The sequence below is a fragment of the Gracilinanus agilis genome, chromosome 3 (assembly GCF_016433145.1).
Source record: "Gracilinanus agilis isolate LMUSP501 chromosome 3, AgileGrace, whole genome shotgun sequence".
Lineage (NCBI taxonomy): Eukaryota > Metazoa > Chordata > Mammalia > Didelphimorphia > Didelphidae > Gracilinanus > Gracilinanus agilis.
Window position 1 is genome coordinate 470,999,318 of NC_058132.1, and position 72,089 is coordinate 471,071,406.

A 72,089-nucleotide genomic window follows, 5' to 3' on the forward strand; every position below is an offset into this window, starting at 1 on the left:
ACACCAATTAAGCCCTTGGCAGCCACCTGGGATCCCCAGGGCCAGCTCCTGAGAGCAGCAAGACTTGAGGCCTCAAGAGGCTAAAAACCCACTGAATTTGAACACAGACTCTGAGCATAGGCATGCATGTGGATCATGAGGATCCAGTGCAGAGGGAAGAAGTGCCCTGAGGCTGTTAAAGGAGCTTCAGGCAGAGGAACAAGCAAAGGGATGATCAGGAGGCTTGACCCTGAGAACAACTAGATCTGAGACATTAGGAGCCTAAAGAGCACAGACAGACCCTGGGCATGAGGATAAAGCTGAGAGGGCTCTGGGCTAACAATGGCAAGCCAGACACAGGAACCCCAGAAGAGAAAGATCAGCAAGAAGAAATCTTTAACACTTGACAACATTTACACAGAGAAAATCCAGACAACAGAGCAAACAGTAGAGGAGAACAAACAAAAAATCATATCCAAACCTTCCCAAAACAATGAAAATTGGTCACAAACTCTTGAAGATTTCAAATCTGACATGATGAAAAAGATGGAAGAGATCTGGCAAGAAAATGACAGTTTAAAAGGCAGATTTTCGCAATTGGAAAAGGAAAACCAGTTTCTAAAAGCTAGAATTGGGCAATTTGAAAAAGATGCCCCCAAAACAAAAGAATTGTTAAGCAAATTGGAGACAAAAAAACAAAGAGCTAGAAAACAGGATAGACCAAATAAAAAAGGAAAATCAAAACATTATAGCAGATAACCAGTCTCTAAAGACAAGAATTGGGCAATTAGAAGCCAAAGATCTCTCAAGACAGCAAGAACAAATAAAACAAAGACAAAAGACTGATAAAATAGAAGGAAACATGAAATATCTCAATGAGATATTGACAGATCAAGAAAACAGGTTTAGGAAAGACAATTTGAGAATCATTGGTCTTCCTGAAAAAGCAGAAATTAATAGAAATTTAGACTCCACACTAAAAGAAACAATTTAGCAAAACTGCTCTGAAGATCTACAACAAGAGGGCAATATAGACATTGAAAGGATCCATAGATCACCCTCTACACTAGACCCAGAAAAGACAACCCCCAGGAATATAATAGCCAAATTCAAGAGCTTCCAAGTAAAAGAAAAAATCTTACAAGAAGCCAGAAAGAGACAATTCAAATACAAAGGAGCACCAATCAGGATCACACAAGATCTAGCAGGCTCCAAGCTATAAGACCGCAAAGCTTGGAATATAATATTCAGAAAGGCAAGAGAACTGGGCCTTCAATGACGGATCAACTGCCCATCAAAACTGACTATATACTTCGAGGGGAAAGTATGGGCATTCAACAAAATTGAAGATTTCTAAGTATTTGCACAGGAAAGACCAGGACTAAGTTGAAAGTTCGATATCTAACCACTAAAATCAAGAGAAACATGAAAAGGTAAATAAGAAACAGAAGGGAAAGAAAGAAAACTCATATTTTTTTTAAATTTGACCCTTTAAGGGCTTCAATAAGATATAATTATTTGTATTCCTATGTGGAGAAATGCTATGTATAATTCTCTGTAGTGAACTCCATTCACTATTATAGTATTCATTATTATAGTAATTAGAAGAATTATTCATAGGGAGAGGTTGGAACACTAAATGGTCTAAGATGATATGAGGGGCAGGGAAGAGTGGGGTGAATAGTAGAGGACACCAAGAGAAACTTGAATGCATGAGAAAAATAGGATATTCTATTACACACAAAGAGGGCATGGGAAGGGGAAGGGATGAATACTATTATAAGAAGGACACGAAGAGAGCATTAAGAGGTAATTTTTAAACCTTACTCTCAGTGTAATTAACTCTGAGAGGGAAGAGTAGCTATATCCATTGGGATATAAAACTCTATTTAACCCTACTGAGAAAGTTAGAAGGGATAAACCAAGGGGAACAGGAGAGTGGGAAGGTAAAAAAAGGGAGGGGAGATAGAAGGGGAAGGAATTCATTAGACCTTAAAAATAAAAAGAGGGGAATAATAAGGGAGGGGGTAGAAAGGGAAATAATTCAAGGGAGGGGACAAGGGTTACTGGCATAAAGCAAACCACTGGTTTAAAAGGAATAGTGTAAGAAGAAGGGGTAGAATTAGGAGAGGATACTAAAATGTAGGCAAATACACAACTGATAATTATAACTCTGAATGTGAATGGGATGAACTTTCCCATAAAACAGAAGCAAATAGTAGAGTGGATTAGAAACCAAAACGCTACCATATGTTGTCTACAAAAAACACATATGAGGTGGGTGGACATACATAGGTTTAAAGTAAAGGGCTTGAGCAAAACTGTTTGGGCTTCAAATGAGAAAAAGAAGGCAGGAGTGGAGATCATGATTTTGACAAAGCCAAAGTAAAAATAGATATGATTTAAAAAGACAGGGAAGGTAATTACATCCTGATAAAAGGACGTATAGACAATGAGGAAATAGCAGCGATCAATATAATATGTATGCACCAAATTGCATAGAATCCAAATTCGTAAAGGAGAAACTGGCAGAGCTCAAGAAGGAAATAGATATTAAAACCATAATAGTGGGAGATCTAAATATTCCTCTTTCAAATCTAGATAAATCAAACCCAAAAATAAATAAGAAAGAGGTAAGAGAGGTGAATGAAGTCCTAAAAAAATTAGATTTAATAGATATGTGGAGAAAAATGAATAGGGACATAAAGGAATACACTTTCTTTTCAGCTGCACATGGTACATTCATAAAGATTGACTATGTAATAGGGCATAGAAACATTGAAAACAAATGCAAAAGAGCAGAAATAATGAATGTAACCTTCTCAGATCATAATGCAATAAAAATAATAATTAGTAAGGGCACCTAGACTGGCAAAGAAAAAATTTGAAATTAAATAATGTGATTCTCCAAAACCAGTTAGTCAAAGAAGAAATCATAGAAATAATCAACAATTTCATTGAAGAGAATGACAATGATGAGACATCCTACCAAACTCTGTGGGATGCAGCTAATACAGTACTCAGGGGGAAATTTATATCCTTGAGTTCATATATTAACAAATTAGAGAGGGCAGAAATTAATGAACTGGTTATTCAACTTAAAAAACTAGAAAGTGAGAAAATTAAAAATCCCCATATGAAATTAAATGAACTAATGAATTAATAAATAAGACTAGAAGCTGGTATTTTGAAAATAAAACAGATAAAATAGACAAAGTACTGGTCAATCTAATAAAAAAAGGGAGGAAGAAAACAAAATTGACAGTATGAAAGATGAAAAGGGAGACCTCACCTCTAATGAAGGGGAAATTAAGGCAATCATTAAAAACTATTTTGCCCAATTATATGGTGATAAATATAGCAATCTAGATGATATGGATGAATATGTAAAAAATATGAATTGCTTAGATTAACAGCAGAAGAAATAGAATACCTAAATAATCCTATATCAGAAAAAGAAATTCAACAAGTCATCAAAGAACTCCCTAAGAAAAAATCCCCAGGACCAAACGGATTCACAAGTGAATTCTATCAGACATTCAAAGAGCAACAAATCCCAATACTATACAAATTATTTGATATAATAAGCAAAGAAGGAGTACTACCAAATTCCTTTTATGACATAAATATGGTACTGATTCCAAAGCCAGGTAGATCAAAAACAGAGAAAGAAAACTATAGACCAATCTCCCTAATGAACATACATGCAAAAATCTTAAATAGAATACTAGCAAAGAGACTCCAGCAAGTGATCAAGAGGGTTATCCATCATGATCAGGTGGGATTTATACCAGGAATGCAAGGATGGTTCAACATTAGGAAAACCATCCACATAATTGAACATATCAACAATCTAATAAACAAAAATCACATGATTATCTCAATAGATGCTGAAAAAGCCTTTGACAAAATACAGCATCCATTCCTATTGAAAACACTGAAAAGGATAGGAATAGAAGGACCTTTCCTAAAAATAATAAACAGCATATACCTAAAACCATCAACAAGCATTATATGCAATGGGGATAAATTAGAAGCCTTCCCAATAAGATCAGGAGTAAAACAAGGATGCCCATTATCACCTCTATTATTCAACACAGTACTAGAAACACTAGCAGTAGCAATTAGAGAAGAAAAAGAAATTGAAGGTATCAAAATAGGCAATGAGGAGACTAAGCTATCACTCTTTGCAGACGTTATGGTGGCATACTTAAAAAATCCTAGAGAATCAACTAAGAAGCTGATAGAAATAATCAACAACTTTAGCAAAGTTGCAGGATACAAAATAAATGCACATAAATCATCAGTGTTTCTATATATTTCCAACACATCGCATCATCAGGAGGTAGAAAGAGAAACACCATTTAAAATTATCCTAGACAATATAAAATACTTGGGAATCTGTCTACCAAAACAAACACAGCAATTATACGAAAACAACTACAAAACACTTTCCAAACAAATAAAACTGGATCTAAACAACTGGAAAGCCATTGGTTGCTCATGGGTAGGATGAGCTAACATAATAAAAATGACCATTCTACCCCAATTAATTTACCTATTTAGTGCCATACCTATTAAACTACCAAAAAACTTCTTTACTGAATTCGAAAAAAACTATAACAAATTTCATTTGGAATAACAAAAGATCAAGAATATCAAGGGAAATAATGAAAAAAAAAATTTGAAGGTGGGGGACTAGCAGTACCAGATCTTAAACTGTACTACAAAGCAGCAGTCATCAAAACAATATGGTACTGGATAAGAGACAGAGAGGAGGATCAGTGGTATAGTCTTGGGGTAAATGACATCAGCAAGACAGTGTATGATAAACCCAAAGAGCCCAACTTTTGGTACATGAATCCACTATATTGACAAAAACTGCTGGGGAATTTGGAAAACAATATGGGAGAGAATAGGTTTAGATCAACATCTCACACCCTACACCAAGATAAATTCAGAATGGGTGAATGACTTGAATATGAAGAGGGAAACTATAAATAAATTAAATGAACACAGAATAGTATACTTGTCAGATCTTTGTGAAAGGAAAGACTTTAAAACCAAGCAAGAGTTAGAGAAAATTATAAAATGTAAATTAAATGGTTTTGATTATATCAAACTAAAAAGCTTTTGTACAAACAAAAATAATGTAGCCAAAATCAGAAAGGAAACAACAAATTGGGAAAAAATCTTTATAACAAAAAACTCTGACAGGGGTCTAATTACTCAAATATATAAGGAGTTAAATCAATTATATGAAAAAATCAAGCCATTCCCCAATTGATAAATGGGCAAGAGACATGAATAGGCAATTTTCAGATAAAGAAATCAAAAGTATCAAAAAGCACATGTTCTAAATCTCTAAATCTCTAATAATTAGAGAAATGCAAATCAAAACTACTCTGAGGTATCACCTCACACCTTGAAGATTGGCTAAAATGAAAGAAGGGGAGAGTAATGAATGCTGGAGGGGATATGGCAGAACTGGGACATTAATGCATTGCTGGTGGAGTTGTGAACTGATCCAACAATTCTGGCTGGCAATTTGGAACTGTGCTCAAAGGGCTATAAAAGAATGCCTGCCCTTTCATCCAGCTATACCTTTGTTGGGTTTGTACCCCAAAGAGATCATTGATAAACAGACTTGTACGAAAATATTTATAACTGCGCTTTTTGTGGTGGTAATAAACTGGAAAAGGAGGGTGTGTTCTTCAATTGCGGAATGGCTGAACAAATTGTGGTATATGCTGGTGATGGAATACTATTGTGCTCAAAGGAATAATAAACTGGAGGAATTCCATGTGAACTGGAAAGACCTCCAGGAATTGATGCAGAGTGAAAGGAGCAGAACCAGAAGAACATTGTACACAGAGACCAATACACTGTGGTAAAATAGAATGTAATGGACTTCTATACTAGCAGCAATGCAATGACCCAGGACAATTCTGAGGGATTTATGGTAAAGAACACTACCCACATTCAGAGGAATTACTACAGGAGTAGAAACAGAAGAACAACAACTGCTTGAACACATGGGCTGAGGTGGACATGATTGGGGATGTAGACTCGAAACTACCACACAAATGCAACTACCAACAATTTGGAAATAGGTCTTGATCAAGGACACATGATAAAACCAGTGGAAATGTGTGTCGGCCATGGGTGGGGGGAATGCGGGGGGTGAAGCGGAAGGTAGGAGCATGAATCATGTAACCATGTTAAAAATGAATATTAATAAATGTTTAAAATTTAAAAAATAAAAAATTAAAAAAATGTCTAGCTTTCTGCCTTCTAGATTATATTGACTTTCTTTGTTAACATGAAGCAAAAGGATTATTTTCAAATTAGGACTCAGTTACACATTTAAACTAAATTTAGCCCTAACTATTTAAAATTTCAGTTTTCTTACAAAATAACCAAATTTAATTTAAGAAAAGAATAATATGTTATTCTATGTTTCCAAATGAGTTAAGACTCTTGGCTACATCTTACTTTAACTTGAAATTTCATAAATACCTAAAAACATTATGGGAATGCTTAATTAATTCTAAAATCAAATGAGCAATTATTTTTAAAGTCTCTTTGCAAGTAAGGCATCACCTGCAGATTCAAAAAAGTAATTCAAGAATATTAATTGTCTAGCATATAATAGAGAATAATATTAAATTTTTTTAAATAAATTCATAGTAATGCAGTCATAAGGAACATTAGAAATCATGTATTTCAATATATGCCTGAAAGGAAATCTTCATTACAGTATATCAAAGTAGTCATCTAATCTTTTCTGAAACCTCTCCAATAGGTGGAAACATGTGACCCGGGATGTGCCATTCCAGTTTCAATAAAAGAATTGTAAGGTTCTTCTTTATTTCAATGCTAAGTCTATAACTTTTGAACTTCTACCCACCATTTCAAGTTCTGCTTTTAGCAGCTAAGCAAATTAGAGCATCACTCCTCTATGTGGCAGTCCTTTTTTATTTAAAGGGTTGAATCTCATTTTATATTACCTTGAAACCCTTCAGCATCCTACTTGCCATCTTCTGGATATTCTTCAGCTTATTAATGTTTTCCCTAAAGTTTTGACCTGAAGACAGTTCCAGATATTGTATGCCCATGGAAGATTAAACAGAACTAACATTTCCTTTTCTTTGCTTTTTATATTTTTGGTTCATTTAAGGCAGCCTAATATCATGTTAGTTTTTTAAAATAAATTATTCATTTTATTCATATCAAACTTGGTGTATACAAAACTTCTAACCATTCTTTTTTGGATGAATTTCTTTTAAAAAGGCCCTTATCTTCTGTCTTAGAATAAAAACTATGATTTGGTAGGTTAAGTGATTTGCACAGGGTCACACAGCTAAGAAGTGTTTGAGGCAAGATTTGAACCTAGGACCTTCTGTTTCTAGACCTGACTCTCAAACCACTGAGTCACCTAGCTACCCCCTTAGATGTATTTCTATCTAACCAAACCTCTTTCATCTACTTATAAAAGTTATTTCTTATGTCAGTATAAAACTGCATTTTCAATATACTTTTTAAAATTTTTTTTTATTTTTTATTTTTAACATTTATTAATATTTATTTTTTTGAAAAGTTAACATGGTTACATAATTAAAGCTCTTACTTTCCCCTTCATCCCCCTGACTTTCCCCTCCCCCCCATGGCCGACACACATTTCCACTGGTTTTAACATGTGTCATTGATCAAGACCTATTTTCAAATTGTTGATAGTTGCATTTGTGTGGTAGTTTCGAGTCTATTCCACTGATCCTCCCTTCTGTCTCTTAGCCAGTACCATACCGTTTTGTTTGAATATTAAGCACATGATATTAAGCACATGATATGTTGAGATTAATTAATATTCAAAAAACGGTATGGTACTGGCTAAGAGACAGAAGGGAGGATCAGTGGAATAGACTTGGGGTAAGTGACATCAGCAAGATAGTGTATGATAAGCCTAAAGAACCCAATTTTGGGGACAAAAATCCACTATATTGACAAAAACTGCTGGGAAATTTGGAAAACAATATGGGAGAGAATAGGTTTAGATCAACATCTCACACCCTACACCAAGATAAATTCAGAATGGGTGAATGACTTGGATATGAAGAGGGAAACTATAAATAAGTTAAGTGAACATAGAGTAGTTTACTTGTCAGATCTCTGGGAAAGGAAAGATTTTAAAACCAAGCAAGAGTTAGAGAAAATTACAAAATGTAAAATAAATGAATTTGATTATATCAAACTAAAAAGCTTTTGTACAAACAAAAATAATGTAGCCAAAATCAGAAGGGAAACAACAAATTGGGAAAAAATCTTTATAACAATTAATCTCAACATATCATGTGCTGGGGCAGCTGGGTGGCTCAGTGGATTGAGAGCCAGTCCTAGAGACTGGAGGTCCTAGGTTCAAGTCCAGCCTCGAACACTTCCAGCTGTGTGACCTTGGGCAAGTCACTTGACCCCTATTGCCCACCCTTACCACTCCTGGGCTAAGGAAGGTCCCTAGCCTGGATGAAAAAGGAGGAGGGTTGGGCGTGGGGCTAGCAACTCCACCCTGTAAAAAAAAAAAACTACATCTGCTAAAGAAACTGCAACCTAAGTAGGGGCAGCTGGGCTAGCTCAGTGGATTGAGAGCCAGGCCTAGAGACAAAAGGTCCTAGGTTCAAATCCGGGCTCAGACACTTCCCAGCTGGGTGACCCTGAGTGACCCATTGCCTACTGGTTGTGGCCCTATGCTCCTAGAATGGAGTCCCAGGATAAAAAAAAAATATATCGTGCTAGTTGCCAGCCAGCTTTGCAGCATCTGCAAATGTGGCAAGCATGGCTTATATGCTTTTATTCGGGTCATTATGTTTTTTAAAAGTTAAATAACAAGGCCATGTTCATATTCTGAGTATACTTCACTGGATTCCTTCTGTCTTCATCAAATTAGATGATTAATAACTTATTTTGGTTGGCTTTGATTACTTGACAAGTTCTCAATACTACTAAAACTGCTATTATTTAACCCATAGCTCTCAGTGCTTTGTATAATTGAATGATATATATTGACTAGAGCCTTTCCTAAAATCTAGATCAATTATTTATATAATATAGGATTTTTTTTGAAATTTTCAAAATGATGAAATAACCATATTTGTTTAGACAGCCAGACCATTAGACATTTGTGCTACCAAGAGAGGGACAATGTCCACAGGTCTAAGTATCCATATCAATGTACAAGAAAAGGAAATAAGAGAACAAAAAAAAAATAAGAGAAGAGAAGAAAAAGAAGAAAAATAAAGAATCAAAAAAGTAAAGAAAAAATGGAGAATTAAAAAAGAAGTAAAGGAAGGGAAAAATTGAAAATAATTAAGAGCCTCCGTTAATTACCTCAAGTACTAATATAAAACAAATTTATGAAAACAGAATTATAAGATGACCTTAATTAATACACTGAATTTTAAAGAGCACTTTTTCAGACAAATATTTTGATAAAGACTTAGAAGGTATATATTTCAAATTTGTAGCTTCAATAATGTTCAGAGTGAAGGAATGGGGTGGATAGCTCATCAGGAATGAAAAAAATTCAGACAATCTCAGATGATGGAACATGACTAGAAAAAACAAAATTTAATAATAATAAATGCTAAATTTTATGTTCCATAAACAATTCATGCACAGACTGATTTTGGCATAATAATTGTCTAAGTGATAAAGGATTTTAATTTTTAATTGACTATAGATTCATTATAAATCCTTTATATAATGAGGTAACAGAAGAATTCTACTAGAATCTTACGTATCTTTGTATTATTATAGTGCCTAAGAAAAGGGAGAGAACTATATAATCATACATGCATTGGTCAAACCATACCTAAAAGGCAATGTTCAATTCTGAGCACCATAGTTAAAGAGGGGCTTTGAGAAGCTGGTAAAATTCTGAAGAATAATATTTAGAACAATGATGGTTATTATCAGCACTATAACCAGGGTAGGAGCAACTGAGACTTTTCTCCAGGACACTCAAATTAAGTGTACTGACAACCTTGTCCTCAGTATATGTGTTCTATACCTCAACAATTATACCCCCTAATCTCTGACCCAACACATTCTCTCACCACTCTGGCATATCTAATTCTTCAAAGTTTAAAGATCTCATATAATCATTCACTGAAAGAAGCATTTGTTAACAAATGAAGAAATTGAAATCTGTAGGAGAAATGATCATCTCCTCATTTTTAAACATGTCAGAGTAAGACAGCCCTTATTCCAATTGCTACAAAAATATCCTAAATATCTTTCATCTGAAGTTCAACCTTACCTAGTTTGGGGAGGATCATCATAGTGAGATTGGTTACTATAAACTGGATATTTTTAGTCATAGTTACTCGTGTAGCTGTTTACAATGGTTTAGACATATTATAAACTGTCTTGGAGTAGAGATTAATAAAGGGTCAATAAAGTAATGGTTTCTGAAATCATTGAAGTATAATTTCCCACTCACATATTCTGTCATTATCTAGGAGACAACATTGTCTAGTGGATAGAAAAGCATTTTTGGAGCCAGAAAGAATTGGATGCAAATCCCACTTCTGATATTTTGGCTATGTGACCATAGTCAAGAAACTTAATTTTTTAGGACTTTAGGCAACTCCTTAAGACTGAAAGATGCATGAAGAGCGTTTCCTCCCCAGAGACTGCTCTATGTTAGTAAAATCACAGGTTGAGTCTCCTTTAGCACCTGTATGTAAGACAAGTAATTTTAAAGCCATGCCAGTAACAATGTATGTCTGGGGATGATTTAAACACTTGATCTACTCTATCTTAAAGTTTATAAAAATCTTTAAATAAATTAACTTAGTTTTCTTCGGCTCCAGGGAAGATGAATGCATTTCCCCATTCACATTCAGGAAGTCACATTATATAAATAAGAAACTGTGTTGAATATTTATTTTGAATAGGTTTTAAAAAATAGAATAGAGTTTTTACTATGACATTTTTTCATGAATTTTATAAGTGCTTCACAATTCTTCCATTGCAATAGACCATCATTTTCCAAGCCTTCTAACTAATGAATAATTGTTTTAGTCCATAGGCTGTGGAGTTCTTAGTCCTAGAAGAGAGTGCTGGATTAAAAAAAAACAACAACAACCAACAACCAACTACCTTAACATTAATATGGACTCTTAAAATCTTCACCGGTGACTTATTCATATAGAATCCTAGGAATTATGAACAGGAAGAACAATATACTATTTTCTCCCATATACCACTGGATATAATTATCTCTAAATAAGAAACATTCCCAACATATTACATTGCATTAATGAATCTTGTCCCTTCAATCTCAGTAACATTTTAAAATAGGTTGAATATGGTTAAAAATGAACATCGAACACATTGTTGAAGGAAAAAGAAGGAAGAAAATGTAACAGAGAGAAGTTATGTAAGGAAAACGGACCATCACGACCCAATTTCCTTTGTCAGTGGTGAAGAGACATCTGAAGTGATAATGTATTGATTATTCACAAAACTCATCTCTTAAGTTTTATCCCCAGATTAATAGGACCATGTCCTTCCACATGTGCAGATTGCCTAATTACTGGCTCAAGAAAATACAGTGTGCCCTATAAAGTGTGCTGTCCAAACACTAACCCTGATTAGCTAATTCCTAAGCTTGGCTCTCTGCATTATAATCCTGTTATATTTATCCCATTTGCTTATATAAATCTTTAATTCATTCAAGTTATTTTGCCTTAAGAACTATTTTGTATAGCTCATTTTGTATACCCTGGGATGTAAGGAGTACAAGTATCATCACGTCAATTTTATTGGGTGAGAAAATTAGGATATGTATAGGACTCTAAATGATTTACTTAGGGTTATTCTGCTATTATCAGTGTTGAAACTTGAATCCAAGTCTTCTGACTGAAAGTCCAGGCAGCTTGAACACCACCTCACATTCCAAGTATTTAGACAGAAAATATCTTAATCATGAAATAAATAATTTATATTAAGATAAAATTATTGTGTCCAGTAACAGGAAGATGGTAATTTCTGCCATGGACAGATTATACTCATTATACTGTGCTAAACTAATTTGCTAACTCTGTACCTATGAGGACATGCACACATGCATGATATATAAGTATTATATTTTGTATATGCAGACACATAAATATATGCACACAAATACTTGTTTACACACTCAATCATATATACCCATGCATACTGTAGAAATGATAAATAAAGGCATACATGTGTATATATATATATATATATATACATATATATGGATAAATATATCCTCACATCCTCATAGTATGTATATCTTGACACATCATATATGTATACATATATCATTATGTATTAAATATCAATTATATATGTACATATAACTTATAATTTTATATATTTATTTAGAGACATTTAAGAAATATATCACACATACACCTAGATATGTATATATGCATTCACTGACATCTGGGCTGTAGGAAAAAGAAAACTATGATAAAGGAAATAGCAACTAAAGTCTTTAGTAAATGCAACTAAGGCATTAGAATAACAATAAATAGAGTTGGCAGTTGGGAGTGATCCATGCATGTTAAAGAAACACAGACTTCTGCAAAAACTTGGAAGGGAATCAACTCTATATGAATTGGGAATTGGGCAGCCCAGTAAAAGATTAGACAAAAAGAAAAAAACAAAACAAAAAATAAACAAACAACTGAAGGTATACCAATTAAGGAAGACTTTGCATTTCAGACTTACAAATTAGAAATTTTTTTTAGAGTTATTTTTTAGAAAAAAAAAAAGAAAAAGCAATATATATGTATGTATACATATATATGTATACATACATATATATGTATATATATATATATATATATAATTTTAATATACATGTGTTCCAAATGTCTTGAAATTTAGACCTTAAGAGATTAAAAGTGCATTTATGGGACAGTTAGGAGGCTCAGTGAATTGAGAGTCATGTCTAGAGACAGAAGAACCTCGGTTCAAATCTGGCCTTGGATACTTCCTAGCTGTGGGACCCTGGCTAAGTCACTTAAATCCCTATTGCCTAGATCTTACCACTTTTCTGCCTTGGAGCCAATATGCAGTATTAATTCTAAGATGGAAGATAATGTTTTTTTATGTTTTTATATAAAATATATTTTATATTTTTATAATGCATAATTACAGTGCATTATAACATTTGGAATACCTATCTTATTTTTTGCCAACTTTTACTAAATATATATATATATATATATATATATATATATATATATATATATATATATACAGGTTGTTATAATGTAATATTAACTACTTATGCAAGTTTGTTTCCTAAAATAATAATAATGAAATATATTCACAACTGGGCAAGTTTCAGGGCTACACTAATACAGGAATGGTATCAAATGATGTCAGTTTGTGTTGTGCATGTGTGTCCATGTGAGTGTATTTAATTTGAATAACTTAGGTCATGGTTTTGAAGCTCTGAAAAAACTAAAGTCTTAAAGATCAACACATATTTATTAATAAATAGATGGGATCTTTTCCTACTTCTCCCATCCTGGCTATGGTGCCATTTACAGAAGACATGAAAAATCCATGGAGTTGTTTAGGAACCCAACTCTTTGAGCAAACAATGTTATAAAGAAAAAGGGGACAAATAGGAAGAGTCTGAGAAGGTAGATTCTACCTGTTTCATACATTGACATAGTAACCTTATTCCCAATTTAAAAGACTGCCTGTGAATGAATGTCTCTGATCCAGTGGACCAGAGACTCTTTGACTTTTTGACTTATTTCTTCTGTCTATCCTGAACTTTAAATCTCTCCTTCAAAATCCTATTTATATTAGCCACTTTCCTGATCCATATCCTGCCTGACCTTGACTTTCAAACTCTTAAATAAGCTTCCTACCCTGATCTATGCACTGAGCTTACATCTGTGGCTTGCCCTGGGCTGTCAACTACATTCTCAGGTATGTTCCTGAAAGTAATTTTTTTCCCTTTTTTCCCCATGTTACACTTGTATTCAATAGCAATAATTATATGCATAAGATTTAGTTAGCAGTTTTGCATGCCTATATAATTACCAAAAACATTGAAATGAGCTTCTGCTAATTCTGTTCTTCCCATAAACAAATTTACATTATTATATGGGTCTACATTAAAAAAGATAAACTAAAATGAGGGACAGCTCCTAGGTGGGAGATAATGAATCATCAAAGATTTTATTTATTCAATTTTAATGGACAGATAATATCCAAAGTATCATTGAGGGCATGCTGATTTCATACAGTTTTGTATCCTACACTTCAAGGTGGATAAAACATCCTTAGTAGTTAATTGTCATCCGACACATTATTGAAGCAAAATCAAACTACTATTAGAGAAATTAACATTGGTATCTACTTTAGAAGCCAAAGTTTTTGAGAGGACATTGTGTGCAGTAATAGCAATATTGTACAATGATCAACTGTGAAAGAATTAGTTTACTCTCAGCAATAAAATAGTCCCAGACAATTCTGAATTACAAATAATTACAGAGAATGCTATCCACCTCCAGAGAAAGAACTGTTGGGAGTCATATGCAGATTAAAGCATACTATTTTTTCTTTTTGGTTTATTTATGTATTTTGGGCAGGGGTAGTTTTAAATAAGTATTCTCTTACAACAATGACTAATATAGGAGGATGTTTTGCATCAATGTATAACATATATAATCCAGATCAAATTGTTTACCATCTCTGATGGGGGAGGGAAGGAAGAGAGGAAGGCAGACAATTTGGATCTTATAATTTTGGGAAAACCTATGTTGAAAATTGTTTATGTAACTGGAAAAATAAAATAATTAAAAAAAAAGAAGCCAGTGTTTTTCTGGTGTACTTAAGAAACTTTTTAAAATTAGTAAATCAAACCTTTCCTTATTCTATCCAATTATTAGCATTTTCCATTCTCCATTCTCCATCTCAGACTACCTTGAAAATAATTATACCATATTATTTGTATTATAAACTGAGCAATGATTTCTTTGGAATTTGTCTCTTTCTCTCTCCCTAAAGAGGAGTTATACCTTAAAGTAAAACTTCACCTGAGACCTCTATCCCCTTTTCCCTAAAAAAGGAAGAAAAACAAGAGATATCAAGTGCCTGTAAGATTAAAAACAGTCTCTATTATTAAACAAGGTTATATATATGTATATATTATATATATATATATATATACACACACAAGGGGGAAAAACACGAAGTACAGCGGGCTGGCAGTTATTTTTTAAATTCTTAGTGAAAGGAAGCAAGAAAGTGGCTAGAAGGAGCCAATCCAGAGAGGTAGCTGGGTTGCTTTGGGCAGAGAGTTCCTAGAAAGGGGGTGACATATTCCTGAGGTGCAAGGAGGAACAAAGGCAACTTTGGTATGCATAACCTAGCAATATAAGAATATGAAGTAATTTAGACTCAAGGTCTCAACAACACAACAACCCAGTGAGGCTTAGGGCCAGATGTGCCATAATTAAGATCAAGTGATAAACTCAAGCAGAGATACTTTGTGGTCAGAAAACAGAACTACTAAATCTGGTCAAACAAACTTTGGTAATTTTGTCTCCAAGAGAGATTGTGAGAACTAAGTGGTGGAATGAGCCAGTAGCAACTCAGGCAGGCTGTAATTTTCAAAGATAGCCAGTTTCTTCAAGTTATTCTGGGTCCTAAAGACCATGAGTTTCTTCAAGTCACCCTGAGTTCCAGGCAAATAGTCAACCCTACACATCTTTATCACACATGGAAGGGCAACTCTAGCATATCAAGATTGTCATCAAAATAATCTATACAGTCTTTTCTATATTCATACACACATACATGTTATATATGTGAATACATTTATATTATTCACACATATACACATACATACTACACACAATACAATAAAGAACCAATATACATATTCACACAAATACATGTACTTACATATAACATACATGCATATAAGTATGTAAAATACATACATATTATATAGAAATAATTAAATATATAGATGTGTTTGTGTATTTGCTAATTTCTGCTATTAGAATGTGAGCTTCTTGTTAGTAAGGTTTGCATTTCCCTGGTTTTATTTGTATTCCAAGTGCCTAATACTTCACAGGCCCTTAATAAATGCTTGTTGATTGATTGATTTGATCAGGTAGAAAATAAAATAAATTTTGAATTCTCTTGCTCTGATCCTATTCTTAACATTGTTTCTTATAATGTTCTGGTTCGCCTCGTATAAGAAATAATTTTTCCTTGATCAATAGGTTTATTGTTTTCCAAATCTCATTTATTCTTTGATACCTTCCATTTAAACTAGAGAATGACTCTTAAATGCTTGGAGAAGTGATGAGAGCTCCACATAAGCATTAACAACTTCTTTTTTTTTTTTGAAGAATAAGGATCATATGAACATAAAAATATCATGCTAGCTTAATTTTAAGAGCATATCCCTGAAGTTCTGTGTAAAATGGAAGAAATGTAAGGCAGAGAGATAATAGGGATTGCTAAGGGCCAGCCTATTAACTGAAGTTACTTTGTTTTATGCACAAAAATATTCTGGGAAAGTAGGACTTTTTACAGTTTTAAAAGTGAATTAGATAAGACATTTTTCTCTAATAAAGGAAGAGTCATTTTCATATTGCTAAAATGTCATCCTCCTATATTCATCACCATAGCATATATATGGTTGATGATAATAAGAATTATTTTGAACTATTTCTTTATGCTTGCTGAAAGTTCTTTGATGAATATAAAAGAAGAAGTGAGTGTGACAACATAAATCTGCCCTATAAACTGGGCTTGTGTCATTGTTAATGAATTGAAAACTTTTGCTCTGAAAAAGTCATTAATATATCCTTATATGTTTTGTGACTTTAAAAAATGTTAAACTATTCCCATAAGCAGAGTAAAATTGAAGAAGACAGAAGACAGAAAATACAGAACTCTATGGTAGATGCTGCTGAAATTGTATGTATCCTTAATTCCAAAGTGATACAGAGATATCATGAAAAGCAATAGGGTATAATGGAAATAACTCTAACTCTATCTCTATTGTCAGAGGACATGGATTCAAGTCCTCCCTCTGATGCATATTACCTATGTGTCTATAGGCAAGTCACTTAGTGTTTCTGGTCCAGTTTCTTTATCTGTGACATGAGAGGATTGGATTAGATGGTCTCTGAAATCCTTCTGAGCTCCAGATCTATGATCACATGTTGAACAGAGAGACAGTGTAAAGTCCAAGCATAGTGAAAGTAGCCAAGGCATGATACACAGAAGAAACCTTTAAAATTATTTTATATTAATTTTTATGAATGCACACATTTAGTGTTCAGAATTATCTTCCCATGGCACATGGATATTTTATAATAAATAAAGCTGCATATGTTAAGCTCAAATTCTTTAGTGTCTAATAAAAAGATTTCAGTGACACAAAACATTGTAGAAAAGCTGCCTTTAGTAATAATTCTGTTTGTCTATTAAAGGCCATTCAATAACATTATACAATTTATATTTCTTCTTGATGAATTTTACATGTAGAAGAGAAAACAAGGTGAAGAGTTCAGCAAACTCTCTAGTGAATATAGACTATGTATCTGCCAGTGGATCTGATTCACTGAATTTATTAAAGGAAATGAGGAATTCAAATTTTACCAACTCAGTATTTTAACTATATTTTTTCCTTTTCCTTTAATCATTAACAGCTTATGGATTTTTCAAGAGAAAGGTCAAATGGTGTATCAAAAGATTCTTGGAGTAATACTAAGCTATTGAAGTCGTCTTTCTGTAGATTTATTTCTCCTTCCTTCCTTTCTTCCTTCCTTCCTTCCTTCCTTCCTTCCTTCCTTCCTTCTTTGTTTCACTATCTCTGACAGTTAATCTCTTTCTTTCTATCTATCTATGAGTATTTAATATCACAAAACTGGCGAATGCTTTGAAAGAAATTCCCTTAACCAAAGCAGGTTAGCAACTGCTCCACAATATATGATTTTAGCGTGGCAATGAAAAGTTAGATGACCTGTCTGGGGTCCCATAGCCAACATATGTCATAGTGAAGACCTATGAGTTCTTCCTAAATCTGACAGCAGCTCTCTATCCACTAAATGATGTTGCCTCTTGAAAGCACTGTTTGCCTTTAATAAATTCTTGTTAAATTGGTTTTAAACAGTGGCACTGATTGGGCACTGGTAGTATTTGTAGTTCAATATGGGTGGCAATAAATCAAAATACTTATTTTCTACTGTCAAATGATGAATAGCATTTCTATCTACTAACTTTTTTGGGAAGTAAAATGGGAGTCACTAAATTGGTTTTGATTATATTTGCATAAAATTGTCAGACTGAATTATTTATGAAGAAGACTGTTGAGGAATACCAATTAAAATGAGTTTACAATATTAGGACAGTTCCCAAATATTTTTTAAAAATTTGAAATCCATGCTATGAATTAAAATTAATATTTTAATGAAAAAATAAAGTAAATGAAGAAAGAGAATGCTTATGATCCCTCCCATGCTTTTTTAACTTATTGCTTTCAGTGCTGTTTTGGAACACTTTCAGTGAGGATGAAAATAGCCTCAAGGTCAGCTACTGCACTTACAACTAAATTAATTTGAAAAGGCCACAAATCAAGACTAAAGTGGAGGAATAGTTGATGCATGACTTTCTGTTCACAAATGACTGTGCCTTCAATGTAGCTTCTGAGACTAAGATCAGTTCTCTGTTTCTTGGCCTGACAATTAATACCAAGATAACAAAGGTTCTCAGCCAGTACTATGGAACCTTCGTTATTGCAGATGGAGAAATTCTGAATGCTGTGCATAAATTCAATTACTTTGGCAGTGTACATTCCAGGGTTGTCCATATAGTTGTTGAGGTTGACTTACTCATTGCCAGAGTTAGTTCAGTGTTTGGCAGGGCTGCAAGGGAAAGTTTGGGAGAGAAGAGGTATTAGGCTGCCTGCCAATCTGAACATTGACAGAACCATTTTGCTTGACCTCATTGTTGTATGCCTGTGAAAACCGGACAGTCTACTAAAACCATGCCAGGAAACTGATTTGCTTCCATTTGAATTGTCTTAAGAAGATTCTGAAGAACGCCTAAGCAAAATGAGGCACTAGACAATGATGACCTTCTCAAGCTGACCTGCTGCACATTCAGACTGTATTTCAGTGAACACAACTCCAATATACTGGTTATATTATTTGAATGCCAAACATATGTTTTTCTAAAAGACTATTCTCTGATATTAGGCAACCACTCACAAGGAGGTCAGATGAAGCAATCCAAGGGAACTCTCAAGGTCTCTGTGAAGAACTTTAGGATCCATTGTAAGACATGGGAGACCTTGGCAAAGGACTGCCTAGCATGGCATGCCTACATCAAAGATGGCACTGTGCTCTATGAGCAAAGCAGAATTGCAGTAGTTCAGAAGACATACAAGATAAGCAAATTAAGAGATACTTCTATCCCAAATGTCCGTAGGTATTATTTATGTCAATCTATGGTAAGAATCTGTCTATAGATAATATTGGTCTGATCAGTCACAGATGGACACGTTGTTCACTGACCCTGCTATAGTGATGTCATTTTGATCCTCTTTGAGTAGTAACTACAGCTATAAACACTGCCGAACATAAGCAAATTAACAGTACAGGCTCAATTACATAGTCCTTTGCCATTTACACATTTTCTTTATAACAAGCTTCAAAGGGTGAAATATCAATGAGGTATTATTGTTCCCATTTTGAAGATGATGAAACTGAGAATATGATAAGAGATTTGCCTAAGATCACATGATTATACTCTTTTGACTGACAAGTAAGGGTCAATGATTTTCTTTTTATACTACATTCCCTCTAATAAGCACCAGTTCACCAGGTCTGTCTCCCTTATTAACATCACGTGGCAGTAATAGTAATGTAATAGGCCTGACAAAGGTCAAATTACCAGGTTCAAAAAAAATGTGGAATGATGACTTTACATGTGTTAAGTTTATAATAACAGAGATGTTGGGAAGCTGATGGGCTGGCCTGTGCTAGAAACCTGCAGGACTCTCTCCTCCCCCCCCACAGGCTTGAGTGAGTAGGGAGGGGTAGGTACAAATTGCTCTCCAACCCCTCCCACCAATCAGTTGGTTTCAGGTGAAAATGGAGGCAGGGCAATGGCTACTAGCTAGGCTCAGCAAAGGCAAATCTCTAATGAAGTTTACTTTCTCAATTTATATTCCCTGCAGGTTTGATTGAGGAACAAAGGAGAATCTAGCTATCTTGTTATCAAGGACAGATGAGGATCTGACTTCTTTGGCTGGCAACTAACAGGAACAAAGCTTTATGGCAGTTGTGAGTATGCCCAAAATAATACCCAGGCACAGCTACTAAAAGATAAAGTTTATATTGATAAAGGGAGGAAGGGAAGGCAGGGAAAAGGTATCAAGGATTTGGATAAGATCTGGGAAGCTCTGAACTGTAAACTAGAAACTGCCCCTTTCCTCCAGGAGGGAGTGGCAGACCTTTAGCTAACCTGCCCTCAAAGTTAATAATAATTACTCCTAATATCTAAAATAACTAAATAACTATTATGTTGTTGCTGGAAAGGTCTAATCCTGCTGGACAGGCAAACTCCTGAGTAGAAACCAACATGGCTTTTGCCACTTTGGCTACCAAGGCAATCCCCAAACTGGGAACAGCAAGCAGAGAGACCTGCTCACCTCAACCCCCAGGAATCAACTGTTTAACTCTTTTCCAACTGTCCCCTCACCCAGAGTTCTCCAGGGTGGGTCCCCTGGAATTCTGGGTGAGGCTTGACCCTGTATGTTGCAGGAATCGCACCCTGCCATTTTCCATGTTACACATGACCCTACATTGGAATTTAGTAAACTGGAGTTGTATAATATATTAAAAATAATTAATATTTATTTTGTTTTCTTAGTTTTTATTTCTTTGGCAAGGAGAAGCATATTCACTCTAGCAAATCCTAATAAAAGGTATTATTTTTCTAAATTGGAAGGATTCAGAAAAATCACAACTTCAAATTTGAACGGTAACTCAAAAGCTTACTTGAAAAGAAATTTAATCTTCGATTACCTTCAGCAAGTCACTTAAATAACTTTGGGTCCCAATTTCCTTCTTTGTAATATAAAGGTGAACTAAATAGCTTTTTAGGTCTTTCCTACTTTAAATCCAGGCAGCTATGATCCTACAGCATCCCCAACAACATTAAACTTCTGTTGGATTACCTGCAGTGAGGGGAAACTATAAACTGACTCTTGGGACAACCCACTTTTACTTTAGGACAGCTCAAACATTTAGGAATTTATTACCTTGGTACCAAATATTCCAAGAATTCACTGGACCACTGAACCATAATTTAAAAGTAAAAGTCAATGGGGGAAGGGGAAGAAAGGTCACTTTCTTGTTGAGATTAAGCAATTAATTCAGAAAGACAAAAATAATGGGAGGTTCTCATTTTTCAAGCCATTCTTTTTTGTGCAAAAAATAATCTGACACTTTCAGGTTACAAGTTGTATTTCAAAGGTCAAATATATTGTTGGCATTACATGGAATAGCGAACAGAGACTGAAACTGATTTAATTAGGATAAGGAAATCTCAAAAAAGAAAACTCCATCTATCAATGCAGGAGGGCATGCTCCCCCTAATTTATAATATTAGACATTTGTCTGAAGTATTGAGTAGTTAAGTGACTTATCAAAGATTAAATAACCAGTATCTATCAGAAACAAGGCTTGAAGATAGCTCTCTATCAACTAAATTAAGTACGCATGTATTAGGTTTCTAAGAAATAACACCACTTAAACATTGAAGGCAAGATTCACAAACACAGCATTAGCCTTCTTAACCATCTGTCAAAACGAATCCTAACTGGAAAAATACATGAAATAATATCTGAAATTAAAAAAAAAACAAATCCTTTTTGATCATTCAACTGTACTTCGTTTATTATCACCAAGAACAAATAAGAAAAAAAAATCCCATCAGATGTCACTATTAATTATTAATGGTTTTTTATAACAAAGCTTTTATTGAGCAGAACCAAGAGAACATTATACACAGTAACTAAAGTATCATGGGAAGATCAAATGTGATAGTTTGCTACTAACAGCAATACAATGAAATAGGACAATTCTGAGGGACTTAAGAGAAAGAATGCTATCCATCTCCAGAGGAAGAACTGTTGGACTAGGAATGCAGATGAAAACATATGATTTATCACTGTTTTGGTTTTACAAGATTATTCTTACAAAAATAAATAATATGGAAATATGTTTTGAGTGATAATTCATGTATCACACAGTAGAATTGCTTGTCATCTCCAGGTATGAGTAGGTTGATATCATGAATCATGTAACTTTGGAAAACTTATGTGTAAATTTGTTATTGGAATAAAAAAGATAAAATTAGAAAAAATCTTATTAATTCATGTCCATGAAAAAAAACTATTAGTCGTTCACATGACCTAGTTTTCATAATTTACTTACTTTGATCTTCTGATTTTTCTATGATTTGTTAATGTATGTTTTTCCCTGGAATGGTCCAAATTAGAACCTATCTACACCTTTTCATCATGTGGGATTCTTGTCCATGTCTTAAGATAAATCCTCTGTAGAGAGCCTAATCAAGAATCAATAAAAAAATGAATTAGGTCTTTCCCTACATGAAAATAAAAGAGTACTCAAAATGTTCTCCTAGTTATCCCATGCCCTTGTTACATTACTCATTTATCCTTTTCTGGTATACTTCTTTCTGATAACATCCTTTACTGCACTTTTCCAGGACAATTTGTTGTTGGTAGTGTATTGCCATCTACTTTTCTTATCTTTTTGGGTAACTAATAATTTTGTTTATGTGTGTGAATGTGTGTCTGTTTGTGGGTATGCTCCACAGCTAGTTATAGGGCATCACTAGCAGTCTTTTATTTTAAGTGGGGTTTTGTTTCAGGGAGCTATTTATGGTCATAATATAAATTGCATAATTTCCATAATGCAGTCTAGTCTTTCTTCCTCCTATTCAATTCTGGGCCTAGTTCATTGAACATTCATGGTATTTGATGAGAAAGATCTATGAGTTGCCTTTGTAAATCACTGTCAGAATTAGGGGAATAAATTATTATTGTACTGAACTGATTGATTTATTTCAATTTGCATTTCTCTTATCATTAGAAATCTAATCTTTTAAATGTGTCTGTTGACAGGCAAAGAAGCATTTTTCAGGGATCAAATTCACTAGAATTTAGCCATAAGCAAGAAAATGAATTGTGTTTTTGCAAAGTTTTTCAAATACTTTTCTCATTTTTTCAAGTTCTCAAAAGCTGGGAAATGTTAATGATCACATTACAAATATTTCTTAAAGGTCATTTAGAAAGATGCTAGCCTTCTAAAACAAGAACTTTCAAAATGTTGTATTCGTAAATAATAGAAGCATTTGATATGGTGGAAGACTTTGTCATAAATAAGGAGGCAAATTTACAAAATTGTTTCCATGGCTCATAAACTTCTCCATCACATAGAATTTCATATTTTTCTGCGTATACTGGAACTAAGTTTAAAAAGCTGAATCATACTGCTTAATAGACTCATAATCCAATAAGGCATGATTCTTTTCTCAACAGTAGTAAATTGAATTAAGTCACTCAGTAAGAGAGTTATTTAAGTTATATTTCTATATTTTCACTAATGACATAGAAATTCTCATAATTTTCCTAACAAACATAATTAAGCACTGAAAATTGTGTTTTTCTGTGTATTATGATTTTAGCACGTCTGTGAAACAAACATTCATTTTTTACAATTTTTATCACATCTGTGAAATAAATGTTCATTCATAATAGATGTCACAATTCAAATTAAGTAAAGGTCTGTAGAAAGTCACACTGAATTTTGCAATCCTTTATTATTCCTTTCTGATAGATATAGAATGTGCAAAACTTACAATAACTGCATGCAATTTAGTTTTGAAATATCACAGGATGCCTCAGGTTTCTACTTACTAATGAGTTATAAAAGCCTATATACATATGAATAACTAATTATTAATATTGTATTTTACTGACATTAAGAATATTGTTCATGATTTCACTAAGAGAAATATACAAACATATACTGTTTGAAGTATTTACTAAGTAGAGTTCTGACTATTCCAAGTTTGTTCCTCAAGAACTGTGAGTGGCTCTCTTTTGACTCTGGGAAGAAAACACTAACCTTTTCGTGAGAAGCTGTTCAAACTTTACTACATATATTCTTTCCAAACTCCTTTCAAAATTCTCTCTTTAAAACACTATATTTCAGCCAAACTGGTCTACTTTTTCTGTTTCTCAAAATACACCATTTTCTCTTTGGTCCCTATATTTCCATAAAGACTCTCCATTATGCCTGAAATATACTCTCTCTTAACTTCTGCCTCTAATAATTCCTAGTTTTCTTCAAAGTTTAAAGTAGTTGCTATCTTTTATGAGGGAAATCCTTTTCTGGGATCCTTAGTTGTTGGTACACACTTTGTCCTTAAGCTATGAAGTATATATTTATCTGGTAACTTGTTTGAAGGCCCAGTAAGATAGAATCTTCCTGAGAATATCTTGTCTGTTATTGAAAGAGAATGACATTTTCAATTTGTTGTATACCCACTATATCCCCACTGTGTAACACATTACCTTTCATGTTATTATTGTTTAGTACTTGCTTATTGGATTGGAATCTGGCCAAAACTTAATGTCATATAGAGAATCAAAAGTAAAGCTCAATCTTAGTGAAAGAGACCAGATCCTATTATTGGAGAGCTGCAATGAAAACAGAAAAAAATTAATTAGTTTCACTTTGTTTTTTCCTACATCATGAGAAGGGAATTTTGACAGATGGAAAAATCATCAAAATTTTTAATATGATCTATAGCACAATATCAACTATGAAAATTATGAATATCTTTCCTAAGATATACAAAGTACATTAATTTAAATGATGTAATCAATTTCGGTGCAGCCATTAAAGTAACAAAAATTTGTATCATCTAATTTTACCTATGTATAATTTCACTAAATAGAATAACAACGATGAGACAACATATTAAAATGTATGGGATGAAGCCAAAACAGTACTTAGGGGAAAATTTATCCCTCAGTTTTTGTGTTAGTAAAATAGAGAAAGAGGTAATCAATGAATTGAACATGCAGCTTAAAACAAACAAACAAAAGGACAAATTAAAATCTCTAATTAAATCCCAAAATAAAAATACTGAAATGTCAAAGGAGAGTTGCATAGGAATATAATATATTCTTATATACAATATAAATATATATATATGTATATATATACATAATGTTATATTATATAATATAAAAAACTATTGAATCAGTAAATAAAATTAGCAACTGGTCCTATGTAGAAAACCCCCTAAGGGGGAGCAGCTGGTGTGTTATTTAAAATTACTGGGGTTCTATTTGGAAGTATTGAGCCTCAAGATATGTAGTGTTTGACAAACTTCCTGTGGACATGTGGGGGACCTAGGAACTACATTTTCCGTGGTCTAACGGGTTTTCTGTTTTAGATGGCGTCTTCAAGGTGAGGGATGGCTTTAAATATTGGGAAGTGGCTTTGAACTTCCTCTTTGCTACCTTAGCTGGCTCACAGGCATACAAGACAGACAAGATGGAAGGACATAGGTACTGGCAGGCATTTTGAATAGATCTTAGATAGGCGTGTGGTCGATTTATCTCCATCAGCATGGCTTTAATTAAAATACTATTTTCCCTTATAATATCAGCCTTCATCATTTTAAAAAATAACACTTGGTAGCTCAGTGGATTGAGGGTTGGGCCTAGAGATAGGAGGTCCTAGGTTCAAATCCGGCCTCAGACACTTCCCAGCTGTGTGGTCCTGGGCAAGTCACTTGACCCCCATTGCCTACCCTTACCACTCTTCCACCTAGGAGCCAATGCACTGAAGTTAAGGGTTTAAAAAAAATGTAAAAAAAAGAAAACCCCCTAAAAATAGTAAATAAATTTGATTTTAGTAAATAGTAAAATAATTTGATTTTAGGAAATAAAAGAAAATCAAATCACCAGCATCAAAAAAGAAAAGGGAAAATTCATCACCAAAGAAGAAGAAATGAAAGCAAACATCAGGAGCTATTTTACCCAATTATATGCCAAAGGCAGCTACACAGCATAGTGGAAAGAGTACCAGGACTGGAGTCAGGAGAACATGTGTTCAAATATGACCTCAGATACTTTTATATTTATGACACTGGGCAAGTCATTTAAACCTGATTACCTATCTCTTATCAATCTTCTCTCTTAGAATTGATACTATGACAGAAGGTAAGAGTGTAAAAAAAATCCAGTCAGATGCCATTAAATATGACAATCTACGTGAAATGTTTGAATATTTATTAAAAATGGAATTTGCTCAGATTAACAGGAGAGGAAATAAAATACTTAAATAACCTTTCTTAGAAAGATAATTGAACAAGACACCAATAAACTCTCAAAGAAACATTCTCCAAGACCATATGGATTCAAAAGTGAATTCAACAAGTAATTCCAATATTACTTAAATTATTTTGAAAAAATATAGGCAAAGGTGGAGTGTTAGAAAATTTCTTTTACAGCACACAAATACAGTGCTGATACCTATACCAGAAAGAGAAAAGGCAGAGAAAGAAAACCATAGACTAATTTTCCTAAGGAATATTTTAAAATTTTGTTTATTTTTTGGAATCTAACATATAAAATATTAAGTCACTCAGTTAACTACCTCCTTTCCTCCTTTCCCTCTATTAGAGAAATGCCTCAATGAAAAAGGCATGTGTATATATATAAAATTGTCACTTATTTCTATTATAATTATTTCCTAATGAATATTAATGCAAAGATTTTAAATGAAAGACTAGCAAGAAGATTATAGTAATGAACCATAAGGATCATTCACTATGACTAGGAAGGATTTATACCAAATATGCAGGGCTATTTCAATATTAGGAAAACTATCATCATAATTGACAATATTAGTAACAGAATCAACAGAAAACCATGTGATTACCTCAAAAAATGCAGAAAAAGCTTTTGTCATTAAAATGCTTTTGATATTAAAAACAATATTAGACTTATTTCCTAAGGTGATGAGAAAAAAAAAAAGGAAAAGAAGCTACCTAGTCTAAAATATTTGTAACCTCTCTCTTTGTGGTGGCATAGTACTGAAAATTGAAGGGATATCCCTCAATTGCAGAATGACTAAATTGTGGAATATAATTGTGACAGAATACTATTATGCTGTAAGAAAAGATGAACAGGTTAATTTTGGAAAAAAGGTAAGGCCTACATGAAATCAAGAAGAATGAAACGAGCAGATGCAAAAAGACATTATATATAGCAACAGAAATATTGTTTGAAGAATGCCTTTTGTGTGTCCATTTCCAGAGAAAGAACTGATAAATAGAAATAAGTAAGACATAGTTTTATGTACATATAAATGTTTGTCAAATGATGCCTTCTTTAATGGGGTTAAGAAAGGGAGGGAGTTAGCTAGATATTTTAATGTAACAAACAAGCAAATTTTTAAAACAATAGATATCATAGGAATAGTGGAGCTTTCCTTAAAATAATAAATAATATCCAGATAAAACCATCAGAAAGCATTATGTATAATAGGGATAAGTTAGAAGTCTTCTGGATAAGATCAGAGATGAACCAAGGATGCCCCTTATGAGGACTATTATTTTGCTAGATATAGTAATAATAGAAGAAAAATTAAAGAAATTAGAACAGGTAATGAAGAAACAAAGCTATCATTATTTTCAGATGATATGATGAGTCCTAAAGAATCAATTAAAAACTAAATAGGACATAAAATAAACGTTCTCAAATCATCAGCATTTCTCTAAAATTACCAACAAAGACCATCAGCAAGAGATAGAGAGATAAATTCTACTTAAAATAACTGAAGGTAATATAAAATCTCTGTGGGTATATAATCTATATATGTATGCAAAGTTCAGTATCCATATGCATGAGAATAATTTTATATACATTGTATTCATCTATTAATATTAGTATGTATTAATAAATCCATATGCATAGTATATACACATACATACATACATTTTTGATTACCTTAATGCTGTATGAAAGTAAACAAGTATTTCTTAAACAAATACTAAGTGCCAGCCACTTTATTAAGTACAACTAATCTACTGGAAGAAGAAATATGGTTCATGATGCAATATCCATGTTTCTGAGAGAGGTTCAAACTACATCACAGAATTCCATAGTACCCCCCCCCCCCAGAACTCTAAGGGAGGGCAATTAGAGTCCTGGTATAAAAGCCAGGTCATCCCTCTTGCAAGGCTCCGGACTCTTGGTTCTTGGCTTTGGGCACATACACACTCTGTGTAGCTTTTGGGCTGAGATATTCAGTCACTGACAGCCAGGGGCTGCTTTACCTTGATAGCTAACCACAAAGATAGACCATCAAGCAAGATTTCAGTCTGCCTTCAGTTTAGCAGTTTAAGTTTTAGAAGGAAGATTATTTAGGGGCTTACACAGGAGTTCAGTCATTTAATATATATTCCCCCCTCTGGGGGAATGTGTTGTTAGCCTGCAGTTAAGTTTTAGCCAGATTACCTTCCCTCCTCTTTCCTTAAACTGATTCCCTTCTCTCTGTTGCCTGTAATCATTAAATTCATTTAGTTTGTGAAAGATAGAGCTTGTATCCTGTTAACTTGAGGTCATTCCATCAAGCCAAGTAATACATCCAAGCTGGGGCTGAGGCTGCCTCTGTTTTAGGGCCTGTGGTCTCATCTGTAGAAGACCTTAACCTCATATATCTCTATCCTGTGAGAGAATAATTTATACAAAGAAAGTTATTTTCACAAGGGGTTTAGTCTCTATCCACTTACCATCTTGGCCCAGAATTCACCAAACTTGAAAAACCTGCATAGCCAGCTCTGAGAGTGTTCTGTTAACTGATTTCCAACTGCTTACAGGGTAGTGGGAGGTGAAGGAGTACTCCATGGGCTCTTACCCCTCCCATCCAGTCAAGTTTACCTGCTTCTCCTCTGATCTGGGATCAGGGAGAATCCATTGCCATCTGACTCTAATCGTACAATGATCTCAAGGAGCTTATAGCCTACCCAACTTGTTTATTATCATTACTTTTATTATTATTTGAATTAGTAATCAAGTTGAATTTTTTTTTGAATAATTAACTCAAATAATTTTGTGTGATGACAGATTTAGTTTATGAGACCGCTATATTTAAGGATTAATTCAATCAGAATACTGTCATCCACCAACAGTGAAATGTGTAGGATGCCCGTCTATCATTTTTAGATAATCTGACTTTTATTTTTACACTATTCTAGACTAATTTTAGTTCCTGATGAACTTAAATTCTTCCATTATTATCTAGCAGAGAGACAATATAGCATAATGTATACAGGGTCAACAGTGGAAAAACCAGTCAGCAAACATTTATTAAATGCTCACTATGTTCTAAGCTCTCTTCTAAACACTAGAGATAAGGAGCTTACCTTCTTTTTTTATTTTAATTTTGAATATTTTCCTCTAGTTACACATTTCATGTTCTTTCCCTCTCCCCCAAACCCCCTAACTCCCTTTAGCTGACACACAATTCCACTGGGTTTTACATGTATCATTGATCAAGACCTAATTCGATATTATTGATAGTTGGACTGGCGTTATCATTTAGTGTCTACATCTCCAATCATATCCCCATCAGCCCATGTGTTCAAGGAGCTTACCTTATAATGGGAAAAAAAACATTTTCATAACTGCAAACAGACCTTCTTTCCCAAAAAATTTAATTCCAGGCAGTTATAGGAAGGTAAGACGTTAGTATATAGAGGATCATGAAAGGCTTCATGTAGAAGGAGTTGCTTGAGCTAAGTTTTAGTGGAAACCTGGGATTTCTGATGGCAGCAGTGAAGCAAAAGTATATTCTAGGCATAAAGGACAGCTATTACAAAGGAGTAAAGAGAGATGGGAGATGAAGTATTACCTACCAAAAATAGGGAGTATGCTAGAGCTGTGTGTATATGTGTGCTCTTAGACAAATAGATAGACAGACAGACAGATAGAGAGAGAGATAGAGAGAGAGACAGATAGATAGACAGATAGATAGATGGATGGATAGATGGAGGGAGGGAGGGAGAGAAGGAGGGATGGATGGATAGATAGGTAGATATATAAGAAGGAGGTACAATGTGAAGAATTTTATATGCCATGCTGAAGAGATTATCTTATCCTACAAGGTAATTATTAGGGTTCATTGAGTAGAAGGGTGGCATGATTAAATCACAGATTTAGAGAATCCTTTTGATAGCTGAGTGATGGATTAAAAAGTGGAGAGTCTTGAATTATGGATACAAAATATGCAGCTATTTTAGTAATCCAAACAACAGGGAATAAGATTATGAATTAAGGAAATGGCCGTGTGAGTTGTGATGAGGAAATGTACATGACAGATGTCAGGGTAGAAATGGCAAGATTTTGCGATGGAATTGGATATCTGACATAAGTAAAAATGAACAGTCAAAGATGACCCTGATGTTATAATCCTAGGTAACTGAAAATCCTGGGAAGATGGTGGTATACTCAACAGTAAAAAAGAATTTCAGAAGAAAGTTGAGTTTTGTGGAAAAGATAATGTATTCTATTTTGGATGTCTTATTTGAAATGCCTAATCAGGCATTATCCATGTGAGATTTGAGTTTTAGAGAGATATAGAAGCAGATACTTATTCTGGTCACCTGCATAGAAATGCTAATTAAACCCATTGGAAAAGATGAACTCATTAGGTAAGATGGCATGAAGGAAAGAGTGTAAAGGCAGACTAGAGTCTTGGGGTATATCCACACTTTATGTGTGATATGGGTTAGTATTAATAACAACAATGGTTAACATTTACCTAGTACTTTACAATGGGCTAAAAACTTTAAAACTATCTCATTTGATTCTCATGATACCCTGAGATGAGAGAGCGATGATGCTATTTCTCCAATTTTGTAGAAAAAAAAATGAGGCAAATAGAGGTTAAGTGCCTTGCCCAGGGTCACAAAGGCAAGTGCTAGATCTTGAATCAGGAAGACCCCTCTTCCTAAATTCAAATATGGCCTCAGGAACTTAACAGCTCTATGATCCTGGGCAAATCACAACCTTCATGCTTCATTTTCTTCATCTATAAAATGAGCTGGAGAAAGACATGGGGAAACAGTCTAGTATCTTTGCCAAGAAAACTCCAAAAGGGGCCATGAAGAGTTGGACAGGCCTGAAAAATAACTAAATGAAAAATGACTAAAGGCAAACCTATCAAGTGCCTAAGGTCAGATTTGAACCCTAGTCTTCCTGACTGCAAGCCCAGAGCTCTATCTACTTATACCACCTAGATGCCTCAGCTCCCTATAGCAGCAGAGAGGGGGCAGAGTCAAGATGGTGCTTAGAAGCAGCAAAAGCCAAGTCCTCTGTGAAAATCTTTTCACACCAATCAAAAACAAAGTGCTTCTAGGAGTCAGAAAAACAAATCTAACAACAGAATAGAGCTGGGGGACCCTCCTGCTTGATTCAACTTAAATGGTACACAAAGAAGCATGAATTCTCAGGTTTAAGGAAAAGGAAGGGGAAGGTCTCAGGACCTCTCCCCCACATACTATGCTGATCTTTTTTTTTTTAATTTTTTTAAATTTTTAAAATTTTTTAAATTTTTATACATTTATTAATATTCATTTTTAACCTGATTACATGCTTCATACCCCTACTTTCCCCTTCACCCCCCCCCTGCTCTCCCCTCACCCATGGCTGACGCACATTTCCACTGGTTGTAACATGTGTCCTTGTTCAGGGCCCATTTCCATATTGTTGTTAGTTGCATTGGTGTGGTTGTTTCTAGTCCACATCCCCAATCATGTCCACCCCAACCCATGCGTTCAAGCAGTTGTTTTTCTTACACGTTTCCTCTCCTGCAGTCCTTCCTCTGAATGTGGGTAGCGTTCTTTAAAATAAATCCCTCAGAGCTGTCTTGTGTCATTGCATTGCATTGCGGCTGGTACAGAAGTCCATTACATTCGATTTTACCACAGTATATCAGTCTCTGTGTACAATGTTCTCCTGGATCTGCTCCTTTCGCTCTGCATCAGTTCCTGGAGGTCTTTCCAGTTCACCTGGAACTCCTCCAGTTTATTATTCCTTTTAGCACAATAGTATTAGGGAGTTCTTTGATGGCTTGTTCAATTTCTATTTCTGATATGGGATGATTTAGGTATTCTATTTCTTCTGCTGTTAATCTAGGCAATTTATATTTTTGTAAATATTCATCCATGTCTCCTAAATTGTTACATTTGTAACCATATAATTGGCAAAATAGGTCTTAATGATTGCCTTAATTTCCCCTTCATTAGATGTGTGGTCTCCCTTTTCATTTTTAATACTGTCAATTTGGTTTTCTTCTTTCCTTTTTCTTATTAGATTGACCAGTACTTTGTCTATTTTATCTGTTTTTTCAAAATACCAGCTTCTAGTCTTATTTAATAATTCAATAGTTCTTTTACTTTCAATTTTATTAATTTCTCCCTTAATTTTTAGTATTTCTAATTTAGTTTCATCTGGGGGTTTTTAATTTGCTCGCTTTCTAATTTTTTGAGTTGCATACCCAATTCATTAACCTCTGCCCTCCTTAATTTGTTAATATATGCACTCAAGGATATAAATTTCCCCCTGAGTACTGCCTTGGCTACATCCCACAGAGTTTGGTAGGATGTCTCATCATTGTCATTCTCTTCAATGAAATTGTTGATGGTTTCTATGATTTCTTCTTTGACAAATTGGTTTTGGAGAATCATATTGTTTAATTTCCAATTGATTTTTGATTTGCCTGTCCAGGTGCCCTTACTAATTATTATTTTTATTGCATTATGATCTGAGAAGGTTACATTTATTATATCTGCTCTTTTGCATTTGTTTGCAATGATTCTATGCCCTATTACATGGTCAATCTTTGTAAATGTACCATGAGCAGCTGGAAAGAAGGTGTATTCCTTTTTGTCCCTATTTATTTTTCTCCACATATCAATTAAATCTAATTTTTCTAGGACTTCATTTACCTCTCTTACCTCTTTCTTATTTATTTTTTGGTTTGATTTATCTAGATTTCAAAGAGGAATATTTAGATCTCCCACTATTATGGTTTTACTATCTATTTCCTTCTTGAGCTCTGCCAGTTTCTCCTTTATGAATTTGGATGCTATGCCACTTGGTGCATATATATTGAGCAGTGTTATTTCCTCATTGTTTGTACTGCCTTTAATCAGGATGTAATGACCTTCCCTGTCTTTTTTAATCATATCTATTTTTACTTTGGCTTTGTCAGAGATCATAATAGCCACTCCTGCCTTCTTTTTCTCATTTGAAGCCCAAAAGATTTTACTTAAGCCCTTAACCTTAAACTTGTGTATGTCCACCAGCCTCATATGTGTTTCTTGTAGACAACATATGATAGGATTTTGGTTTCTGATCCAATCTGCTATTTGCTTCCGTTTTATGAGTGAGTTCATCCCATTCACATTCAGAGTTAAAATTGTCAGTTGTGCATTCACTGACATTTTTGTATCCTCCCTTAAACCCACCCCTTCTTCTTACACTATTTTCTTTTTTTTAAACCAGTGGTTTACTTTGAGCAGGTATCCCTTATCCCCTCCCTTGATTGACTTCTCTTTCTGCCCCCTCCCTTGTTATTCCCCTCTTTTTGTTTTTTAAAGGGCCTAATGAATTCCCTCCCCCTTCTTCTCCCCTCCCTTTTTTGACCTCCCCACTCCCCTGCTCCCTTTGGTTTATCCCTTCTGACTTTCTCAGTAGGGTTAGATAAAGTTTTTTATCCAAATGGATAATAAAGTCACTCTTCCCTCTCCGGGTTGATTACACTGAGAGTAAGGTTTGATTATTACCTCTTAATGCTCTCTTCCTCTCCTTCTTGTGATAGTATTTATCCCCTCCCCTTCCCATGCCCTCTTTGTGTGTAATATAATATCCTATTTTTCTTATTTACTCAGATTTTTCTTGGTGTCCCCTACTGTTCCCCTCTCTTTCCCACCCCCCATGTCATCTTAGACCATTCAGTATCCTGTCTTCTCCCTATGAATTATTCTTCTGGTTGATATAATAGTGAATATTATAATAGTGAATAGAGTTCACTACAGAGAACTATACATAGCATTTCTCCACCTAGTATTACAGATAATTAGATCTTTTTTAAGCCCTTAAAGAGTCAATTTAAAAAAAAATTATGAACTTTTTCTTTTTCCTCTGTTTCTTATTTACCTTTTCACGTTTCTCTTGGTTTTTGTGGTTGGGCATCAAACTTTCCATATAGTCCTGGTCTCTTTTGTGCAAAAATTTGGAAATCTTCAATTTTGTTGAATGCCCATACTTTCCCCTATGCTGATCTTCTGTCAGTCACTGGAATCAATTCTTAGTTGCTGGAATCTCAGGGTGAGGGCTCCAGCCAGGAAGGAGTTCCTTGCTGCCACAGCTGGGCCAGACTCAGGGAACTGACTGGTAGGGGAGGCAGCTGGAGGAGAGGCATAGAAAGGAAGACAATCTTGTCCAAGCCCCAACTCTCCATCTTTGGCCCAGACCTCTAGAGGTTTCGGTCTCAGGGCACATCCAGCTACACAGATAAACTCAGTGCTGGGTTACTCTAGTCCAATGATGGATAACCTTTTGAGCTTGGTCTGTCAAAATTCTCCAAAAAACAAGCATAACTCTGGTGATGTGTCACTTCAAGAAAAAAAACAACATAATTTTTGTGATATTTATAGTTTAAATAACAAAAATGTATAATTGCAATATAAAACTGTATTTAATAAACCAAAACAGGTAAATTAATATAGGTAGAATTGTTATCTATAGTGCACAGAGTGTCTACACTACACTATAGCAAATGTTTCATCCTTGGCATGAGGCCCCATAGTTCTCTGTATGTGGCCACGTGCAGCTGTGTGTCATCAAAAATGGCTACGTATCAGTGCTGACACGCATGTCATAGGTTTGCCATCACTGCCCTATCAATAAGGCAAATAAGAAGCCTTCATTGAGCAAGGAAGCTCAATCTCTAATACCCCTCCCCCAGGGACTGCACTGAGAGCCCAGGTAAGAATCCAGATGATGAGGATCCCAGAGCAAAGGCTGAAAAAATAACTTGATAACAGGGTGGGAAGCCCAGTTTCCTTCAGCCTTTATACCTTCGCCTACACCTTTTGCTTCCGCTGCTAGCTGGGGAAAATCTGATCTCAGGGCTCATTAATACTCCATCAACCTAATATAGTTAGTCAGCAGAACAGAGAAGAAGCCCCTTCAGGACTGAATAGCCCAGTCTCACAGATCTGGAAAATAAACAGAGGAGCAAGATTACATCCAATGACAGGGGATAAAAGAAGGGGGAAAAAATAAGAGCAAACAACAGAAAAAGAAAAAAACTTTACAATTGACAGCTTCTATCTAGGTAATGAACAGAAAGCAAATGGAACAGAAGAAGACAGGAACACCAAGCAAAAATGCAGAAACTCCAGCGATTTGGACACACACTTTGGAAGAACTCAAAACAGAATTCAAACAACAATTAAGGTTGGCTGAAGATAATTGGGAAAAGAACATATAATAGCAAAGGGAAATGAAAATGAGTGCTCATGTAAGTATAACCAAGAAAAAGCAGTGTCATAAAAAGAAAAACAAAACAAGATAATCTAAGAGGAGATATTCAGTGGTGTCGAATGATACACAAAGGTTAAGAAGCATGAAAATTAAGAAAAAAAGTCATTAAAATGAGCAATTAAGAGATCACTTGTAATTTCAGAAAGAACAATTTTCACTTGAATGATGAGATTAGAAGGTAAAATCCAAAGTGTTTATACCTATGAAGGGAAATAATACATTTTGTGTGGATTTCTCCCCACAAAGGACCTTGGCTGAGAAAAGAAAGAGAAAAAGAATTATAGCTACTGGCGAGAATGGAATCTAGTGATTTTTTTTTTGGCTTAGGAAATATGTTCAGGGCTTGTTTCTTCAATATACTGGTTCTTAGTATGACCATCAGAAAGTCAAGATTCTAAATTATAATCAATTAGAAGAGAATGTTAACATATTTGCATTTACCCACATGGACTAAAATTGTAGGTATAATAGGTACTCTAACACCTTATAAATAATAATTTATTAAATATAATCACTCCAGATATGTAGTAAATTTTCAATAATGATATAAAAGTTAGTGAATAATTTGAATACACTATTCATTTCAAATGACACATTGATATTTTAAGAACTAGTTTAGATTTCTTACTTTACTTGTCAGATATGTTTTACTTAAATTTACAAAAGAATATAAAACAAAATAAAAAAGATGTCCAAAACTGGTAACACACACACACACACACACACACACACACACACACACACACAGAGAAGACACCAAAAAAAATCAATGCTAGATCTTTGAATCATCTTGTGTGCTTTCTTCTTCCTAACTTCCCCATTGCTATTGAAGAAATTACCATCTTCCCAGGCTCTTAAGCTCTCAATATTGGTTCTTCAATTTCTCTAATTCTTCAAATACAATCATATGTTAAGTGCTATCATTATTACTAGTCATTACTACATTTCACGTGATAACTACATTTCAATATAATTAATTTCCTTTGTAAACCTTTCTATTTTCTCTACACATAAAAACATTTGGAGAGTCAAACTAGTTCAAAGGACGACTTGATTTTGATTGCTTAGTTTTCCCTTCTAAAATTTATTATGACTCCTAGGACAAAAATGTAAAGGCTTTGTAGAGTAGTTGTGATAGTGGTTAATTTCATAGCACTATGAACTGGAAGCTCACTCTCATAGTTTAAGCAAATTATACACATTTCTTTCTCTTTCTCTTTCTTTCTATTTAGAATATTTTTCCATGGTTACATGATTCATGATTTTTCCCACCCCTCTTCCCTCATCCCTCCCAGAGCTGACAAGATCCACTAGGTTATACATGTATCATTGTTCAATACCTATTTCCATGTTATTCATATTTGCAATATAGGGAATAATGGGCAAACTATGTCCTGGATCTGGCCCATGGGGAATAGTTTGCCCATCACTTGTGTAATGTTGATCTAAACCTAATTTTTCCCATATTGTTTTCCAATTTTCTCAGTGGTTTTTGTCAAATAGTGTCTTGTCCCAAAAGCTGGGATCTTTGGGTTTATGGAACACAAGCTTCTTGAAGTCATTTACCACTAATCTATTCCATTGACCCACCCTTCTGTCTCTTAGGCAGAACCATATTGTTTATACTACATTTTAAGATCTGGTACTGCTAGCCCCCATCCTTCACATTTTTTTCATTATTTCCCTTGATATTCTTGATCTCTTGTTCTTCTAGATGAACTTTGTTATAATTTTTTCTAATTCTATAAAAATGTTTTTTTGGTAGTTTGATAGGTATGGCACTGAATAAGTAGATTAATTTGATAGGATTGTCATTTTCATTATGTTAGTTCATCCTACCCATTGTAAAGATAGAATTATCTCTTGTCTATTTTAATGAAAAATCAATCAGCAACCTTTAACTCATTCAATCAAGAACTCAAAGTACCCCTACTTAATACTTAAGTAAGAGAGTTCACAAGTCAAAAACTCTCACTTCCAAAGAGCATTGCCCAGCCCTGGGTAGGGCTAAGCAAATTGAAAGACTGTAATTGGTTTCTGTGAAGAAAGGGGAGAGACAGGAAATGATGTGGAAAAAGTTTTATAAAAGGTGAGACCAAGGGCTTTTCTTCCATTCCTTTCCTGGCATTTGGAGAGATTGGTTCCAGAAATTCCTGCCTTGGCTTCAGAAAAGATCCTTTCCTGGATCCTGTGTAGGCTTGCTGGGTGAGTGACTCAGGCTGGTGGACCTCTGGCTAAAGACTCCATATAGATAGAGACCTGAGAAAGCCCCTGCTAGGGTGCTGAAATGGACTTCACTTTGCAGGAGAAGCTCTTAGGTTTGGTAGGCTTGTTAGGATCTGTCTCTTTCCTACATTTCCCACTTTCACTCTTTCTACTTCATTGTAAATAAAAGCTGCTAACAGTCATTTTGACTTAAGGGATAATATTTTATAATTGGCCACCACAATATTACTTTTTAATCCTTACACCATGAGCAATTAATTTTTTTCCAATTATTTAGAACTTGTTTTAATTGTGTGAAAAGTGTTTTGTAGTTATGTTCATGGAATTCCTGTGTCTTTGTAGATATATTCCTAAATATTTTATATTGGCTAGAGTGATTTTAAATGGAGTTTATCTTTCTAATTCCTGCCACTAAGTTTTGTTGGAAATATATAGAAATGCTGATGATTTATGTGGGTTTATCTTGTACCCTGCAACTTTGCTAAAGTTGTTAATTATTTCCACTAGCTTTTTAGATGATTTTCTAGGATTCTTTAGGTATGCCATTATATTATCTACAAAGAGTGATAGTTTAGTTTCCTCATTGCCTACTTTAATCCCTTCTTTTTCTCCTCTAATTGCTTCCGCTAGCGTTTCTAGTACAATATTAAATAATAGCAGTGATAATGGACATCCTTGCTTAACTCATGATCTTATTGGGAAAGTTTATAACTTGTCCCCATTGCAGATAATACTTGCTTCCTTCTCTCTTAAAAAATATTGTGTATATTCATGACTTTTCCACATGGTTTATATAAATATTCAGTGTTATTTTTTGAAGTTTGGTGATTTTCACTTGACAATATTTCTTTTAAAGGGAGAATTGACTTTGGACACTCTCAATTATATTACAGAAGAATTTTTGTTACCAATATACCACAATCTTTACTTAATATAATATACAATCATACTACCAAAATGGATAATGATACCTAGGGATAGTAATAAGACCAGTTATTTCACTGATATCAGAAATTCATTTAACCAATCACAGGTGGTACCTTTTCTGCAAATTATATATAATGTTAGAAAGTTGCCTAGAGGACTTAGAAGTTAAATGATGTCCACAGGGTAACATAGCTAGCATATGCTAAAGGAGAATCTTAAAAAAATAAATCTCTATTCATTTACCAAAGTTTTTTAACCTTTCATTTCCAGCTTCTCTTCCCCAACAGCCTATTGGACATCTTGGAATCTGGATGTCTTATAAACATTTTAAATTGAACATGACTAAATGGGAACTCATTTTTCTCTTTATAGCATCCCTATTATCACTGAGAGATCCATCATCTTCCAAGTACCCTGGTCTTTCAGTATGTGACTTGACTCCTCAATTTTTTTTTACGTTCCAAATCCATATGCTGCATTTTCATTATTACTTTTACAATATCTCTCTTTAAAAAAAACATTTATTTAATTAATTAATTTAGAATATTTTTCCATGGTTACATAATTCATATTCATTCCCTCCTCTCCTCCCTCCCCCTCCTGTAACCATTGAGCAATTTAACTAAGTTTTAAAGGTGTCATTGATCAAGACCTATTTCCATATTATTAATATTTGTAATAGAGCAATCATTTATAGTCTACACCCCCAATAATATCCCCATTGAACTATATGATCAAGAAAATTTTTTTCTTCTGTGCTTCTACTTCCACAGTTCTTTCTCTGGAAGTGGATAGCATTCTTTCTCATAAGTCCCTCCAAAATGTCATGGATCATTGCATTGTTACTAGTAGAAAAGTCTATTAGGTTCGATACAATATCTTTCTTGAAAACAACATTTCAGTACAATTAACTTCCTTTTTAATCCTGTGTATTTTATTTTATGAATTAAAAAATCTGAATAAAAGTAATAGGTTTTAACAGACTGCCAAAAGAATCTATAGCACAAAAAATTTAAGAATCCTCCGTGTTGTGAAAAAAGTAAGTCTTTGGCAGTTAGAAAACAGTGGTTCCATCACTTCCACAAACTTCAATTTGTCCCCTTCTCCATTCACATAGTTACAAGTCTTGATTCAGAGTCTAATTACCTTTTAATTGAACTGTTGAAAAATAGTCTTAATTGATCATCCTGTCTTTGATCTCACCCTTCTTTGAAGCAGTATGGAAAATAGAGCTCTGGTTTAAAAAGACTTGAGTTCAAATCAGGCCTCACTTACTAACTGACTCTTGGTAGGTCACTTAATCTGCATTTACTTCAGTTTCCTCAACTATAAAATGTAAATAATTATAACAGCTAATTCCCAGGGTTGTTGTGATTGAGGATAAAATAAGGTAATAGACATAGCTCTCTGATTGCACATAGTTCTTGTTTGCCTTTCATTTTCAACAAGGACCATGATATTCAGGGTGACATCCTGACTTGTGCATGAATTGGATTTAAGTGAAGCAGAGTTGTACAAAGTCATCAGCCTTACTTTCTCTTTCAGGGTCACCGAAGTCCAGTAGCAAGACCAAAGTCAAGATGGCTGGTGATGGCTTGGAATGCTGTGGATAATCTGGATTTCTTTGATGTATAACTGAGCACTGAGTACTCCACAGGGTCTACTTCTGCACGTCTTCAAGGCTGTTGGAATAAATTGCCTGTTCTGTTAAGGAGAGTCTTGATGCCTGCCAGTTACATTCAACCAATTTTTGCTCACTTGCCAAGATAGTTTGCTTATGCAAAATGTGGCAAAATCATCATGAGGATGAGATGAGAACTCTTCTAACTTTTAAAACCTTCAACAATTTGGCTCCAGTCAGGCTTTCCAGAATGAAGTTCCAGTTGCTTCTCTATGACAATAAGCATTCATTAAAAGCTCACTATGAGATGGGCAATCTGCTAAGGAGTGGTGAAACAAACCCAAAATCAAAGCAGTTCTTGCCCTCTGTGAGTTTACAATAATTTAAGAAGAAATTAAATTAAATTTAAAAAAAACAATATAATCACAGATAATATACAATAAGTTCAAAGTAGCTACTCAGGGAAGATAGTATCAACAGTTGGGACAGGGGAACCTCCTATACAATTGGACAGTAGAGCTGAAACTTGAAGGAAGGAATTTCACAATTAAGGAGTTCATTCCAGAACTAGCGATAGGTTATTTATAAAGGAATGCATAGAGGGATGGAATGTTCTATGCAATGAGCAAAAAATTCATTGGTTAAGTTAAAATTTAGAAGACTGAATCAATAAATTGTTAACCAATGAACAAATTATTATTAAATACTATGGTGCCATACATTGTACTAAGCATATGATATGAAATCAAAAGGTAAAAACAATCAAGTCCTTTAAGAAGCTTACATTCTAGAGAGTAAGAAATTTAAGTGGGTACACACAAAACATGAGAAATAAATAGAAGATAATCAATTTCTGTGAGGAATTTTCTGAGGAAAAGGGAAAGTGGACCTACAGAATCTTCTCACAGAAGAAAGCCAACAATCATAGAGGTACAGGTGACAATATGGATAATTATTAAAAAGACACTGAAATAGGAAGTGAGTAAAATCATGTGCAGACAAATATGATTGGATCATTAGATATGCAAAAAGGAACAAAGCATAAAAGGTAGAGGCTATAAAGATCTTTAAAAACCAAGACAAAATTTTCTATTTGTCTCCAGAGAGAGCTAGTGCAATTTATTGAGTGCAGAGAGGGAAGGAAATGTCAAGTTCAGACCTACTTTTCAGGAAAACTACTTTAGTAGCTGAGTAGAAAATGAATTGGAGTAGGGAAATAGTTGTTGCAAGATAATTATTAGATGATGTTTGTGTTCATGCAGAAAGTGATGAAGGCCTAAATTAGGATGATAGTTGTGTATCTGGAGAGAATGGGATAATGCAATTTTGTTAATATAGAATTTACCAGATTTGGAAAGTAATTATATAGAGGATATTTATAGGGCTACAAGAGAGAAGAACAAATAGCAATTAGAAAAAAAATAGGTATTTCATACAGGACTAGATCTCAGAAGACTGATTAAAACCAGCTAGATAAATCTGTGAATCATAAACCTAAAGTAATAATTGAGGGCCAATGGGAACTAATAGGATCAAGTGATAAATTGGGACAAAAAAGAGAAAACACACATTTTGGGGGAACATCCATAGTTATTGGTCATGGAGTGTATGAAGATCTAACCAACACACTGAGAAGCAGTCAGATATAGAGAAAAGTTTTATAAAAAGTTTCATTTTAAAAATTGAGAAAATTATAAAAATTGAGAAAAGTGAAAGCCTAAAAGATGAGCTTATTTTCAATACTAAGGAAAGAGAAAAAAATTAGTGCTTCTTGATGGGCGAATGGCATGGCTAGGACTATATGCTAGGAATATCAATTTTACAGTGTATAGGATAGATTGGAGGGGGAAATTCAGGTACAAAAGACTAAGAAAGGATATTAGAGAAAAATGATGAGAGAATGAACTAAAATAATCTTTGTACAAGTGGATAGACTGGTACAAGGTAGCTATATACTTTGCAAATAGAATTAACAAGACTGATAACTCAATTAGATCTGTGGAGTGGGGGAGAGGGAAGAATGATGAATCAGTTTGAAAACCTAGATTTATGGAAGAATACTAAAGCTTCTAGGAAATATAGCAGAGTCAAGAAATGGGAATGATTTGGGACAAAAGATAAAATGCCCATTGATTTTAGTTTCAGGTTGGTCATTCACCTTTCTAGAACTCAATTACCTGATTTGTAAATGTGGGGATTGAATTACATAACTTCTAATGTCCATTCTAAGTCTAAAATTTATCTTTAATTTCATCTCAATAAGAATAGCATGGTATATTTGAAAGACAATTGAATTTAAATCAGAAGAGGCAGGTTCTTTCTCATTCCTGCTTCTTATATTTGCTATCTGTGTGAAGTTGGACAAGTCACTCAAATTACATTGAAATATTTTTCTTCAACTGTAAAATCCTGAGTTTGAATTACATGTTCTCTAAAGTCTCTTTCAGGTCTGAATGGGATGTTCTCATCCCATGTGCTGTAATAGTCAAAAATAAATCTATAAATAAATATCTATTAACATCACATGCCAAATATTATACTAGGTGCCAGAGATGAAGATAAAAATAAAACATTTCTTACAAGCTATAATGGGAAATGATATATAAATATATAAATTAAACATTGCAAAAATATGCAAAGTAAAAGCAAGGTAATTTTGGAATAAGGCCCTTGAAGCTGGTGAGATCAGGAAAGTTCTCGTGAGAGGGGATTGTAAATATATGAGTGTTCTGAAATTCAAGTATGTGACCACATACTTACTAAAAACCTGGCAAAAAAAATATGAATGAAAATCATGCTGACAAAGCTGTGAGGGTTTGAACGAACTCATCTACAAAACAAAGAGATTAGAATAATCTTGCATTTCTGGTATTATTTAGTATATTAATTTATGACACCAAATAAATTTAAAATGCATTTGTCAGGTCTTAGAAAAGGAAATAAAATATAAAAGTAATATGAGAATAAAGTAAATCTTAAATTTTTGTGATGCATGTTTTTAACCATGAAATAAAAATCTAAAAACTATTTTATTTTGTATTTAAATACTATCATGACTCTACTGTCACTTTTAATATAAGAAATGAATGAACTCAGACACAGTACTTCGATATGTTTTTAGATTATAATTCAGAATTTTTCTCTCCACATTTGATGATTTGCAATTGGTACGACTACCAAAGCAATTAATTAATTATAGAATTTGCTAATATTATAAGTTAATTTATTATCTATGTCTATTGATTATCACTTCCCACATGCCAAAATAGGATTTAACCTTAATGTTTAGAGTATTTAATTTTTTGGAGTGTAAGTTTTTCTAAAATTAAAAACAGTATTACTTTCCATCCTGTTCATATAGTAAATATCTTTAAAAAATTAAAAAACAAAAATAGTATTGTTATTTTTTTCTTTTTAAAATTCTATCTTTAAGTCTTAGGAAAACAGTTAATTAACTTTACATGTTTGTGTACTAAATATCTCATGGCAAATAAAACAAAAATGTCTCTTTAATCTTTCTCATGTAGAAAGACATTGTGCAAAAGAAGAAAAATTGTATACAAAAATATGCTAACATGTAAATATTTTGTCACTATTCAAGCATTTTTTTGGCACAAGTAATTTGAAATGTTGGTATTTCATAGTGTGTATAACTAATAAGGTACAGAATATTTAATGATACACAAAGGGAAATACAAAGAAAATCTAGTTTGCCTTTATAATAGAAATATATAGAGATTTATGTCTATCATTCATTGTGACCCTGCATAAGTTCTATTGAGTCCAACCTCCAATTATTTATTTAATACCCATGTATCAAGGGAGTAGGCAGTTTTAACTGTTTTTCAAACTAATTCTAAAACAAACATTTATTGTTGCTAAATTATATTATAAGAGAGAGTTGAAGTTGGGAATGTATTTAAAGGGTCCTACAATGGAGTTGGGTCTCCTTCACTGGAGGTTTTCATGCAAAGATAGGATGACAATTTCTTGACAATAAATTTAAGGAAATTACTGTTTTCAAGTATGGGTTGAATTACATACTGAGTTTCTTTTCTGCTCTGTAATTCGGAGAGTTGAAATAGACTTTTAGAGTTTAATTTGCTATTCCAATCAGTTTAACTAGAGTTAATTTGACAGATAGTAATTCTAAATATCAACAAGGTAAAATTATTTACCAAGTGGCAAATCTAGGTTATGTTAGTTTTGTTTGTACATTAACATTTTAAATTTAAACTAAACAGAATTATTAATTTTATATCTTGTAATGTTCTCTGTCTCTTCTTTGGTCATAAAACTCTTCTCCATAGTTCTAACAGGTAAACTATTGCATGATCCACTAGTTTATGGTATCAGCCATTATGTCTAAATCGATTTTGGTCTATCTTATATAAAGGTGTGAGATATTGGTCTATACCTAGTTTTTGCTGAATTGTTTTCCATTTTATCCAGTAATTTTTGTCAAATTGTGAGTTTTTTTTTTTTCACAAAAGGTAGGAACTTTGAGTTTATCAAACACTAGATTGCTATGGTCACTTCAGCCTATATATTATTATGTATTTAATCAATTGCATTGATCCATCATTCTGTTTCTTAGCTAGCAGAAGATTATTTTGAGGATTACTCTCTTATAATATAGTTTGAGATCGGGTATTATTGGAGTACCCTCCTTCCCATTTTTTTGCATTAATTGCCTTGATATTCTTGACTTTTTACTCTTCTGAATTAATTATGTTATTATTTTTTCCTAGTTCTATAAAATAACTTCTTGGAAGTTTGATTAATATGGCACTGAAAAAGTAAATTACATTAGGTAGAATTATCATTTTTATTTGTAAATATTTAGGGATATAAAATTTCCCCTGATTTTACTTTTCCTGCATGCTATAAATTTTGATATGCTGTCTCACTGTGTAGGGATTAAATTTATGGTTGGACTAAATATAAGAGTGTGATCACCTATTTAAAAAAATTAATATAGCTCAAGTCAAAATGACTCTTTAGCAGTTTTATTTACAAAAAGAGGGGAAGAGTGAAAGTAGAAAAATGTGAAAGAGTGTAGAGTAAAATAACTAACCTAATACACTAAATATTTGCCCTGGGCCCTGGCTCAAGCCAGGCAGGGCTAATTTGCCCTCAGCTGGAGAACCCTCAACCAGAAAGCCTGGTGGTGAATACCCACATGGCCTCCTCCAAAAAGGGGAGGCCTCTCAGGAAATTAATCTCTCCAGAGATGTGGAAAGGAGCCGGATTTTCACTCACACAAGCAGTGACTCCAAAAAGAGAAGATCCAAGAGCAATCTTACCAGAGTCCCTAGTCCTCCATGCTCCAGATTCAGCCCAAAGACTTCCTGACAGGAAATTTCAGCCCCTTTTAAAGACTTTTCTTAATGTCACTCCCTGTTCCTTACTCCATTTTTTTTTTTTTTTTTTTTTTTGCTTAGCACTTTTTGCTTAGCACTGCCTAGGGGGTAGTCAGTTGCTTTTGGAGGTGTAAACCACTTAAGTAAGTGGTTTGTGGACTTCCCATACTTAAATGTTAAGTAGGGGTGTTTTTGCTTTTTGTTGATTAAATTTACAAGTAAGAAGGGGAGAGTTAATCTCATCCTCACAGCTTTCATTCTTTTTTATGGGAATCATTGTTTCTCATTTGTTCTTTGACTCTTCTTTTTTTGAATGAAATTATTTAGTTTCCAATTAATTTTTAATTTTTTATTCCATAGTTCCTTATTCATTATAATTTTATTCCATTATGATCTGAAAAGGATGCACGTATTATTTCTTTTTCTCTGCCTTTTGTAGTGAGGTTTTTCATGTCCTAATAATGGTCAGTTTTTGTGTAACTAAATATGTGTAACTAAAAATGTATGTTCATTTTTATTCCCACTCAATTTTCTCCAGTGATCCATTAAATCTAAATTTTTGAACATTCTATTCACCACCTTAACTTGTAGTTTGTTTAATTTCTGGTTAATTTTATTTACTTCTGGGAGGGAAAAGTCGGAAGGCTCCCCAGTAATTTAATTTTACTATCTTTTTCCATTCCATATTTCATTTAATCTCTCCTTTAAACATTTGCTGGCTATAATATTTGGTGCACATATATCTTAGTACTTATATTACTTCATTGTCTATGGTACCCTTTATCAACATACGATTTCTTCCCATATCTCTTTTAACTAAATCTATTTTTGCTTTAGCTTATTTCTGAGATCATGGCTACAACCCCTGCTTTTTTTACTTTTTTACTTCACTTGAAGAATGATAAATTCTGTTCCAATCCATTTTCTTTACTTTTATAAGCCACAATTTGTTTATCTCTTCCACAATTGATGAACATACCTTTAATTTCCAATACTCTACCACCACAAAAATAGCAGCTCTAAATATTGTTGTACAAGTAAGTCCTTTCCCAATTTTTTATCTCTTTGGGATATAGACCTAATGGTGGCATTATTATTACTGGATCAAAGTGTGTACATTCTTTTATGGACCTTTGGCCATAATTCCTAATTGCCCTCCAGAAAATAGATCTTGGGATACTAATGGATCAATTCACAAATCTACCAGCAATGTATTAGAACCTCAATTTTGCCACATCCCTTCCAACATTTATCATTATATTAACCAATCTGATAGGTGTGAGGTGGTACCTCAGAGCTGTTTTAATTTGCATTTCTCTAATCAAGATGAATTCAGAACATTTTTATCATATAATTATTGATACTTTTGATTTCTTCATTAGAAAATGGTATATTCACATCCTTTGACAATTTGTCCATTAGGAAATGACTTGTATGCTTAAATATAATTTATTTGATTTTTTTATATATTTGAGAAATGAAACCTTTATCAGAGAAATTTGTTATCATTTCCCCCCAATTTTTTGTTACCTTTTTAATCTTGGATGCATTGATTTTGTTTATATAAACTTTTATTGTAATATAATCAAGATGATTAATTTTACATCTTGTAATGAGTGTTCTTTTTCTCGTATTTGGTCATGAATTCTTCCCTTCTCCGTAGATCTGATAGGAAAACTACTCTATATTCTCCCAATTTACTTATAATGTCATCCTTTATGTCAAATCATATATCCATTTTGATCTTATCTTAGTATAGGGTGTGAGATGTTGATCTATACCAAAGTTTTGACATATTATTTTCAAATTTTCCCACCAGTTTTTCTCAGGTACTAAATTCTTATCCCCAAAGCTACAATCTTTGGGTTTATCAAACACTAGATTCCTGGGGTCACTTAATCTATTCTAATGATCCACCCTTCTATTTATTAACCAGTTACCAGATTGTTTTGAATATTACTGCTTTATAGTACAATTTAAAAGTTGGTATCACTGGACCACCATCTTTCATGTTGTTATTGCTTTTTATTCTAATTTGTAGTAGTTCTCTTGATATTCTTGACCTTCTGTTGTTCCAGATGAATTTTGTTATTTTCACTAATTCCATAAAATAATTTTATAGGTATATTGGCATACCACTGAGTACTGAATAGGTATATTAATTTAGTTAGGATTATCATTTTTATTATATTACCTTGGCCTACTGATGAACAATTGATATTTTTCCAATTGTTTAGTTTTAACATCATTTTTGTGAAAAGTGTCTTGTAATTGTGTTCATACAATTGCTGTGTTTGTCTTGGCAAATAGATTCCCAAGTATTTTATATTGTCTAGAGTAATTTTAAATGGAATTTCTCTAACTCTTGCTGCTAGACTTTGTTGGAAATATATAGAAATTCTGGTGATTTATGTGGGTTTATTTTGTATCCTGCAACTTTCCTAAAGTTAATTATTTCATCTAGCTATTTGGTTGATTCTTCAGGATTCTCTAAGGATACCATCATATCATCCACAAAGAGTGATACTTTAGCCTCCTCATTGCCTATTTTAACTCCTTCATTTTCTTTCTCTTCTCTTTCTTTCTCTAAAGCTAGCATTCCTAATACAATATTATATAATCGTGGTCATAATGGCCATCCTTGCTTCATTCATGATCTTGCTGGAAAGGCGTCTAAATTATAGATATTGAAGATGATACTTGCTGATAGATTTAGACAGATACTACTAATTATTTTAAGGAAAATCCCTTTCATTCCGATGTTTTCTAGTATTTTTAATAGGAATTTTAATTTTAATAGGAATAGGGAAGGGGCATCTAGTTGGCTCAGTGGACTGAGAGCCAAGCCTAGAGATGGGAAGTCTTGGATTTAAATCTGACCTCAGATACTTCATAGCTATGTGATCCTGGGCAAGTCACTTGACTCCATTTCCTTTTCCTTAACACTCTTCTGCCTTGGAATGAATACATAGTATTAATTCTAAGATGGAAGGAAAGGGTCTAAAAATAGGAATGGGTGTTATATTTTGTCAAAGGCTTTTTCTGCATCTATTGAGATAATCATGTGATTTCTGTAAGTTTGACTGTTGATATGGTCACTTATGCTGATAGTTTCATTAATATTAAACGAGTATAGCATTCCTGGTTTAAATCCTACCTGGTTATAATTAATGATCATTGTGATATATTCCTATGTCTCTTTGCTAGTATTTTTATTTAGGATTTTTGCATGAATATTCCTTAAGGTCATTGGGGAAATTTTCTTTCTCTGTTTTTGGTCTTCCTGGCTTAGGTATCAGTACCATATTTCTGTCATAAATTAATTTGACAGGACTCCTTCTTTCCTTAAATTACCAAATAGTTTATATAGAATTGAAATTAGTAGTTATTTAGGTTGGATAGAATTCACTTATGAATTCATCTGATACTGGGAATTTTTTCTTTGATGGCATGTTCAATTTCTTTTTTTCAGATGGGATTATTTAAGTATCTTATTTCTTCTTTTGTTGATGTGGCAATTTATATTTTGGTAAATATATATCCATTGCATATGATGCTTGTTTTTTTTAAACCCTTACCTTCTGTCTTGGAGTCAATACTGTATATTGGCTCCAAGGCAGAAGAGTGGTAAGGGTAGGCAATGGGAGTCAAGTAACTTGCTCAGGGTCACACAGCTGGGAAGTGTCTGAGGCCAGACTTGAACCTAGGACCTCCCATCTCTAGGCCTTGCTATCAATACACTGAGGTACCCAGCTGCCCCCCATATGATGCTTGTTGATGATTTAAGATATATACAGTTAATTATTTTTAGGAAAAGTCCTTCTATTCCTACACTTTCTAGTGCTTTCAATAGGAAAGGGTGTTGTATTTTGTCAAAGGCTTTTTCAGCATCTATTGAGATAATCATGTGGTTTTTGTTGGTTTGCTTGTTGATATGGTCAATTATGTGAATGATTTTCCTAATATAGAACCATCATTGCATTCCTGGTATAAATCTCACTTGATCATAATGAATAACCCTTGTGATCACTTCCTAGAGTCTTTTTTCTAGTACTGTTTAAGATTTTTGCATCTAGTTCATTAAGGAGATTGGTCTATAGTTATCTTTCTCTGTTTTTGGTCTACCTGGCTTTGGGATTAGTACCATATTTGTGTCATAAAAGGAATTTGGTAGAACTCCTTTGTTTATAATGTCAAATAATTTGTATAGTATTGCGATTAGTTGTTCTTTGAAGGTTTGATAGAATTCACTTGTGAATCCATCTGGTGATGGGGATTTTTTTCTTAGGGAGCTCTGTGATGGTTTGTTTAATTTCTTTTTCTGATATGGGATTATTTAAGTATTCTATTTCTTCTGCTGTTAATCTAGGCAATTTATATTTTTGTAAATATTCACCCATATCACCTAAATTGGTATATTTATTGCCATGTAATTGGTCAAAATATTTTTTAAAGATTGCCTTAATTTCCTCTTCATTAGAGGTAAGGTTTCCCTTTTCTTCTTTGATACTATTAATTTGGTTTTCTTCTTTCCTTTTTTTTATTAGATTGACCAGTACTTTATTGATTTTATTTGTTTTTTTCCTAAGGACCAGCTTGTGTTCTTATTTATTAATTCAATAGTTCTTTTACATTCAATGTTATTAATTTCTCCTTTAATTTTTGTGATCTTTAATTTACCTTTCATTTGGGGATTTTTAATTTGTTTGCTTTCTAGTGTTTCGATTTGCATGCCCAATTCATTGATCTTTGCCTTCCCTAATTTGTTAATATATAAGCTCAAAGATATAAATTTCCCCTTGAGTACTGCTTTGGCTTCATCCCACATATTTTGGTAGGATGTGTCATCATTGTCATTCTCATCTATGAAATTGCTGATTATTTATATGATTTTGTACTTTAACTAACTGGTGGAGAATTATGTTATTTTGTTTCCAACTAGTTTTTTATTTGCCTATTGTTGTGAGGAAGATTAGATTAATTAGTAATTAAGAATTAAGGTGTATCTAGCAGGAAAGAGCTAGAGCTTCATTCCAAGATGGAATGAAGGAGCAGGAAGAAGTGACTTGTGCTCTGAAAGGTACTCCATTAGGGCTTAGCACAAACTGTGGTTAGCCCTGGGAGATCTCAGAGTAAAGGACACCCTGCATCCTGATTTCCCTGGGATCCTCTGTGGTGGTGGCATCTAGCAAAGAGGATAAGATCTACAGTACAGTACCAAGGGAAGAGGAAAAATTTGGGATTTGGTGGACAGTGTCTCAAGCACACCCTTTCAACTTGGTACCTGAGACTACCTTGGCTCTTGGCATCCAGAGATCATTGGTGGATTACAGTGAGAACCCCAAAGCCACATCAGCCCTTAGCTGTGCTGCTCAAGCCTGGAAGATCCAGGTCTGAGGCAGTCACCCAGAGACTCCATTATTGCTCCTTGGGCCCTGCCTATTTAGGTCACTAAGTTAGTGTAGGGAAATCTTCCCTTTCCCTGTGGGTTTTGTCATTAGGTTTTAAGGTTTTAGAGTAGACATCTCTATCCCACCTTTTAGTTGTACATAATTAAAACGAGTTAATCCCTTTTGCCTTGCCTGCTTGTTTCTAGACTCTGGCGTAGGGGAAGCTGTGTGACAGTTAAGACCAACTGCCATTCCTGTTAATCCAGTAAACTCAGGTCTTTCCATCTTGGTCCAGTCTCTCCAAATCCCAGTGTGTGTACCCACAATCAATTAGTTTTATTATAACATAACATCCCTGGTGTCTCCATTACCTTTACTTATATTTTCTACACTATCCATGCCTTATTATATATGCATATATTTATAATTATTATATAATTACTCATTTTTTGCATTATGATATGAGGAGGCCACATTTATTATTTCTTCTCTTTTGCATTTGTTTGCCATGTTTCTATGCCCTTGTACATAGCCAGTCTTTGTGAATATACCATGTACTGCTTAAAAGAAGGTGTATTGCTTTTTGTCCCTATTTATTTTTCTCCACATATCTATTAACTAAATTTTCTAGGATTTCATTCACCTCTCTTACCTCGTTCTCATTTATTTTTTTGGTTTGATTTATCTAGATCTGATAGAAGAAGGTTCAAGTCTCCTACTAGTATTGTTTTACTATCTATTTCCTCCTTGAGCTCTGCCCGTTTCTCCTTTAGAAATTTGGATGCTATACCATTTGGTGCATACATGTTGAGTACTGCTATTTCTTCATTATCTATTCTGCCTTTTATCAGGATGTAATTACCTTCTTTATCTCTTTTAACCAGATCTATTTTTACTTTGGCTTTGTCAGAAATCATGATTACAACTCCTGCCTTCTTTTTCTCAGTTGAAGCCCAATAGATTTTGCTCCAGCCTTTTATTTTTACTCCATGTATGTCTACCTGCTTCATGTGTGTTTCTTGTAGACAACATATGGTAGGATTTTGGTTTCTAATCCACTCTCCTATTTGCTTCTGTTTTATGGGCAAGTTCATCCAAATCACATTCAGAGTTATAATTATCAACTGTGTGTTCCCCAACATTTTGATTCCCTCTCTTTGTCCTGCCCATTCTTCTTTCACTATTTCTTTCTATACCAGTGTTTTGTTTTTAATCAGTCCCCCCAGTCCCCTCCCTTATTGTACTTCCCTTTCTCCCCCCTTCCCTTCTTATTCCCCTATTATTATTCTTTAGGGTCTTTTTAAAACTATTCCCCTAAGTCTCCCTCCCTAGTATTGCTTTCCTCCCCACCAGTCCTTTTGTTACACTTCTACTTCTCTATAGAATTCGAATCAACTCTCTGCCCCAATGGATCTGATTGTTCTTCCCTCTTTAAGTTAATTTCAATGCACTTAAGTATTAAGTATTTCCTCTCTCCAACTTCTTTACCCTTCCAATGTTTTTGGTCCTTTTCCCTGTTCATCCCACATGTTTTTTTATAGAGTATAAATTTACTCCACCTTGTCTCTTTTTCCATTTATCTTAATATCTTCTTTTTTTACCTCTAGCTTTATATATATTTATACATATCTCTATATATGTATGTATGTATATATGTATACATATATATGTATGTATGTATGTATGTATGTATCTTAGCATTTCATCCCATACAGTTTGTCCCTGTTCCCTCTGAGTATACTTCTTCTAGCTACCCTGATGTTAATAACGATTTTTAAAAGTTATTAATATCATCTTTTCTTATAGGGATACAAATCATTTGAACTTATTGGGTCCCTTAAAGAAAAGGTTATGGTTCTTTGTTTTTATCCCTTCTCTCAATTACCTTTTGGTGATTCTCTTGAGTTTTGTGTTGCAGCAAATTCTTTGTTTAAGTTTGGTTTTTTCTTTGTAAATGCTTGGAAGTCTTCAATTTTGTTGAATGACCTGTAATGCAGGGTTGCAGCAAAAGCTCTGGATTTTGCAAACCAACTATAGCAGCCTGTCAGTTAGAAAGGTTTAGAATGTTGTACCAGCTTGGGGGCTGGGATCATGGGTAAATTGTTAGAATTCTACTATAATTATCCCTGGAGTTCCAACTGAAGGGTTTTTTGCCTTTGGAGCATTTTGGACCTTGTCTGTTCTTTCTAGACCTCTCCCTGACCTCTCCATTTGCATCCTTCTACTTCCCTGAATTTCCCCATTGAGCCCTGGGAGGAAGGGTGGTTTGGTGGTTGGACATCATGGGTTTAGCTTCTGTAGGCAGGAAGGACAAACCAAATCAAGCCATCCCTTTATCTAGTGATCTGATAAAATAATTTTACCTTAGGGCAGTGAAACCTTCTCTGACTGAGGGAGCCGGTCTCTCTCAATCTGACCCTCTCTCCTGTGACCCTTCCCCAGCACCAGCTTTCTCCCTAGCAGCAGTTACAAAACCCTCAAATTGCTCTTTTCATTCTGCTTACCCCTGACCTCAATAAATCCTCTTTGATATCTACACAAAGTCTCTGATGAATCATTGTACTTGATATTAGGACAAAGGCTGAAGAGGAAAGGAATAACTTTCCTTCATTTCTTGAGGGCAAACCTAGGCATCCATCTTGGGCAGGAAGTAGCCAGTGGAGACTTCCTGTAGATTTCAGTTTCACTGGCAGGGAGGAGCCTCTTGTCTCCTTCCTCAAGGGACCTTAGAAATTAACAACAAAACCTTTCACCCAAACCCATATTACTTCTGGCTGACTCAGTTCTTCTTGTATAACAGAGATATGCTCCCTACCTGAAGGACCCAACCTATTTCCTCCCAGTACCCTCTGTCTCTAGCCTCAATAATTAGCCTGTTTGAGTAGCCCCTTCCTATATTCCCCATTCATCACTTACCTTCCTTATATTCCCCCATTTATTCCTAACATCATCAATATCCAACTACTTTTCCATTACATATCATACTTTCCCCTGAAAGAATATAGTCACTTTTGCTGGATTCCTGATTCTTGGTTGTAGACCCAATTCCCTTGCTTTCTGTAATATTACATTTCATGCCTTCTGGTCCTTCAATGTAGATGCAGTCAGATCCTGTGTTATCCTAACTGTGGTTCCCTGATATCTGAATGACTTCTTCTTAGCAGCTTGTAATATTTTTTCCTTGGTCTGGTAATCTTTGAATTTGGCTATAATGTTCCTGGGAGTTGTCAGTTGTGGATTAAATGTAGGAGGTAACCTGTGGATTCTTTCAATTTCTATTATTCCCTCTTGTTTGAGAATATTGGGGCAGTTTTCTTGGATAATTCCCTGTAGGATGATGTCCAGATTTTTTCTTTTATCATGATGTTCCAGTAGACCAATTATTCTTAAATTGTCTCTCTGAGATGTGTTTTCCTGATCTTTGGTTGTGTCAATGGGATGTTTCATATTTCCCTCAATTCTTTCATTCTTTTGATTTTGTTTTATATATTCTTGCTGTCTTGTGAAGTCATTTGCTTCTAGTTGTTGAGTTCTGTTTTTTAAAGACTGAATTTCTTCCCTGGCTTTTTGGTCATCCTTCTCCTTCTCATCTGATTTTCTTTGTAGTTCATCTTTCACCTTCTTTGTTTCGTTTTCAAGCTGTTCGATTTTGGCTTTCAAGATACTATTTTTTTTTTGTTTTAGTTCATGAATTTCCTTTTTCCAACTGACTTCAGTATCTCTTTATTGCTTTTTGCATTCTTGAGTTAATTGAACTTTGAGATATTCCAAAGCCTGTGTCTAGTTCATTAGAGTTTCTTTGGTTTTGCTTCGGGTTCCTCGTTCTTCTTCTATTTCATTTGCTCTTAGTTCACTTCCTGGAAAGAAGTAGTCAATTGTAATTTCTTTTTTCTTTTTCTATTCTTTACTCATATTTTTTCCTTCTTTCCTTCCTGTGCAATCTCTGCTCTGCTGCCTGATTAAATTAAGAAAATGGTTTTAATGGACTTTAATGTAAGACCTTCCCCAGCTGGTAATAGTAGTTTGCAACTACTTTTTTTTGTAGTCTATGGGGAAGGGGTATTGGAGTTTCCCTGTCCTCTGCAGATTTCTTATCTGTCTTATTGATGGGATTAAGCCAAGGTGGGATTGATCTTTCTGGCTTGATGTGTCTTGAGGCTAAAACCTTCCAGAGAATGGGGGAAGGAGACAAGATGAAGAGTTTTTGTTGCATCTAGGGTGCCTTCTCTGCATTTTTCCTCTAGCCGCCTACCTGTGTCAATGCCCTGACCCTGGTGCCAGCAAGGCTCTCTCTCCAGACTAGTGCATGTGCCCACCCAGAGATTCCAGGAGCCACTGGAGACTCTACAGAGTGGTCATGGGATTCTCCTTCTTCCTTAACTTCAAACCCAATAGTTCAGGAATTTAGGCCCTTTTTTCTTGGTGTACCTCTTGAGCTGTCCAGCAGTAGGATCCCCCAGGTCTTTCCTGTTCTTATATTTGGTTTTCTTTCCCCTTGCAGTGCTTTGTTTTCTATCTTGGTGAGGAAAGGTACGGAGGTCTGAGGTTTTGCTCCGTCTAAGCTGCTATCTTCCCAGAATCCCCTCCCATGGTATTTCTTGAATGACATTTAGCCCACTCTTTCTTTCATATTCAATTTTCAGTCCAATTAATTTGCAAAGTATAACTCATGAAAATAGGTATAGAAATTCATCTTACCAATAGGAATGACATGAGAAATATATGAAATATGTGTTCTATGAAAGTGCTGATATAACCTATATCCCCTGAGCATGTAAGGGAAGAGGGGCAGGGATATGAATTGCAAAATGTCAGAAAAGAGTTGTCAGGAATTATTTCTACATGTAATTAAAATCAATAAAAATGAAAGAAAAATTTATAATTTAGTGAAACTCCAAAGCCAGGGAAAAGTTGAAAAATCTGTAGAAATTGCTCTTAAGCATGAAAGGAAATGAGCTTATTAAGAAAGGGATGCCTTAAACTAGAATATTCAAAAAATAACTGGTAAGACAGAGTACTCTACAGAGAAAGATTTAAAAATTTTCTAATCTAGAAAAAAATAGATTAATTTAAGTAATAAAATGGAAGAAAATATATCTGATTTTAATAACTTTAAGTATGAATAGATTAAATAATCTGATAAAATGGAAGAGTGATAGCTTGTATGAAAAAATACAAAGTCCTGAATTCTATTGCTTATATGAAATATATATATATACACATACACACACACATATATATACGATACATACACATATGTGTATATATATATACATACATACATACATATATATATACATATATATATACATATATATATATAAACTAATAGGAACACAGAATTTAGTAAATGAATTTAAACAACAATAACAGGAGTTGCAATCATGCTGTTAGCCAAAAATCCCCAATGATTTCTAACAAAAGATAAAAGCAGGAAACTAAATTAGGGTGAAAGGAATTGAAGACAGCAAAAGAATATCAAATTAAACTCATGTGTTCTAAATGCCTTAGAAACTAAATCCATAAAGGAAAAATTAACTGGATTAAAGAAAGACATAGATAAATATATACAATAAAATACCATTGAATTTAGTGTCTCTGTTTCAGTTCTGGACAAATCTATCAGAAACTTAAACAAAAGGAATATACAGAATTCAGTAAGATATCCTTATCCTCTTAAGTATAATCCTATTATCCTATTAAAAACTTGGCAGCTATGTGGGGCAGTGGATAGAGTGTGGGCCTAGAGTCAGGAAGATTCATCTTCTTAAATTCAAAGCTGCCCTTAGATACTTATAAGCTATTTGACCATGGACAAACCACTTAATATGGTTTGCCTCATCTGTAAAATGAACCGGAGAAGGAAATGGCAAACCACCCCAGTGTCTTTGCCAAGATTGATCTTTTCCAAGATTGATAGCCCAAGAAAGCCCTAAATCGGGTCAAACCCAATTGAAGAGACTGAACAAGAACAATAACAACATTAAACAAAGTTGTATGCTACCAAAACTAGGAACCCAACAGAAATAGAATACCTTAAAAAAATATAAAATATCCAAACTAACAAAATACCAATAGATGAAAATAATCCAAACTCAGAAAAAGAAATTCCAACTAGCTGTGGAGGAACTATGAAAGAAAAAAAAACATACATTAAGTTCCTAATGAATTCAGAGGAAAAAATAGATTGGAGAAAAGTGTATCAAATTGTTAAAGAACAATTAGTGTGAGTGTTATATAAATTATTTTCAAAATATTGAAAAAGGAATCACTTAAAGAACTCTTCTTAAAATATAAATATAGGTTAATACCCATACCAGGGAAAGATAACCATAGGAGGACTATATACACCATATCTTTAATGGATATTGATTGAAATTTTATAATAAAATCCTGTTAAACACGCTACAGAAATTCATCCAAAAATAATTCGTTAGGAACATGTTTGATTTATACAAGGGATACAAAGATGATTCAACATTAGGGAAAAAGTCAATGTAATTAGTCATATTAATGATTTTTTGTGTGTGCATGACTGCATGATTGTGAATATATATGATAATGGTTTTATCTATATTCTGAGTCCTAGTTTCCCATCTTGGGCAATGGTATCAATTTTAGGTTTCTTTATACAAAATCCCACTAACTCCAAATCCAAAAGTTAATTTTTGTGCTCTCTAGTGTCACTCTCTGGTGTCAAAATTCTAGGGAATTTTGTACTTGCCAAGTTTTCCTTATTCACTTGAAGCAGTTAAAATAGCCAAACCTTTTTCCACTTTGGAATAATACTGCTTCTGCTCAAAGGATTATCAGGAGAATAAAATATTAAAATGCAAAATCCAAGATCAGCATTGCAAAACCCCAGATCCGAAATGCATTCTTAGCCTTGCAAAATGCAAATATGAGTTTGCAAAAAACAAAGGATTACAGTATACTTACTGCAAAGGAATACAAGCAAACACAGCTATACTAACATTAACATTTTTTTTTAAATTAGACTGTATATTATCATTTAAAATTTTATATTCATCATAATTGGTAATGACAGTTCCACTTATAACATTCCTTTCAAAATCTATTTTCATGTTCATGTTAATAACTAAGCTATATTTGTTGCTTAAATATTGAATTTTAGGAGCTATGAAAGCTCATGAAAGATCATTTGAAAAACAAAGCAAAATTAAAGAGACTGATTTATATAGATTTTGACAAATATGGATTGTTTTGCTGGTAAATTATGAACCCCAATGTTTTAGTGATTGCATTCATAGCTAAATACTAATTAGATATCAAAGGAGACTTTAAAGTATATTCCCTTGATCAGATCAGAAATGGAGGAAGCTAGGTTTCTCACTAGATATAGAGCTAGACTTGGACTAAGGAAGACATTTATATTCAAATTCAAATTCAAGTTCAGCTTCAGAAATTTCCCTACTGTGGGACCCCAGAAAAGTCACTTAACTGTTATATACCTTATTTAAGGCATCTATAAAATGAGAATAATAGTACCTATTCTCAGTTATTATAAGAATCAAATAATTCTTTAAAATATATAAAATATTTTGCAAACATTAAAGGTTATTTTCTTTATTCTTTTCTCATTATTCTTATTATTTTATTCTGTACATTGCTACATATTATGAGTAATCATAGAAAACTGTGATATAGGGAGGAAGATGACCAGTAGACTCAGGTGGCTTAGAGAAAATGGGAATCTTTAGTTCCAAGAAAAATACACAAAACATAGTTCTGAGAACAATGTTCAAGATTATAATTAGGAAGAGATGTTGTCATTTGTATGGCTCTTGGAATAAAAATCCAAAGAGTTGTCAATAATTATAGATTTGGATTTTAGCTCACTTTATGAAGGACAAACTTCATAAACATTTATGCAATTAAACTGTTTAAAAATGGAGTGGATACTCTGGGTACCCCTTATATTTGAAAAAAATCCAGAAGAAGATACATGAGAATTTGCCACTGATGTTGTAAAGAGTATTCCTGTTAAATGATGATTTTAGGAAAAAAACCTGGAAAGATTTAGATGAAGTGATGCAAAGTGAAGTGAACAGAACCAGGAGATTATTGTATATAGTAACAGCAATATTATATGATGATCAGTTGGTTATTACTTAACTCTTATCAGCAAGGAAAAGATCCAAGAAAGCTTTGAAAAACTTATGTTGAAAATGATCCATTTCCATAGTGAATACATATCAAATCAAACCATTTTTCACATATTTCTTTCATGAGTTTTCCTTGTATGTGCAATATGTTGCTTCTTTCACAAATCATGATGAATAGAGAAGTATATATTGCATGATATCACAGGTATAACCTATATCAGATTGCTTGCTGTCTCGAGGAGGAAAGACACAATAAAATTTGCATTATAAAATGTCAGAATCAGCACTTCCAGTCTAAGATGGCTGCAGAGTAGAAGCAAGGGTCTTTCTCTCCTCACCACTGAGAGATATAAAAAGCCTCAAAAGGACAAGAACCAAAATCAGATGAGTGAAGGGGCTCTACTATAGGACATAGCCTTGATGGTAGGCAGGGTTTGGGCATTTTCATGCTATTAGGGGGTAAAATTACTCCTACCAAAGTGTGATGACAACTCTCAAAGGTGATCACCTTTCTCAAACCCCACCCACTGTGCTAGAGTAGAGTGAGTACGGGCAATCTCTAGGTTCTTGGGGGCTGGCTGAGGACACCATAAACATACACCTGAGAGTAGGGAGACTTGGGGCCCAAGGAGTCTGAGGAACGTGGAGGTTGGGTTCAGAGATACAGCAGAGAGGGGCTGCCCACAGCAGACAAGGCAGAGACTGAAAAATACCCTCAGGGCAAAAACCTCTCTGTAACTTAATACAAAGAGACCTGCCTACCTTACTCACTCAGATTTCTGACTAGGAAAAGAAGAAAAAACTAACTCAGCAATGGCCACCAACACTCAAGAACTACAATCTACAACCACCACAACCACCAACAAAAAGAAACCTTTGACCCTGGATAAATACTACAGAGAAAAACAGCAATCTGCAGAGGAGACAGCAGAGGGTAACAAACAAGCAAACACATCCAAACTTTCAAAAAGAAAAAGAAAATTGGACATGAGCCCTCCAGGAAATCAGAATGGAGGTGGAGAACCAAGTAAGAAAGATAGAACACACTTAGGAAGAAAAGTGAGAAATAGTTAAAAAAGAAAATAGCATTTTAAAAGACAGAATCTCCCACTTGGAAAAAGAAGCCCAGAAATCAAATAACATCATAAACAAATTGGAGACCCAAACTGACCTGCTAGAAGTCATTAAAAGCAAACCAAAAAGGAAAATCAAAAGATCATAGCTAAAAACCAGTCTTTAAAGATTAGAGTTGGGCAAGTAGAAGCTAATGATCTCACAATACAGCAAAAATTAATAAATCAAAGTCAAAAGAATGACAAAAGAGAAGGAAACATGAAATATCTCATTGAGAAGATAACAGCCCTAGAAAACAGGTCCAGGATTGACAATTTGAGAATCATAGAAAATCATAGAACCTGAAAATCCAGAAATGAACAGAAACATTAACATAATAATACAAGAAATTATCCAAGAGGACAGCCTTGATGTTCTTGAAAAAGAGAGCAAAATAGACATTGAAAGTGTCTATAGATCACCCTCTACATTAAATCCCCCAAAGGCAACCCCCAGGAATGTAATTGCCAAATTCAAGAGATTCCAAGCTAAGAAGAATATATTGCAAGAAGCCAGAAAGAGACAATTCAGATATCAAGGAACGCCAATCAGGATTACACAGGATCTGTCAGTCTCCACACTAAAGAACCATAAGTCTTGGAATATGATATTCAGAAAGGCAAAAGAATTGGGTCTACAACCAAGGATTACCTACCCATCAAAACTGACTATATACTTCCAGGGTAAAGTATGGACAACTAACAAAATAGAAGATTTCCAAGTATTTGTAAAGAAAAGACCAGAATTAAACGGAAAATTTGATGTCCTAGTACAAAATTCAAGAGGAACAGGAAAAAGGAAAGAAGAAAGAGGGGAAAAAGAAAAAAATTATTTTAAGGATTTCAGCAAGATTAAATTGTTTATATTCCTATATGGGAAAATTATATTTGTAATTCTCAAAAACTGTGTTCACTATCATAGTAGTTAGTAGAATTATTCATAGGTAGAGGTTGGGGTACTAAGTGGTTTAAGATGATATGTAAAAAAAGAAAAAAGGGGGTATAGAAGATGGCACCAAGAGAAACTTGAGGGAATAAGAAAAATAGGATAAATTATACCACATAAAGAGGCACATGGGAAGGGGAGGGGAAGAATACAATTATAAGAAGGAGAAGAAGAGAGTGGTATTAGTGAAATCAATTCTGAGAGGGAAAAGTATCTAGATCTATTAGGATATCAAATTCTATCTTACCCTATGGGAAAGTTGACAGGGAAAACCAAGGTGGGGAGTGGGGCATGGAGAACCAAAAGGGAGGGTAAGAGTTGGGGGAGGAAATGTAAGAGAAACTAAATAAAAATAAGAGGGGAATAAGAAAGGAGGGGGAGGAACAGAAGTAAAATAAGGGTGGGGAATTGAGGGACTGATTAAAAGCAAAACACTGGTTTAAAAGAAAATAGTGAAAGAAAAAAGAGCAGGGCTAGGGGAGAAAAACAAAATAATGAGGAATGCACAAGTGGTAATCATCAATCTGAATGTGAATGGGATGAATTATACAAACACGACTACAAATCACTTTTCACACAATTAAAACTAGATCTAAACTATTGGAAAAGCATTGATTGCTCTTGGGTAGGACGAGTTAACATAATAAAAATGACAATCCTACCAGAATTAATTTACTTATTCAGTGCCATAAGTATAAAACTACGAAGAAACATTTTTTACTGAATTAGAAAAAAAATTATAAAAAAGTTCATTTGGAAGGACAAAAGATCAAGAATATCAAGGCAAATAATGAAAAAAATGTGAAGGTGGGGGACTAGCAGTACCAGATCTTAAACTGTACTACAAAGCAGTAGTTATCAAAACAATATGATATTGGCTAAGAGTCTGAAGGGATGATCAGTGGAATAGACTTACTTGGGGTAAATCATCTCAACAAGATAGTGTATGATACACCCAAAGATCCCAGCTTTTGGGACAAAAACCCAGTATTTGACAAAAACTGTTGGGAAAATTGGAAAACAATATAGGAGAGATTAGGTTTAGATCAACATCTCACACCCTACACCAAGATAAATTCAGAATGGGTTAATGACTTAAATATAAAGAAGGAAACTACAAGCAAAATAGGTGAACATAGAATAGTTTACCTGTCAGATCTGTGGGAAAGGAAAGATTTTAAGACCAAGCAAGAGATAGAGAATATTACAAAATGTAAAATAAATAATTTTGATTACATTATATTCAAAACGATTTGTACAAATAAAAGCAATGTAACCAAAATTAGAAAGGAAGCAACAAGTTGGGAAAAAATCTTTATAACAAAAACCTCTGACAAAGGTCTTATTACTCAAATTTATAAGGAGCTAGATCAATTAAAAAAAATCAAGCCATTCCCCAATTGATAAATGGGCAAAGGACATGAATAGGCAGTTTTCAGATAAAGAAATCAAAACTATCAATAAGCATATGAAAAAGTGCTCTAAATATCTTATAAATAGAGAAATACAAATCACAACTCTGAGGTACCACCTCACACCTAGGAGATTGACTAATATGACAGCAAAGGAAAGTGGTGAATGTTGGAGGGGATGTGGCAAAATTGGAACATTAATGTATTGCTGGTGGAGTTATGAGTTGATCCAACCATTCTTTTTTTTTAAAGCCTTAACTTCTGTGTATTGGCTCCTAGGTGGAAAAGTGGTAAGGGTGGGCAATGGGGGTCAAGTGACTTGCCCAGGGTCACACAACTGGGAAGTGTCTGAGGCCAGCTTTGAACCTAGGACCTCCCATCTCTAGGCCTGACTCTCAATCCACTGAGCTACCCAGCTGTCCATGATCCAACCATTCTTAATGGCAATTTGGAACTATGCCCAAAGAGCTTTAAAAGACAGCTTGCCCTTTGATCCATCCATACCTCTGCTGGGTTTATACCCCAAAGAAATAGTAGGGAAAAAGACTTGTAAAAAAAATATGGCTGAGCTCTTTGCAGTGGCAAAAAAATGGAAAATGAAGAGATGCCCTCCAATTGGGGAATGGTTGAACAAATTGTGGTATCTGTTGGTGATGGAACACTATTGTGCTAAAAGGAATAATGAGTTGGAGGAATTCCATGTGAACTGGAATGATCTCCAGGAATTGAAGGAGAGTGAAAGGAGCAGAACCAGGAGAACATTGTACACCGAAATGAATACACTGTGGCACAATCGAATGTAATGTACTTCTCTACTAGTAGCAATCCAGGACAATTCTGAGGGACTTATGAGAAAGAAAACTATTCATATCCAGAGAAAGAATTGTGGGATTAGAAACACAGAAGAAAAACAACTACTTGATCCCATGGTTCAATGGGGATTTGACTGGGGAGGTAGACTCTAAACGATCACCTTAATGCAAATATTAATAATATGGAAATAGTTATTTATCAGTGACACATGTAAAACCCAGTGGAATTGTTCATTGGATACTGAAGCGGGGTGGGAGGAGAGGAGGGAAAGAACATGTATCATGTAACCATGGAAAAATATTCTAAATTAAATAAATAAATAATCTTAAAAAAAAAAAGAATCAGGGGGCAGCTGGGTACCTCAGTGGAGTGAGAGTCAGGCCCAGAGACGGGAGGTCCTGGGTTCAAGCCTGGCCTCAGCCACTTCCCAGCTGTGTGACCCTGGGCAGGTCACTTGACCCCCATTGCCCACCCTTACCAATCTTCCACCTATGAGACAATGCACCGAAGTGCGGGGGTTAAAAAAAAAAAGAAGAATCATTAGTATAGGGATAAGAGGCAACTGGGTAAGCAAGTGAATAGAGTACTGGGGCTGGAGTCAGGAAGATGTCAGAGTTTAAATATGACCACAGATACTTATTAGCTGTTTTACCCTGGGCAATCATTAATCTTCATTTGCCTTTGTCACTGGAGAAGAAAATGACAAACCACTTCAGTATCTTTCTTAAAAAAAACTCCATGGATAGTATTGAAGTGCTATTGTCCATGAGGTGCTAAAGAGTTCAATTTGACTGAATAGCTAAAGAATTAAACAATTATAGAAATGGTAATCAAATACAGGGGAACTGATAAGATCCCCTAATGGTATACAAGAAAAGAAGACTTTCAGATGAAACCCTGAGGAACAACCCATGCCCAACAGGTATGATCTGGAAGAGGATCCAGCAAAGAAGATAGAGAAGGAACAGTCATATAGAGTGAGAATTAGGATAAAGTGGTGTCCTAAAAATCTAGAGAGAAGAGAAGATCAAAGAAGAGAGTGATCAACAGCATCAGAGACTGTAGAGACATTAAGGAGACTGAGAACTGAGGAAAAGTCATTAGATTTGACATCCAAGAAACTGTTAACTTTGAAGAGGACAATTTCATTAGAATAGTAAGGTTAGAAGCCATACTGTAAGGGGCCAAGGAAGAAAATGGTAGGAAAAAAGGGGAAGCACCTAGTTTATACATCTCTTTTGAGGAATTTATCTTCAATGGACAAAATATAACTTTAAAGTTATAAAAAGATAGTAGATATGGAGCAGCTAGATATCCTAGTGGATAGAGTGAATATATATTTGTAGACCATAGGGAAGTGATGGGGAACCTATAGCATAGGTGCCAAAATGATACACAGAGTTCTTTCTGTGGGCATGAACCCCTTCCCTCCAGTTCAGTACTAGAAAGGCAGAGGGAATCAAGCGGACCTCCTCCCCTCCCCCTCTGCACAATGCCTGATGATATTTTTTCACATCATCCATCACTCTGCCCAGTAGCCTAATGGGAGCCCTTCCTCCCTTCCCTGGGTAGGGTAAGGGAGGGCAGCAGGGAGCACCTGGCACTCAGTGGGGGTAGAGGCAGGTCACTTCATCTCTAAAAGGTTCACCATCATTTCCATAGGGAATGAACCAGGAGTCAGAAAAATTGAAAATCAATGAAAGATTGGGAATGTCAAAGGAGGAAATATGTAGGAGAAGATGGGATGGAATGAGATCACCTGAAGTAGAGGAATTAGCCTTGGTAAGGAGGAAGACATGAAATGAAGGAAGAAATAGTGGCAGAAGACATCTTAGTGATAGAAAATGAGGAAGAGGGGAGAAGAGGACTTACAGCAAATGGCACAATATTTTTTCTTTAAAATATGAGCAAAGCTCTTTGCTGAGAGAATGGGAAAGGGAGCCATGGGAGGTTTGAGAGATGAAAGTTTTGGAAGAGGCTCTGTGGACACTGGAATAGTGAATTGATAAGGGAGGTATAGTAGGATTGCCTAGAAACAGTGGATAGTTTTGGGACAGCTAGTAGACAGAGTACTGGGCCTGGATTCAGAAAGACATCTTCCAGGACCAGACACTTACTAGCTATGTGACCCTTGGCAAGACACGTAACATTATTTCCCTCAGTTTCCTCCTTTATAAAATGAGCTGTAGAAGGAAATGGCAAGTTACTCTATTATCTTTGCTAAGAAACCCCCCAAAGAGGTAATCAGGAATCAAACATGATTGAAAATGACTCAACAAAAGCAGCAGGGAGAACAATTTGATGTAGTATAACATACATTTGTAATGGACCCAAGCAGAATATTTGAGTGATTTTCTCCATCTTTATTCAGTAATGGGCGGGAGTACATAAGTTGTACTGAGTTGTAGCTGAGCTTAATTGATGATATGATAAGGGAATAGGGATTCAAGAGTGGAGGACAGTGTCGAGGTGAATTGATTCAACAAGAGGTCAAAGAGGAGAAAATTGTTAATTTTTGTAAAGCAAATTGTCTGGGCTAGAATTGATGCATCAATGAATTGGATTATGGATGGCTTCATGGAAAATTATGGGAATTACAGAATTCTTGAATTTAGAAGTAGTATATTTGTGGGTGATGGTCCTTATCCTTTCCATTGTCCTTAAAGCAGAATTTTCCAATTATGAGTCAGGGCATAAGAGCATTTCTCCTGAACTGAGGGAACAGAAAGAACAAAGAAATGATCAAACCATTTTACAAAATAATTTGGAATATAATTCTTGAAAAAAATCCATGAAAATTAAAATAAATTTCAAACAAAAGTAAAACTAATAAAAAGTAAAAAACAATTTACTCTAGTTAACATTGGATTCAAGCCCTGATTTGAAGGAGCTTCGTTCAGATCCTTGGATATAATGTAGGTAATGGAGTGAATACAGAGAATGGAATTTTTGACTAGTCACAAGAATTGAGAGTAGAATCTTGCAATAGTAGATTTCATGCCCTTTCTGATAGCAAAAGTAACATTTATTTGATTGTTTCTTCCCAAGAAAGAAAGAAATTGAAAGATGTGGGGTGTATGTGTGCTGGTAAGATAGATGATGAAAAACCTATGGACTTTAAGTATTCTTATTAATGGTTGGATGCATGGGCTATGAGGTATGGTCTATGGCTAGTCGGATAGGGTGGCTATTTCTCCCTGAAATTTTACTCACTCTCTCACCAAACCCATTTATCAAGATATCTAAGGCTTTGAGATGAGTGTCAAATCAGAGATTTTGGGTGTAGGTATATGGGGGAGGATCCTGGACATGGAATTCAGGATGGGACAACTTGGTCTCTGGAGGTATCCATGATTATCCTGGTAGAGCATGAGTATCCATGTTACTGGCAGAAAAAAAGGGGGCAGAGGCACTGTAGTCAAATTACATATATCAATTGTGATCAAAGTTAATATTTACTATACCTGCATACCCTAAATAGTAAAAGTAGGTGTTACTTAATATTTTTATAATATTAGTATATTATACTTAATATTCACAACACAGACACATATGATCATAAAAGGAAGTGAAAGGTAAAGTGAAGGTAAACATAACATTTGGACAGTGCAAGCATTGTACTGGTATTTATGCCATATTAAAAATCAGAACAAGGTCTCTGTTGCTTTGGGTATGTTATCTATGGCAAGTTTATAGAACTACATGGACAAGAATCTCATAGATATCTAGATGTCAATTATTTTTTATCTATACCAGTACAAGAATCCACCCTGGAGAAATCACAGAAGTTATGAATGTATATTGAAAAGTTTGTCAACAAATCTTATCTAGTAGAGGACAGAAATATAGCAACATCCAATAAAGATATTTTTGCCACTTGTCTGGTGACTAGATCAACTTGTTAGTGAGACTCTAGTTCATTTAAGAACAATGTCACTAATATTACTTGGGCCAGTAAACTTTATTTTTGTTCTGTGGCTATAGACCAGCATGTTCCACTATTTTAAAAGGAAACCTGACTCAAAATACGCACATATAAGGACCTAAAACATTTTTGCTAGAGGAAACTGACTGAATGTATGTCTTCTACTCCAGAATTCAGTTGTACTCATTTGATGTTGTTTTACTAGCTGGGGTATATGGGACATTCAGGGAAATCTAATTGTAATGGCTTGCTGAGCCCTTTTCAGAGTAGCTTTTCTCCTTTGGTGTCCCAATTGCCACCCAGCTCATACTTGTGACTCCAAGAAGGTTAAGCATACATAGTGGCGCCACTCACTGGTAAACCATCTTGTCAAGTGAGCTAAACCAGTTTGAGGGTAACCAACAGGCACTAGTGAATTTGTGGGTGTCTACCTACGCATATGAAGGCTTCCTTCAGTGGAAAGGCTGGATAAAAACAATTTGTTCTAATAGCCATGAAGGATGTAGGAGGAGGGGCTGTGGAGCCCTTAAAGTTTGGTTAGACATTGAAGAAGCCAAGGTCATCCACTACCATCCCAATCCATCTTCTAGATCAGTGATTCCCAAAGTGGGCTCTACTGCCCCCTTCTGGGTGCTGCAGCGATCCAGGGGAAGCGGTGATGGCCATAGGTGCATTCATCTTTCCTATTAATTGCTATTAAAATTAAAAAAAATTAATTTCCAGGGGCGCTAAGTGATATTGTTTCTGGAAAGGGGGCAGTAGGCCAAAAAAGTCTGGGAACCACTGTAGATATTTGTGCTATTGGACTTCAGTGATTCTGGAAGATTGACTGAAGCTGAGATCTTAGTCCAACTCTGCCCCCACTTTAATCCAATTTATGTGTGAGTCAAAAGAAGTTATCAGTGATGCTAATTTGATCCTCTTTGAGTACAAAGGTCAACAACCAATGTGATTTCCGTAAGAGGAAAGAGGGCTACTAGGGATTGTCCTATACAGAACTGTAAAGTTGTAAAACATACATGCTGTTGTCAACTTGAAATGTAATTTTCTGTGTGCTTGCTTGACAGTCCTTACTTGTCAACATTCTTAAAGGACCAATATTCTCATGACTTACTATTCTTTCTCTTGCTGCCACAAAAGGATCTTATAAACTGATCAACACTGACAAATGACCTTTATGTCAAGTCAGTATGTGTTAGTAGAAATAGTGATAAATCTGGACCTAAGTTCAAATCCCAACTCTGTAACTGTTTACCTGTGTGATGTTGAGAAATTTACTCTGCTTTCTTTGTCCTCATATTCCTCACTATAAAAAGGAGGGTGTGCATGGAGTTGGACTAGATTTCCTGTAAAGTTCTATCAAGATTTAAATCTATGATTCTATGAAAGGAATAAGGCAATTATGGAGAAGCAGCCATGAGATCAGTACCCAAAAGAGAGTCAGAACACCGGGGTCTGAATATTTTTCCTAACTCTTATGAGCTGTGTGATATCTGGACATGTTTTAAAATCTCTCTATCTCTCATTTTTCTCATCCACAAAGTAAAGATAAACTATTTGTACTACTTATTTCTTACAGTTGTTTTGAGGAAAATTATTTTTAAACCAGTGCAAACTTGAACTTTGAATCATTGATTATTGAGAGTTTTTAAGTAGTAGTTTTAAGAGTAGAGCGTTTAAGAGAAAGTGAACTAGCCATGGAGTTGGCAGACTGTTTTCAGTTTCTTCTCTGATATATATTACCTACATCTGTCTGCACAACTCATTTACTCTTTCCAAACTTCAGTTTTCATATCTGAAAAATGGAGGTGATAATACCCACCACAGATGCCTATGATGGGAAGCATTTTATAAAATATAAAATGATAAATTGCCATTTTTATTATTAATACTCTTCTCCAATAAGTTTTAACCAATTTCACCTTAAGAATGAAATATCTAATTATAAAATTTCTCATTGTGTAGACCAGTAGATCAGTAGTTGGGGCACTATTTCAAGAGGCAAAAGGAATTTGCTCAGGACCTCTAAAATAGCTTATAAATAAAATAGCATATAATATATATTATATATATTTATAATAAAATAGCATATATTCAAAAAGCATGCTTAAATACATGATCTTATGTGAATGTCATGACAACCCAATGAAGTGGGAAATATAGTTATTGTGATCCCCACTGAGACACTGGCAGGTTAAGTGACTTGTCAAGTTTGATACAGTTAGTAATTGTCTATGGTGGCAAACTAGTTTTTCCTGATTCTGAGAACTCCATGATGTTCATTATATCCTAGAAGAGAGATAAAGAGGGAAATTCACCTTTTAACATTTCATTTCATATAAACAGATATTTTTAGATGGTTAAAAATGGAATGGCACAAGCAGAAGAGAAAGCCAGCAGTGAAGTGAGGTTGATTTGGGTTCAAGTCCTGTCTCTACTACATACCACATAGGTAATGAGGGATAAATATTTTACTCTCTCAACTGCATTGGAAGGGGCAATATTCATATCAGAACTTGCCCACACTGATAGATTCAGACAACTTAAGAAGACTTAAGTCCAATACTTGGTGCTAATGCCATAGTGAATCAACTTGTAAGACAAGCCTTGAACATAATACAGGTTGTGCATAATATTGTCACGGTAGCCCAGTTTAAATCTTACCTGTAAGGGGGCAGCTGGGTGGCTCAGTGGATTGAGAGTCAGGCCTGGAGATAGGAACTCCTTGGGTTCAAATCTGGCCTCAGACACTTCCCAGCTGTGTGACCCTGGGCAAGTCACTTACCCTTACCACTCTTCTACCTTAGAGCCAATACACAGTATTGACTCCAAGAAGAAAGGTAAGGGTTTAAAAAAATAAATCTTACCTGTATATTTCAAGTTGTAATCTTTTCCCTGTAATCTGCTCATGAGACAGCCCACTGAGCTCTCATATATGATACTGAGGTTCATGACTATTTGTATTTTTACATAGCAGTCAAAGGGTCCTCCTGAAGTCTTATTTTTTAATTTAAATTGTTATGTTGTTTGTGTTAAAATACTCAGTTAACTAACCCCATTCCTCCTGTTTTCCCCATTAGAGACAAAAATATGACAAAAAATGGACAAAAATATGAATGTATACATAAAATTATCTTTTGTTTATTTATATTTATCCCTTCTGAAGTCTTTAATAGCAACTAAGGGAATGTGGTGCCTTCTGTTTTCCATAGGTAATCATTAAATATTTTAATCAATCATACTTTTATTAATTATTTTCATTCCAGTGTCTCCTTTTAGTCACTTGAATCACCTTAGGCTAAATTATAATTTGGCATTCCCCAAAACTACCTCTTCATTCTTACTGTTTATAGTCATCAGATATTTGTATTTAGTTTAATATATGCCCCAAACCCCTTTCTAAACTGTTAAATCACTGAACAGAGAGAAAATAGGAGCTGTCCTTAAGTACACTTATGGCTGAAGGCAGGCATCTATAAGCAATTGCTCTGTGGATTATTGCCTCCAGCTATTTTCCTAGAGGAAACCAATGAAAGCCAATACAAATTAGAGCAATTTCCCCAGGAAGAGAAATTAAACTATTATAGTCTCATAACCATAAATGGGTTTAGAGGCAGTTCAGTGACAGACAACTGACATATCTCTAAGTTCCAAGTAGATGAATGCAAGAATTTGCCATTGTTTCAGTGGTTCAAAAAGAGCTGGAACAGATCCCAACCCTCAATTTTGAAGATGATGAAACTGCATAGCAAAGAGTGTCAGTTAAGATAGAGAGCGGCATGGTCAAGATTTATACCTAGGTTTCCTGGCTTCAAATTTAGTTGTTTCCTTTTTCTCCATTTTCCTTTTTTGTAATATTTATGGGTTTATTATGCACATTTTTCCTTAATCCAAAAACCCCATTCCTCATTGTTTCATAGTCTTTGGCTTCCCACCCATAGGTGATTAAAATCTATGCAGGAATTTTGGAGAGGCTGGACATCTTCAGAATGAAAAGTGACCAACCACAGCACTGTGCTCTGTACCCTGGGCACAGACCTGCTCAGTGTTTATAAGTGTGGAAAAGGTTAATAAGAGTGTGGAAAAGGTTTATAGGAGTGTGGGAAGGGTCTTATAAAGCCTTAAACTATATATAAATAATAAAATAAATATAATGCTGCTACTTTGCAGATTTTCACCTATCACAGGAGTCTCTGGAATGGAACTTCTGTGATAAGTGAGGGATCACTAGTGGTACACAAATGTGATGTCAGTTATTTGATGATTGTATCACCTATGACTCTACTTTTAACTGGAAGAATGTATGTGAAATAACTAGGCCAGGAATTAGAGTGTATTCTTTGCATTTCATTTATGTATGTATATATTCACAGACAAATTTGAAGTATTTTTTGTTTGTTTGTTTTGCCTTCACAGGGAGAATCCTAGAATCTTAGAGATGAATGGGACCACATCTGTCATTTGGGTTATCCTCTTAGTCAAAGAAATAAATTG